Source organism: Prionailurus bengalensis, chromosome B2, assembly GCF_016509475.1.
Source record: "Prionailurus bengalensis isolate Pbe53 chromosome B2, Fcat_Pben_1.1_paternal_pri, whole genome shotgun sequence".
Classification (NCBI taxonomy): Eukaryota; Metazoa; Chordata; class Mammalia; order Carnivora; family Felidae; genus Prionailurus; species Prionailurus bengalensis.
The window spans coordinates 61,149,042-61,221,130 of NC_057349.1; positions in this window are offsets into that span (position 1 = coordinate 61,149,042).

Below are 72,089 nucleotides of genomic sequence, written 5' to 3' on the forward strand. Positions count from 1 at the left end.
AGGAACCACACCTTCGTCATTTCGCAGTGATCCTACTCAGTCCTTGTATTTATAATAAGACTCGCCCTTGTCACGCTCTCTGACCATAAGTAGGTGGCCTGGCCAATCAGAGTGCACCATCCATCAGATTACACCTTCTACTTAGACATAGTGATCACTTCAGAGAAAGGCACATGATCCAAGCCATGCTAACCAGAGTTTCTCCCATAATTTTGTTACTGTTGAGAGAAAATTCTCCACTCAATGATATCTGGATATATTTGGATCACAGAAAAGGACACTAAAAAACTTTGGTAATCACGAAAAATAATCTTTGAATTATAAAAGCTAATATACAATATCAAAATTGTATGCTGAACACAATATCAGATGTAAAAATAGGAACTCTATTGTTAAGAATTATGTACTCTTCATGCAGCCAGGGCAGATTAGTGTGGTCTCAATGTTCCTTGCAGAAACACTGAAATGGGTTGCAAAGAGACAGAAACTAATGTATAGCAAATTTGAAACACTATTTTGCACAGCTGAAACTAATGTAACATTGTGTTTTAACTATACTCAAAAAAAAAAAACCCACAAAAAACAAGAAACAGAAACTATCAGAATGAAATTCAGATTTAAGATGAGACTCATCAAGTTTCTATACTGGTTACCAGTTCAGGGAGGAGGCAGGAAACAGTCAAACAAAAATCAGCTAAGAATTTAAGGGCAGTGTTTTGTTAAAGAAACTTTAACCCTGGCAACTTTTCAACCTTTATAACAATTTAAATATCTCTGAGGTTACACAAAAAAGGAAGTTGTTTACCAAAACAGTGTTGCACCCAAAATGGACGACACCAATAATCTTTTCAGCTGCAGCAGTGGAGGAAAAGGGACAGGGGACATCCTGCAAGAGGAAAGACAGATTATTTCAGCTAGTGCAGAACAAGGGCCTCTGGTTCCTGTGCAGCAGGAGTGATATGTGATCTAGCTCCACTGTATGTTATTTATTCTTCTTTCCTTTTTCATATGAAAGTATTTATTCTCTGAGTTTATCCCATTCTACCTACTTCATTAATACTTTGGGGCTTTTTATATTTATCATGAAGCATCATATTGCAAATTTATGTAGGGTAACACCCAGATTGCACATGAGCACCTAGATCACCCAAGGATCCTGACCTTGGAACTGGGTAGAGACACTGAATAAAACTTTGGGTTGTCAACCTTTGGGGAAAAGGTAAATGCATTTTCAATATAATGTGGAAGTAGTTGCATTATGTCAGAACTGGCCTTTTTTATGTATATGTGTAAAAAGATAAATGTGTGGACTACTATGGGATAATACTGATGGACATTTATTTTTTCTATCTACATTTCATTCCATCAAGAATGAATTATCCTACATTGCATGGTAATCCTACTCAATCCAGGTGTCTTTGTGAGACTGACCTTACCTCTTCCCATACTTTCTTTAGTGTACTCTTTTCCTCGGAGCAGAGCCTAGAACCCAGGCCTGAATCATCAAAGCGGTCCATAACCTTGCTATATTTCCCTCAACCCTCTAATCCTCCAGTTTAAGTTGCATTTTCATCCTGACTAGCACACCCATATTGCATTATCTGCATCTGTGTTGGCCTCATCATGAGGCAAATGATTAATGTAATATATTCAACTCAAAAAAAAAAACTAAAAAGGAATATTCTTTGTACATATTCCAGTCCGACAAAATAAATCTTTACTTTCTCAGTGACCGTAACAAACAATTCTCTACTAAAAAAAAAAATAATAAGTTAATTTTTCAGAAAAAAGAATAGTCATACAAAGAAATAGAGGAAAACAGCCCCGGTGGTTTCTTATGCATTGCTCAAATAGCTCATAACTATTGAGTTCCAGGAACTATGATATAGGAATTATTATATCATCATTATCTTACTGATGTCATTAAGGAAACATGGGATGTCTATGTTTTGTTCAAGTAACATAGCTATTAAATGGGAGCGTTGGAATTCAAACTTACAAAGCCTAGATACAAATCCAGGCACCTAACCCCTTTATAAATCTACTTACTCATAATAGACATGAGTAAAGCAGTATAGAGTACATGAGTGAATTGACTCAACCCCATTTTGGGACAGACTAATGAGCCTGGACATGTGAGGAAGGACATTTTTGGTGGAAGGGCCTCATGCTACTTTGTTAGTCATGCTGCACAGAGGGGCATGCTGTTTGGACCTAGAAAATCCCTGTCCTTTTTACACATGAGTGTGCACTGGCCATATTTATGCAAGTTCTACCTCTATATCAAAAAAAGTAGAATTACCTCTATTTTCTGTTTCACTTTTTCTTCCTAGTTCTTGACCCCTCTCCCAAACATGCACATAAATACTGCCCTCTGCAAATTTAAGGAAATGGTGTCTCTAACCCTCCTCTTGCATTTGCTGTTTAAGTGTGTTCAACTATGTGCTGCATAGACCCTTTCTTTTTGTTACTTGCAAAATAAAAGCTACCCACCATAAGTGCTTTATTTTCACTGTGCTACCAGCTAAATCCTGCACAGGAAAACAAATTAAGCAGATGGCAGACTTAAATGTTAAAGATAGAAAAAAAAAAAAGCATGAAGAAATCTTGAAATAAATGAGAATATAGGATAGAATCTATTGAAATGTGATGAATCAGAGGTTAAAGTCACAGAGAATTTTAAAGAATTCAGCTTCCTTGAAGATTTGTGAATGATTCAGGACAGTAAGTGAAAGTGCCCTTCTATGAGAAGTGTGCCTCTATAATGCTTAATTCCCAAATCAGTCAAACGCCTGATTATGTGGCTTCGTTGTTTCATGAGGGCACGCACATAACCACAGCCATCTTTTCTTTCAGAGTAAAATGTGAACAGTCTCAATCAGCACGGGAAGGTACAAAGGGCAGAGGTTTATGTCGTTTAAAATAAATGACACTCGTAGAGAATCCAGATTAAAAAGCAAATAGAGGGGCGCCTGGGTGGCGCAGTCGGTTAAGCGTCCGACTTCAGCCAGGTCACGATCTCGCGGTCCGTGAGTTCGAGCCCCGCGTCGGGCTCTGGGCCGATGGCTCAGAGCCTGGAGCCTGTTTCCAATTCTGTGTCTCCCTCTCTCTCTGCCCCTCCCCCATTCATGCTCTGTCTCTCTCTGTCCCAAAAATAAATAAACGTTGAAAAAAATAAAAATTAAAAAAAAAAAAAAAAGCAAATAGATTCTCATCTGCTGCCCATTACCAGTTTCCCCAAATTTTACTAAGGGGAACATGCATTCACTGTAAAATTTTGAGTTCTCTTAAAATGCAAATTTTCCTGGGAGTGTTTAATCACATGAGTCATTTTCAACTATGAGTACATTAAATTAGCAGATCATTTCCTGAAAATGGGTTTCAGTAGGAGAAAAGGAGGAGTAAGCAGGGGGCTACCAGGGACCTAATTAAGGAAGAAAGAGGCTTGAAACTGAAGTTCCAATGATGGATGCGAGGGCTCTAAAGTCAAAATTTGTCTTATAAACTATTTTTTCCACGGCCAGTCTTAATTTGTATCTGTTTAAAGATATTTTGTTTAAAGAGAAGTAGTGCTATTTTGATTCCATTTAAAAAGGAAAGGTGAAAAAAGGAGAAAGCAAAGAAATTAACATGTACCAAGTGCTCATCATGCACTAGGTGTTTTATCTCTAACCAGCACACTTCTCTGAAGTACTTGTTAAGTTTATTTATTTATTTTGGGGGGGGATAGAGAGAGAGAGGAAGAGAAAGAGTTCCAAGCAGACTCTGCACTGTCAGCTCAGATCCTGACACGGGGATCCAACTCACAAACCATGAGAGCATGACCTGAGCTGAGACCAAAAGCCAGTTGCTTAACTGACTGAGCCACCCAGGCGCCCCTATGGTTATGAACCCTACTGCACAGAGGAGGAAAGTGAGTCTCAGAAATGTTAATTTACTTGCTAATGGTCACACATTTAATAAATAGTATAGAGGAAAAATTCTGGCCCCAATCTGCCTGCAAAACATGTGTCCTCTCCACCCTGAATGGCAATGGCCATCTTGTTTCAAATCACCTATTTGCATGACAACATTCTAAAATCATTAAAGAGGGAATTATATATAATGCCATTCCATAAATAAAGTCATGAAACCTATCAATGCCAGAAAGATGTAACTAATATCTTCGTGATCAGGAAGAGGTAATAAGAGAAATAGGAAGAAATGCTGGAGAGAAGGAAAGAGGGCATCCCCAAGAGGACACAGAAGGCAACTTGAACTAGCATAATTGTATCCAGATTCCCTTAGGATCCACTTGAGTGCTCATGTAATTTCCACAGACCCAAGACTCGCTTACTTCTGACATAGCATATTAATCTAAAGATATAAAGTGAAGAGCTTGACTAAAAGTTCTCAAAACTCTCTCAATTTTAATGGTAAACAAAGGAAAAAAAATCCGGTAAAGCACTTGTTGGGTAATATCTGCTAAAAGTATTTAATTTTCACAAAGTTGAAATTCAGGCATGCCAGACTCCATCTTTATTCTCTATATTTAAAATTTCCTGACCTTCACTGAGCCAGACCAAGTAATGATATACAATTACACTGGTCTCCTTTTGTGGCTCAGACTCTGGATAGAGCAAGAAGCGTTGTCTCTGAAGCATAAATTACAAAGAAAATCTGCGTGGGCATGTTCAAGTAAATGAAAAGCTACATTCTAAGTGTTTATATCACAGGAAAAAAAAAAAGGCTCTAATAATTTAGATTAAGTGCAAAAATGCCCCCAGAAGATTGGATTAAAAGAAAAGCGTTGTAAGAACCAAGAGGGAGGAGACGTATGAATAGCTATCCAGAACAGAGACTATTTCCTTGGGGAGTTTGTAAGGAACACATTTTAAATAAACTCAGGACAAAAATATAATTCTTTACTATATGTGAGAATGTTTGAATAGCCAAAGACATTAATACAGAGAAACCAAATTTTGTCTCTAATGGTACGCATTAATATATGTATTATTGAAGCATTTGAAGTCACAGGCTTATTAAACTGAATACTTTCTTATAGACTATGTATTTTCAGTGGCAATGGTACATATAATTCTATTTCTGAGGTTATTATTTAATAAAATATCAAACTTTTATTAAAATTTAAATATTCTTTTCAGAAGGAGCATTAATTTTCCCTCAGGTGTTTATCATAAACAATAATGAGAGGAGAATCCTTCTGATGACTGTGACTACCCAATTCTTAAATCTCTTCAAACTCTGCTTGCTCTCCACTCCCCACCTGCTGCCTTGGCACACAGGTGGGAAGGTAGTCAGAATTCTTCTTCAAGTGTGCAGTTAAGACCACCTGTTCTAACGCCCGCTGACTCCACCAGTTTGCTGTATTTTAAATAAATATAAGCACCATTTCTAAGCAGAAAGCACACAATTCCACTAAGCATATTGGAGAATGAACTACTGTTACGTTCGGCCTCAGGACAGAACCACAAACAGGACTGGATCACTTGTGAAGGTAGGAGTGTGTGAACTGTCTCTTTCAACCCTGGAGAAGACAACTAGGTGTGTCATATCATTAAACATATTAAGGAAGCTTCATTCTACTAATTACACAAGTCCAGCACAACACTTTATATGCTCCAGTTACCCAACGAGTTTCTGGTTTCCACTGTTGATCATTTTTACAACTAGAACTTAAAGGAAATAAGGAGGAAATTTCTTTAAACTTAATTCTGAGCAACAAGGCGGAAAAGGTGGGTAAGTAGAAATGACAGCAGCATTTAGAGAAAATGTCATTGTCCTTTTATGATTCAATACAGTATATATGTTTAAAACAAATAACTTTATCTATTTAGAATTTCTATAGTCTTCTTGAACATGAGAAAAACTTTTAACATATTTTAACTCCTCACTGAACCCCCCTCACCACTACATTTTCTTTCCTTTTTCCCTCCCTCCTTTCCTTTCTTCTTTCCTCCTCCTTCCCTCCCTCTTTCTTCTTTCTTTCTTTCTTTCTTTCTTTCTTTCTTTCTTTCTTTCTTTCTCTTTCTTTCTTGAAATGTAGTTCCATATTTTCATATAGAAAAACTGTTTTTTCTGGATGGCCTATGTTTAATTACATGTAATAACATATTTATTATTTGCCCACCACAATTTTTGTTTTGTTTTGTTATTTCACCTACTTTATTTCTCTGGTTCACACTTCTTATTGTCAAAATGTATTCCTTAGGATTATTTTGGTGATGACGTATGAAACATAAACTCTTTTTGTCTTTGTCTAAAATTTTCTTTATTTCTCTTCTTTGATGAATCTGTCGTTGAGTACAGAATTATAGGTTACCTATAATTAGGTGCTGTCTTAAGGAAATGTATTGTTAAATTTTCTGTGAATTTAATTTTCACATTTTGAAAGTAATAATTCACCTCTATCTGTATTTTTTAAGAGTTTGTTTTTAGGGGCACCTGGGTGGATCAGTGGGTTAAGCCTCCAGCTTCTGCTCAAGGTATGATCTCGTGGGTTCGTGAGTTTGAACTGCATGTAGGGATCTGTGTTGAACAGCTTGGAGCTTGGAGCCTGCTTCAGATTCTGTGTCTTCCTCTGTCTTTGACCCTCCCCAGCTCATACTGTCTCTCTCTCTCTCTCTCTCTCTCTCTCTCTCTCTCTCAAGAATAAACATTAAAAAAAAGAGTTCATTTTTAGAAATATTTCAAGCCTCTGTATGATGTTTCCTGGCCAGCATTGTCACAGTACTCTTGCATACAGAATGACTTATCTAAAATGCAACATTGTTATATCATAATGTTCCTTCAAATTCTTCAACACCTCTCCGCCTCCCCTCACTATCTACAGGATAAAATCCAAGGTTCTCAGGAAAATATGTTAGGTCATGCCAATATGTATAGCCCCAGTTTTTCACCATTCCAGGCCTCACACTTTCTGCCCCAGACACATTAAACTACTTTTCATTCACTGAACACTCCACATTATTTTGAGCTTCTAAGCCTTCATTATGTTCTCTCTGCTAAAATGTCCCCACTCTCATTCCTATTTTTATTTTTAACTATAATTAATTCTCTTTGAACAGTTATGACTTAGTTGAAGTCTTAAATCTTCAAGGAAACCTCCCCTAACACCTCAGGGTGAGACAGGTGTGCTATTTCTGTTCTCCAATAATAGTACAATGAAGTACCTGAGTCTCCCAGGGAACCTTAAGTTCCCTGACCAGAGGTTCTATTTTATACATTTCCAGTTCCCATCAGGCCATTTTTACCCAACGCTCAGAATATGCTCAGTATATATTTCCTGATTGTTGAAATAATAAGGAAAGGAGAAAATATAGGATGAAATATACTCTAATTTCATGAACACACATATATACTGCACTTAACATTTAAATTTCAACATTTAAATTTTCAAATGCTCTCTTGTTAAATAATTTCTTACTCTATCATACTTAAAGTATCTGAATGTTTGGTATGGACAATAATCCATGATTACAGCAAGAAAAGTAGTGTTGTCCCCACCTCAATCAGTTCCCACAGACAGAAAGAATAGGGTATGAAAAGAGAAATTCTTTTATTTCTAGGTAGAGAGAGAACACACAGTTAATTTATGCAAAGAATTTGAAATACCTACTACCACTGAAATCCTTAAAATGTACAACGTTCTTACTTTGAAATAAAATATTATAAAAGATATCTGAAATACTTTTAATCATTTCTCATTTCTGGACTTTTGTCACATTGCTTTAACTTGATTAAACTGTACATATGATTTTCAAGGAAGTGTGTATGTAAGAGTGAAGAGACAAGGTAAATGATACTTAATTGCTATATACAATTGGCACTGCTACTTTCAAATAACATGGCCAAGTTTTGTTTTGGTTTGGTTTTTGGTTTTTGTGGTGTGGTATATATGGGCACCAATATTCAGTGCTTTAAAGATCCAATAGACATGATTCTTTCTTTTCCATTATTGAGAAAGATATTAGCATTGTATCTGGCTTCTGAGGAGCATTAAATCTCTTTCTTTGATATCCATTTCATTTCCTCATTTATTCAGCAAATACTTAATAAGTGCCTACTACGTCATGAGTCAATGCTAAGGACTGTGGATACAATAGTATGCCAATTAGACAATACGACTAATCTTTGAGGAAAGCCTAGTGGTATCAGTTAATGCGACATAACAATAGTGCACAACGGTTTGATAAAGAACGTACAGGGGTTATGAAAGCAGTTCTTTAACATGGGTTTATTACTAATCTAATAAGAGCCAAGTAACATAGTGGACACATGGAAGAAAAACCTTATGTAATATAATAGGCATAAGGAAAAAATGCTTGAGAAATTATATTAAAAAATTGTGCCTAAAAGATCAAGTAGGAAATCACCAGACAGAGGTCAAAAGAAGGAAAAACATGAGTAGGCTTAGGTGAGAAGGCATCATACAGTCAAGATATTGACTTCAAAATGGCTGGAGCTCCTGAATGAAAATCCTGGGTGAAAAGGGAGATGATGTTTGAGGAAAGAAGGGCAGAATGTAGCTACAGAGGGAGTCAAGGGTAGAAAATAAATCTACTTTCTGAGTACAATTAAAGAATGTAGGGGTCAAGACATAAATGACTTGTCCAAGGTCAAGAATGTGCTGCAGGTGGAGTGAGGATTATTTGTTTCACACTCTAGGACAGGAAAGACTACTATATGTCCTATCTCATGCTAATTTATTATAAATATATATATATATACATATACATATACATATACATATATACATATATATATAATTTTGTTCATCATATTCACCATAGCATTTTGAAAATTCAAATATTAACTAATGCCTAATGTAGAAAAATATAACAAAGTAACTGTATCACAAATTCTCTTTCATCAAAATAAAAATATTAACAGTTCTTTACTTACATACATACAATATGTTCTTTACTTACATACATACAACATTTTTTTTATTTTAAAAATAATATACTATACTAATACTCTACTATTTTGTAGACTATTTTTAATGGCTATTTATTTTGAGAGAGAGCATGAGCAGGGGGGCGCAGAGAGAGAGAGAGAGAGAAAGAGAAAGAGAATCCCAAGCAGGCTCCAAGCTGTGAGCGTGGAGCTCAAATTCATGAACCATGAGATCATGACCTGAGCCAAAATCAAGAGATTGATGCTTAACTGAATAAGCCACCCCGACACCCCTGTAGCTTGCTTTATTTATTTTTTTAAAAAAATTTTAAATGTTTATTTATTTTGTTTTTGAGAGAGAGAGAGAGAGAAGATGGGGGAGGGGCAGAGAGAGAGGGAAACACAGAATCCAAACCAGGCTCCAGGCTCTGAGCTGTCAGCCCAGAGACGGACGTGAAGCCTCATGTCCCACAAACTGTGAGATCATGACCTGAGCTTAAGTCGGACGCTTAACGACTGAGGAACCAAGGTGCCCCTGTAGCTTGCTTTATTAAACTTTGTACTCTGTCATGAGCTTTTATTATGTCATTTCTAACCTCTTTCATAATATTTTATTGCCATGGCATTATTCTTTCAACCAACCTATATTCTTAGACATTTGGATACTTCCAAAGCTTCATATTTTGTACCGTCTTTATTTTATATTGGCAAATAATATTACACTTCTATATTATTATATGAAGAAACTATTTTCCTACATCCTCAAAAACAATAAGTGTAATATTTTAAATGACTAACATTTGACATTTCTTAATATGGTTATTGGACATTTTAATTTAAATATTTCTCCTTGATCCATATTTCTATAGTGATGTACATATTTTTCTGTTTCATTTTGAAAGGTCAAACAAATTGTCAATATTACCTTTTTGTCATAAATGTTGAAAATATTTTCTAATATTTGACTTTTGCTTTTGAGTTTGGTGGTTTATGATACACACAAGTGCTTAATTCTGGGTGGTCAAATATATTCCTCTTTTAGTTAACCTTATTAATTGCTAACCACTGCAGCCACTTTTCTTCTTTTGCTGTCTGAATTACAATTTTCTGGTGGGCCCAAGGTTGATACAGAAATAATAGAAGTATCACCTTCAAGGACTCCAAGATTTTTCATATTTTGAGCAGAACTCTACCCTTTTATGTCCACAAAAATCAAGTTCCCCATATTTAATATTATAAATTATAGCCACCTATTCTAGCCTTGATTAAGGTCTTGAAAAAGTTTACACATCCTATATGTGGCTTGTCCTATTTTGCATTAGACATGTAAAGAATTCACTTCCTCCTCTGCTGCTGTCATCTCCCATGTCAATTCATTCCAAAATATGGATGGTAGTGCCTCCTTTTGCTTGCCAAAGCAAAGGTAAACAAGGTTGATGATTTTTAAAAACTGTGCTAAAATAGTACAAAGACAGTAAATATTGGATATAATTTACCCCATAGTTTAGGGGTTGATGCTATGACTCTAGTAAAGCTGTTTCTTTCTGAGCTCAAATCCAGCACAGTGTGCTTAGAGAGAATCCTCCCTGTAGAAAAACTATTTTTCTCTCTCTCTTTCTCTCTCTCTCTCTCTCTCTCTCTCTCAATCTCTCTCTCTCTCTTTCACTCTTTCTCCTGTCTTCAGAAATTCACTTATCCTCCCCTGATTTTTTAAGGATGTCCAAAGTTAGCTAACAACACATCTCTGATAAAAATTTGCCCTGTCCTCAATGAAAATCATATGCATAATTTTAAAGTCACGTTTATATCATCAGTAGGTATTTTTTATTGCAAAAAACAAAACACTCAAACCAGGTTTGGTAAAAAAGATCATTCCCACTAAAAGCTCATGTAACTATGGGAAGAACAAGGATGTCTGGAGCAATCGGACCTAGGGAATGGAACACTGCTAAAATTGTCATTCCACCCCAATCCCCTTTCCCAACACATGCAGACTACTTCATTACTCAATTTTCCAGCATGCTGGGTTCAGCTTTTCTTACTGTGGGCTGGCCTCCTCTATATAGCAGATCCCACACTTCCCATTTCAAACCTTAACCACCAGAAAGAAATAGAAGCAGATTTCCATATCCTAACTTGAAAATACCCCTCCAGTTTTTAAATGACCATCATGTCCTCATGGAACAAACATGGGCTCAGAAATAGACAAGTCTGATTCCCACATAAATCCACGGCAAGAAAAAAATGTATATTAGGATTAATCCAGAGGGGAAATTTTGAGAATTTAGGGGATTCTAAGGATTTTCCCAACTCATTTTTTGGCACACAAGCAATTTCTTCTGTCTTAGACCTTCTTTAAAACTTTATTCCTACTCAACGTCAAACTCTGTTCACTTTTGGGGTGCCTGGGTGGTTCAATTGGTTAAACATCTGACTCTAGATTCTGGCTCAGGTCACGATTTCACAGTTTGTGGGTTTGAGCCTCTCAAAGGGCTTTGCTCTGATGGTGCAGAACCTACTTGGGATTCTTTCTCTCCCTTTCTCCCTGCCCCTCTTCTGCTTGTGCTCTCTAAATAGATAGATAGAAAGATAGATAGATAGATAGATAGATAGATAAAATAAAAAAAAACAACTCTGGTAAATTTTTGAGCCTACATTTTTCTCTACATGGAATATATAATGGGTGTCATGGGATTATGGTACAAGAGGAAGGGGCATGGTCTAGTGACTAAGAGCACGGGCTCTGGAGGTCATCTGCCTGAACCCAAATCCTGGCTCTGCCACATGTGAGCTGTGTCACTTGGGCAGTTACTGAATCTATCTGGTCTCGGCTTCCTCATCTTTAAAACAGAGGTAATAATAGTACGTATCATGTAGGGTTCTTTTGATTCTTGAATACGCTGAAATATGTAATGCACTTAGAACATTGCCTGATATAGATTAAGGATTTAAAGGAAATAAGCATTATTTTCAGTTATAAAATCTTACAAATATCAAAACAATTTAATATTTATTTTTCTGTGCAAGTCACAGGTTCCAAATGTAACACTTCAAAGGTGATTATAATTCTTCCTCTGTCGTATTACATTTGATTATTCTTTTGAAGCATAAATTTAACATGTTTAATAACAAATTTTTATTCCTATATGTAATTGGAATAGTTTCAGGGCCTGGTACACAAAGTGCTTCTCATATATTCTTCCTTCACCTGCCATTCCCCAACCAAGCATAAAAATTGTCAGAAGCAGGAAAATTGCTTCCTCACAGGAAACCACTTAGTAATGATTTAAATCAGTGGCTTACAAATCAACTGTCTTGAATTTTGGTTATCTTAAGTATCCTTGTACTATGGTGACTCTGATCCCTAAAATGACAAAAAATTTAAAGAGCAATCATCCGTATCACTAAATATTAAGAATCTATGCATTGTACATGACCTTGATTTAAACACTATCTCACCAGAAATGACAATGCCTAGGAAGGTACCAGAGGGGCCTCCAACTGAGTTTATCTGGTTTAAACTGAAAGGACTTACTGGTCTGATGAAATTTGGCTTGACCAAGATCAATACCATGGCTTTCCAAGGCACACACAGAATGATGCTTTGAAATTACATATTTTATTCTCCTCCTGTCACAGATAAGGAAATGAAAACCTTTCTAATGTCCTTCCTTTTCCTCAGTGGAGTTAACTGCTTTTTTGAATTTATAGACTGACTTTTATTTATCACTATTTAAACTTACACCCCCCACCCCCACCAAATGATTGAAATTTATTAGATTTTATGGGATTTGGGGGGGTATTTAATATAGGAAATATTTTACGAGATACCTTTTGGAGCAAATATATAATGAAGTTTTCACAATTTTGTTTATCCCAAAGCCCAAGGTTTAGCTTTGCCAACTTTTTTTATTTCTCATCCTGAATTATCTATGAATATGCCAGGTTCATGGGACATTGCAATCTTTTTTTTCAGTCAGATTCACCCAGGAAAGAGAAACAATTTTAGATCTTTCATAAAGATATTTAATGAACACAGATAATTGGTTACATTTGGGATGGAATAGCTATGAAATCACACAAAGGATAGAGAAGCAATTTAAAGATTTGCAGCAGCAGAAAGCTGCTATCAGCCCCAAGTCTAGAGAAGCAAGAAGAAAAGCGATTCTGGTTGACCAGTCTTACCCAGAAACAAGAAGGCAGTGGACCCTGGGAAATATGGAGCCCATGATACAGAGCAGATCCAGGGTAAGTCAGTAAAAGGAGCTGGGAGCAAACTGGCAATCATCTGTTACATCAGGAGCATACAAAATGAAGAAAACTCTCAGCTCTAGCCTGTGTGATTGTCAGATTGCTAGCATTGGTAAAACCTGGGAGCTTTCAGAAAGGAAAATTCTTATGCCCACCCAAACATATGGGTGCAGAATATTTGAGTGTAGGTCCAGGCATATGCATTTTAACTTTTATGTCAATAAGTTATTAAACAAGTTTATGACCAAGTAAACTTCATCTTCTTCCTCTCCCTTTTACCTGACATTGTAACATTCTGGGATAACAATGCTCAGATAGGTCAGCAGTTTTGAAGATCAAGCCAGTCTATTAAATCTTCCGGCAGGTTTACTAACTAGAATGAAACATTCTGTTTTTACTTCCATATCTCATCCAGAAAACAGTGGTGATACCTCCTGAGTATAAGTGAGCACTACCTGAGTTGTTTAGATTTCCTGAGATGGCTGCTAAGGGTCAGGCTGAGTCACTGTATACGGTTCTGATTGGATGTGGTCCTAATGATTCTGGGCAGTGACATATACAAAGAAATATGCCTCAAGAATCTGGGCCTCTCTCTGTTCTGATGGTAGCAAAAAATAAACTGCTTAGCAAATTTCCTTTCCCTTATCCACAAGATACAATTCTCTCCTGTCACTTTAGAGAGCCAATTTTCTCTTGTCTTCTGTCTTCTATGAATAGATTTGAGGAATACAATGTTGTTAGCTGAAATATTCTATTCAGTTTGACACAGTAAATTTGCTCCATTATTTTCTATCTTAACTTGCATTTGCTTACCCTTCCCAATCAGTTTCTTAACTTCCAACAGTCTAGGGAAGCATTCTGCCTAGTACTTACGTTGTTCATTGAATTGTTTAATTAATTCCAGTGCTTTGCATATCTTTCTTTGTCAGTTACACCAATGAAGATTGTGAATAATAGTTTCAGCATTCCAGTGTACTTTTAAAATTTCCATTGCTTGTGTTGTCTTTAATACAAACACAAACAATACAGCTTAGCACTTAGCAACTTCTTCTTTTGGCTGCTCAACATGTGTTTTTAATTACAAAAATTATAAATATTAAATTATAAAATTATAATAATTATAATTATAAAATTATAATTATTATAATTATAATTCTAATTATAAAATTATTTTTATAATTATTATAAAAGTTAAAAATATGTCCAGTGGAAAATACTTAATAATTTTACTATCAATAATCTCAAGTTTGGATTAAACTCTATACCTGTTTAGAAAAACAACAGTGAGGAGACAGAGGAACCTATATCTTAGCATTCCTATTTTACAAATACAAATATGACACATTACAGCAAAATAAACAACAGTCTGTGTATTACATAAATTAACAGTTTTTATAACTACATTGATGGTTAAATATACTTTGCAAAAATCTCCCAATAGCCATCATTTTATGCAGTTCACATGCAAACAATGTTTTTGATGAGAAAAAGGAAGACAGCATGCGAAGATTTTTCCATATGTTCCCAATATTAAAAACTTTAATATACTAACTGGATTGGAAGATCTGTAGTCTCATTCTAGAAATTGCCAGGAAATGCCCCCTGTGTTCAGTTCTGGTTTTCAGGGAAAAGATGCCTCATACAAGGGAACACATTGAGGGAGGAGGCACCATGAGAGATCATCCTGGGAAGGGTATTTATGGTTGTCGGCCTGAAGTGCTGAGAGGAGAAACAGAATCATTATGTGGAGAATCGAAGTTCCATGTAGCAAAGTGTCGCAAGGCCTGCCAAATCTCCAACTATAGGAGCAAGGAGAAGAAAGGGGTAGAGAAATGGAATTAGACCTGAGGCCACTGGATTCACAGGCACAATCAATCATGTACAAGGACCAGTACGAAGACAAATTCAGAGTTCAATTTCTAAATATTATGTGCTGTGACTCTTTTTATGCAATCTCGATGATAGTATAAACATTTAAAAAAAAAAGAAAAAAAAAAACCCTAAAGTTTTCTGTAGAGTCTAAAAAGCGAAACATGGCAGAGGTTGTGGGGCTATTAGGGACAGATAACACAAAGGAATTATCTGTGAGATTGAAAGTCTTTACATTTCTCGTTTAAAACGTATTGTATTTTTGTTCTAGGAAACCTCATTCTGATTGGAATACAAACGGTTTTAGAGATCAGTTCTGGGAATCCCTCTTGTTAAAAGCTATCTGCTTCAAAGATAGTTTCTAAATATGCAACTCACTAGGGCCTACCTCCTCATCTAGGAAATATAGTGATATTTGGAACTCTGCTAACCCCAAGTCATTTGTTACAAAGCTTTCTGTCAGAGAAATAAATTTTAGTCTGTATCTTTCATACACTACTGTCCTCACAGTACCTAATATAATCTCTTCTGTGTAGAAAGAACTCAGTGTATTTTATACAGATGAATTAAAGGATGTGAAAAATTGTTTAATTTCTGGGATCCTCTACACACCTGAGAGTTGCCATTGACCTTGGGATCTTGAGGGCAGGGTCCCCTGTCTGTTATCTCTGATTTTTCCTCCCACCTAGCACAGGGTCGGTGCCTAGTTGTAACTGGCCTTCAAAACATGCCAGTTCCACGAGTAATTCTAATTGGAAAAATATAACCATGTGATTTTCACATTTTTCACTAAGTCTGCCTCCTTCTTCCTCATATATTTGATATATACAAATGGGGTCAAGGAAATAGAGCCACTATAAAGAGTAAAAGGAAACCAAAGGAGGGACACATTTATTTTTTATTAATTTTTTTTTAAATCAATGAGGAGAATGAGATTGCAAACATAGAATTTTCCCCTAAAATAATGCGTGCATATGGGAACAAAATCCCAAATGGTGCAATGGGTATAAAACAAAAAGATGTTTTCCCCCTACCCTTTTCAGTCTTCTAGTTCTTTTTCCAAGAAGCAATGATTGATACCAATTTCTTGCGTATAGTAATCAGAACCATGAAGTCCTATTTTGTTTTTTTAAAGACTACATAGTATTCAAATATGAAATTATTATAATATACTAAATCCTCTGTTAATGGTTCAGTAAATATTCCTATAAATAGACTTTTTACATCAATAAGTTTATTTGTAAATAAATTCCTAGAAGTAGAATTTTACTGATTTTGCAAAATTATCTTCCAAGGGGGTTGTTCCAGTTAATACTCTGATAAAGAATTTATGGTCATACTCTGACATATCAAGTCATGAAGCTTTGACCATTCACATAGCAGAAAACATCACCTAAGTGTGGTTATAGTTTGTGTGTAAGTAATTGTAGTAAGACGTGGAAAAGCAGTTTTTCATGTTTTAAAATGATTTCTTTCCTATTAATAGTCTGTCATATCCTTTGCCTTATTTGTGGGGTATTGACCTTTCTACAGATTTAATGTAAAGTTTTTATATAAAGGAAATTATGTCTTTGAGATCTGTCTTGTAAATATCCATGTCTAATTTGTCTTTGGACTTATTTACAGCATTTTTCTACACATAATGTTTCATGTTTATGTATTAAAACATATGAAATGAATATTATCAATTGTAGAACTTCTGCATGTTGTGTCTTGCCTAAAGCAAGATGGATATAAAATATAAACAAACCCATCAATCCAGAAGTTGTATACAATTTCAAAAATTACATGAGTAAATAGAGTGCTAGAGGTGCACCTGGATGGCTCAGTCCGTTAAGTGACAGACTTCGGCTCAGGTCATGATCTTGCAGTTCATCATTTCCAGCCCTGTGTTGGGTTCCATGCTGACAGCTCAGAGCCTGGAGCCTGTTTCAGATTTTGTGTCTCCCCCTCTCTTAGCCCCTCTCCCACTTGTGCTCTGACTCTCTCTCTCAAAAAATAAATAAACATTAAAAAATTTTTAAAAAGAGTGCTACATATATACCATTTTGTAAAGAAATTAATAATCACAATTAAGGATTATAGATAAATAAATATAGGACACCTGGTTGGCTCATTTGGTAAAGCACGCAGCTCTTGATCTTGGGGTTATGTGTTTGAGCCCCACGTTAAGTGTAGAGATTACTTCAAAAAAAGGATTATAGATAAATATACTTAATTTTTTTCTAGGTCAGTTTTCTCTAAGTTTAATACATGGAATTCTAGTTGTCAGGATAATATTATTTTAAAAAATATTCTGTGCTTAAATTTTAAGTATGTTGAATTATACAAGGATAACAGGGTTTTTTTTAATTATTATGGAAGCATTTCTCAAAGTTTTTTAATAAGATGATGTGAAGAATTTCATATGTATTTGTCTTAGATTTAGATCCATTGATGTCCTCTCCCAGAAGAAGAGTCTGAGTCAAGGATTCTACAAGTGGTTTCTTTGGGAAGTAACCCCAGTAGACATCAGTTGGAAAGTAGAGAAATGACACTGAAAAGACAGAAAAACAGTAAAGATTGTATAACGAGTGTGTTCTCAGTGTGGGCAATTGGGACTCAATCTCACTGGGGAACTTTGAGATCGGGCAGAATATACCACTGAGATGGCCTGCACAGGGATGAAGAGCCTGAGGTGTTTATCCCAACCACTATCCACCACTACCCACCACTACTTGAGAACTGTTCCCAGTGATGTTAACTGTCTGGCACTTCCTTAGTAGGCAACTTCTGGGTGCTCAGGAATGATGAGTGCCAATGGGATCTGGACAGTGCACCAAAAGCTTCTGCCACTTTTTAAGTGGATTCACCCAAGGGCTTGTGGAAGGAAAAGAAAAGCTCCATCCCTGTCCAACTCTGTCCACTCCATCCTCCTTTCTTCTCTACAGAGGAGAATGGGTTGCTATCACCTTGGTCAATTTGCAAAGTTAACATGTATCATGTTGTAATAGATAGAATCCTGTGTTTGCAAAATTGTGTTTGTATTTACACTTGTTGAAAATCTCCTTCATTCTTGCTTTAGATCCAACTCCAGGAACAGCTTAATCATATTAACCTCCCGTTTGTAAACACTCCTAGTTAAATAATTGCTTTAGGTCTTCATACTGAGTTTCTAACCTTATGGTGATAACTTACCAAGATTTATATTTTGTGTGGAGGGAGATATAATGGTTAGTTTTATGTGTCAACTAGGCTAGCTATAGTACCCAGTTAGTTATTTTATCTAACACTAATCTAGGTAGTTCTGTGAAGGTATTTTGTAGATGTGGATAACAGCTAAATCAGGTGACTTTAAGTAAAGGAGATTACCTTCAATGATGTGGGTGGGCCTCATCCAATCAGCTGAAAACCTTAAAAGCAAAAACTGGGGTTTCTTGAAGAAGAAGAAATTCTGCCTTAAGACTAAGACATCAACTCCTGTTTGCCTACTGGTTTGTCCTACAAGTTTGCTGAAACCCAGTGTTATCAGAACCCTGCATTTCAATATTAGGTGCTGGTCCATCTAACAATAAGATGGTACTTTCCCTCATTCTGTTATGGATCCTTATTAGTGTAGCTCCCTCAGAAATCTCACAGGAAAAGAAGCAGTTGGCAGATGAGATTCAGATAGTCTTTGAATCTCAGGCTACATGCCATCTAATATTACCCAAATCATATTTTAGTAAATTCATGATTTTGAAATAATTTAAATAATTTAGCCCTTAAAAGAAATTTAGTCCTGACCCCATGATGCTTTCTCTAACCCTACTACTTCAAAAATGAAGACCAATTTGACTACTACTACTACTGGCTTAGGTCTCTAGAACACATACATTCCTATTATCTCATTATCTCATCATATGATTATCTCATAACCATAGTTTAGGGAATTATCACATAGAATACCTATATTTAATGATTGGCTATATTATATGCCTGAGTTGTACCTCATATATTGTTAGAATAAATACGAGGCTGGGGTGCCTGGGTGGCTCAGTTGGTTAAGCCTCCACATTTGGTTCAAGTCATGATCCTACCATTTGTGAGATCGATCCCGTGTTGGGCTCTGTGCTGACAGCTCAGAGCCTGGAGCCTGCTTTGGATTCGGTGTCTCCCTCTCTTTCTGCCCCTCCCCTGCTCGTACTCTGTCTCAGTCTCTCTCTCAAAAATAAACATAAAAAAAATTAAAAAGAATAAATACTAGGATTTCTGTGATAATCCCAGTTACATGTTACTTTATGTTGTTACAATTGGGATATTTTGTTAAATTCATATTGTATATTTTAGTTTTATATAATTTTAATATATTTTATATAAATAATTTCAAAAACGATAAAAAGCCTTCAGACCACATATCCCCATTTATAGTTTAAAAAATCCATCATAGTGTCTATAGTGACCATATCAGGTTTTTCTCATTTTATTAAAGTGTATATACATATATGGCTTTAATTATATATATATGGCTTTAATTCCCACCTCAGAGACTACACTCAGATACTTGAGAAGATGGATAACAAAACACCTATTCTTACTTGGAAGCAGCTTATTCTAATCTCAGGTCAACTAAATTTTTTATTATTTCTTTTAATAAACACAAGTGCAACTGGAGTTTTCAACATCTAAAATGAGAGTAAATGCAATAATATAAAAAGTTGGAAAGTAGAAAAAAGTCTTGAGAATGAGGTAAGAAAACATGTTTTCTGGGAATAAAGTTAGTAAGAAAATGTACTTACATCTGACTGAGAAAATATTAAAAACAGAATAGAAGAAACAGGGTAAAAGAAGTCATGAGATCTGTTTAATTGTATCTTGAATATGATAATGATTTCTGTTTTGTTATTTCCCTAGAGAAATTGTAAAATAAGAAGATTATCAACATTATGGAATACTGACAGCATTGTACAATATTAATTGGCAGTATTAACAGAACAAAGTTACGAAGTAGTAGCAGATAAACCTAAAATGTTACTAGTTATAGGAAAGTATGTCTGTCTGTAACATACAAAGAGAATAGCTAAAAGGATACTCAAATTTGTCCATGATGTAAATTTGACTTTTAACACAGGAAATACCTGTACTGTTTGAGAGAGGCAACATTGTTTAAGATAGAACTTAATCTGCTAGGGGCAACCACAACGATTTCATTTTTTTCAAAACCAAACCACCCTGTTATTAGGAAGGAGGTCTTTGGGTTGTTTATTAAATTATGAATATTTTTAAAACGTGGTTATAATGTCGTGAAATTTAAATAAGCCTCTGGATAATATATTTTAGTTACATGCAAAAGTCATGATAGACTAGACTATGATATGGTGACACCCAATTACAAAATCCCACTAAATGAACATAAGGAAGATTGATTTCTCATTTGTCAAAGGCGTTGTGGTTCTTGGAGTCTTCCCAGGATACCTACTTTCATGTGGCTTCTCAGAATGCTAGGTCAATGGAGGCTTTGCCATCCTGCTGCTGCACTGTCTGTAGGGTGTGGTGTCCTTGGTCAATGCAGCAGCAAAAAGGGTGCCGTGTGGTCTCAAGCCATCAGTTAAATGCTTTGTCCGACAGGTGACATATGTGCCTTCCGCTGAAAACACATTACTAGAAATAGTCACATGTCTCTGTGTGATTACAAATGAGCATGGTAATGTAATTGCCTCATTCACCTAGAAGGAAAGGAAAATTAGATGTGCAAAAATATTAAATGTCTCTACCCCATGCTACAAAACTTCAAAGACCCGTGCTATTCCATGTTGTCTAGCCTGCAAAAGTTGCAATACTAAATATGTTGCATTGTGTATTATTGTAAATACAACTTTGTAGTAATGAGTATGTTACTCACTGTATCTGAAAGGCGTGGTATAAAGCAAATTTTTCAATGGTATTGCACGATGTAAAGTATAATAAAAATATAATAACACACACATCATTAGTATAAAAAATTTCCATATATTATTTTACTGTCTAATGAGAAAAATGATTACTTTAAGAAATCTGTAAAGGTCAAGGAACTAAATAAAACTCTGATCTTTGCCACATATGCACAGACATCGTGAACAGGCTAATATTTCTGCTCAGTGTTAGCCCATGGTAATTCTACAGGGCTTTTTACTTCTCCCAGGGTGATTTCCTCCAGAGGGAAGACCTGGCAGTTCCTCCAGCTGCTCTTGCTGAATGAGGATGTTATTAAACTCATGGAAACAGATGTTACACCTGGAGGATCATCTTTTACTTTCAGAAAATTTCATTCCAGAACAGAAAGTTTTATGAGACATCAATAATTTCACAAAATAAATGTTCAACCTCAAATTTAAACTGTTTCACTAAAAAAATAATAAACATGGGTTCATTTCACAGAGTTCCTATGATTAACTGACATTGGTCATCATTTCAAAAACTTTCAAATATTACTACCAGAAAATGAATGAGCATTTAGATACACTGGCTTCAAATCTAGAATTACTTGCATATAGGATTTCTCTCTCTCTCTCTCTCTTAAATTAAATATAATTGATCTTAAATTCTAATGGTCATTAGAATGAGAGTTAACCATATTTTTATGTTTAATTGTTTTATTCCTGACTATGACTGAGGTGCTCAAACTTTCTCACTTCATTATTATCAGGGGATAAATCTTTCTTTAACTAAACCTTCAAGAGAAAATAGAATAGAAATATATTGATTAAAATTAATCCTGTTATACCATATTCTAATATCTGAAATCTTTTATAAACTTTTAGAGAACAACAAAATGAAAATAATTCAGAGCCTGAGGACCACTCTATGTACAGTTTACATTCATTATATTTCATTCAGCAAATATTTCCTGAGCGCCCCCCCCCCCCCCCCCCGCCCCTGCATACACTTGCTCTGTGCTTGATTCTTGGTAGAGTGTTAATGTTGCAGATTAGCATCACTGCTAATCTCTGACAGGTGAAGTTTAGATCTCCAACAGGTGAAGAGGCTTGGCCCTCTGAAGCATCAGTCAGCAGGTATAGCAGCCCCTGGGAAGGAGGTATTGCTCTGGGCAAGGCAGCCAGCCACTGCTAGAAGCTGGAAGCTTCGTGAAGCTGCATAAGTAAGTCTTTCACCCCTGAAGGGGGAAAACTGATCAGTACAGAGACCATAGAAACCTTTTCTAAGAGAGTGTAAGAATAATTAGATAATCTATATTACACACCAGCTTAGTTGTGGTTCTAATTTTAATTTCTAATTCGTTTAAATGAAGAGGCTGGTAAAAGGTAAATTTCTGAAAGGTAAAATCTCTTTTGATTCCAATCACCTTTCTTGTATGTATTCCACTGTCAGCTAAGTATAAGTAATATCCTCACATATTAACTCAGAAAATATAAATTCAGCTATAGCCTTAACACATTTTCTTCAATTGCTCAACAGAAAATGAATGTGCTGCTATATTTATTGCATCTTATTGGGGTACAGGAAAATTTATGTACATAATAGAGTATTCATAAAAATTTTGAGATGACGACTAAGTAATATTATGATGTTCCATTTAGAAGCATGTTAATAAAAATGATTTAAATATGGTATCATAAAGAATGGTATTACACATAGTTATCTGAAGCAGACACTTGATATTAATTTGAGGAGAATCATGTGTAGATTTGCCTACATCAGTTACTGCACGTAATTTTAAATGACCGTTCAACCTTCCTGTGGATTCAACTACTTTTGGTCCAGTATGAGATTAAGGGTTGTTCAAATATGATCTAAATGGAGATGTTAAAACTGCTTGTAACTGCATTTGATTCTGCAGTTGTCTTACAAAAAGTCACCCTTCAGGGGCCCTGACCTCCAGGATATGTTTTCCATGCTCAGAGGAACAGGAAATAATAGAGGTTTTAATGCAGCTATTCAGAAACTAACAGAGCATTTTAGACCTCAGAAAAAAATGTTCCCCCTGAGAGGCATATGTTCAAGGAGATAGCCAAAGAGCCTGTTTAGCCTGTTGATTCCTTGGTTAGCAATCTGAGCACCTAGTCTCAGAACATGACTTAAGGGCATAAAATACACCATGCTATAGAGGCAAATGATTAGTAGATTGATTTTCTGAGAACATTCCATACGAAGAACACATGTGTAGGATTTTATTCCATTGAGAGTATATGGTTTCTTAGGTCATGAAGGTAGTATACCACCAAGACATACATGTTCCATAGCAAGTCAAAAAGCAAAAGGGCCAGAAAGCCCAGAAAAATTCTATCAGCAATTTTCAGACACTGAAGCACATTTTATCCAACAGACCTCTGGTATGATGATTCTGTAGTTGAGGGTACTTGGCAACTGGAAAAGTAAAGCTACTTTTAATCTGCAAAGTCTATTGACATAGAAAGATATTCATGTTATGTACTGAATATTTGATGTAATTAAAACACTTAAATGCTTTTGCATGAGAATTACTGTGACAACATCAGACTTGAAATCTGAAATTAGAACATCCTTTCAGAGTATAAAATATCCACGGTTCTCAGTAGTGGCAGAGAAGCCGATATTTTCCCTTCAAAAAAGGCTTCAAACAAACTAGCTTATAGTATGCAGAGCCCATCAAATTGACCTACAAAAGTTGTGTGTCTAGATAAGGGGAAACCTACATGAACAAAGCAAATAAAAAATCCCATAGCCAAATCTACAACAAACAGATTACTCCTGTCAAGCAATATAAAGTCAGAGGAAGTTATTGAGGGGCTTACCTGTTTTGCTATCTCCTCTGTGGGAAAATGTTTTCAATTAAGTCCTACAAAACTTTACACTACATCATTTTTATTTACCTGCATGCCTGTGCCGGCTTCTTCCTTCAGGCTATTGGCTAATTGTGTCAAAAGGGGAACTGCTGTCACCCAAGATCAGTGTAGAAGAAGGAGAAAGCCTCCCCAAAGATATAGGAAAGAGAAGAAAGCTTGTTTCCATACATCATGTGAACTAAGAATTTTTTACCTTATCTGATTCATTTTCAAGAATGCTCCTAGAGAACTGTGCATTGGCTATACTCATCTCTTCCTAATGAATTTCTTCAGGAAATGGGGTATATAACTACACCTCCTTCCTTAGAAGGATAGTAGTGTCTAGAAGAAATTGCTTCAGGGATCAGAGGAAGCAGAATTTCCGAGTTAATTTGAACAAGAAATTGATAATTGTTCGTTCTCAGATTTTTATTGATCAGGCAGATTGGGTTTTGATTGGCCATTGGTGGTGGTGGTGTTGGGTTGTTGTTGCTGGTCTTTTCTTCTCTGTGTTATTAAATTTAGTTAGTTGCTTACAGTTAAAAGTTGGACACTTTCTCATGATATCTGATAAAAAAATTAAATTTCGGACTTAGATGTAACAACACTGAATCAACATTACCACATTATATAATCGACTGGTGCTGTTTCCTTGAAAAAGGATGTTTCCTCAGTTTTTCTTGTTCCTCCAACTTTTATTCATATTGACAACACAGATTTACCAAATAAGAATCAGTTACTATTTTCATGGAAATGACTCAGGTTTGTGTTTTACAATCAGCTGCTTCCCTCATTTGTTATCTGTCTGCATCCTATATGTATTTGAGTTAACTCCAGTTCTAAACTAAGAAAACCTGGTCCAAATATTCCTAATGTCAACACTGAAATAAACAGAAGTAGAAATATTTTTATACATGAAGACTAATATAGATTTTACAGCTCAACCCTGAATTATAATCAGAATGTTTTTGAGCTCATGAGAGGATAGAGTTAATTAGCAGTTTAAGCAAGTCTGTGAAACTAATGGTTGAAATTGACTTATTTACTATGAATTATTCCCCTTAGGAATGCTCTTTTGGAGATTAAAAAAATCTATATGAAATGAGGATTACCTCTTATAATTCTATTTAGATTTCCATATGTTCCCATTTGTTAGGCAGGTGGGCAAGTGAGATTGATTCTATTTTGTTTCATATTTTTCCCTTATGAAGAAATAGGAGCCATTCAAATTTTTCTCAGGTAATAATTTTAGAAAACATACTAAAATTCTGAATTTTATTGAATACTTCTCATCAGAACAGTTTTGATGCAATATAGATGATATAGGATTATGTCTTTCCTAAAGTATCAACTTTGTATACGGGTAGATTTAGTTTTTCACTTTGCAAGTTATCAATTGATAATTTTGCAGTATTTGCAATATTATATGAAAGACAGTAGAAGGGTAATTAATTGTTCAACATGGGCTGAAATACCTTGCTCTATTTTACATTTACTAATGTTTCTCTAATATTTATTTGATCTATTACATAATCTAGCAACAAAAAACTATGAAATATATGGATAATAAGACAAGATGGAAACTTAATAAAATAGAATTCAGAGAATATTTTTATCTACTTTAATATGAAAGACCATCCAATCTAAAATGCACTGTTCTTCTCTGTTAAAAGCATTGTAGTGCGTGTTTGTGTATATATATATATATATATATATATATATATATGTAGTTATATTCATTTCAGTTTTTAAAGATAGCTTTTCAAATGAAATTTTCGAGATTTAAAATAAGAAATATTCTAATTTATTTGCAGTTTTGGGTGAACGTTTCAACTAAGAATTAGATCAGTTTTTATATTATTTGCAGTAGATAATAATACAATTAGTTGAGCAGCATAAAATATCAGTTTACCTTTTGTTTTAAGAAAACATGAACTTTGATGCTACTGTTTTATATAATGCACTTAGGATGAAGTGAAAAACATCATGTTATAAAGTGGATAAATTTCAAATTAACAAATATCAAGGCACTATTTATTTAGTGGATATACATTATTCCCAGATTCAGTACAATTATGTATTAAGGTCTAGTTTATATTTTAACACTGACAAAAAAATGGCCTTTGTAAAAGTCAGAATCTAAACAATCATATCACAAAAATGAAAAACATTTCCAAACAGAACAAATCCATCCACTAAATATAACGACATAATACAAATGCAAAGATTTGTGATACTTGAGAAACAATAAATGTTGGAATATGGCAATAAAATAAGCAATTTTCGACACACATGTAATTTTCAGTTGTTACTCTTATTTAAAACAAAATGAGAATTCCCAAGTTCTAGAAAGGGTTATGTACAAATCAAGCAATAAATCTCCTGCCCCTTGGAAGGAACAAGTAACTATTGTTGTAGAAGGTGATGGAAAAGTTGTTTACTTTGGTCCTTTGCACACTGTTTTTATTCCCAGCATGGAGAACAAAGTAAACAAGAATTGGGAGGGAAATCCTCACAGAGAAAGCTATTATCCAGACTTTAAAGTGTAATGTTCTATCCTTTGTTTGAAGTTTCTAAGAGATTCCTAAAAGAAGAAAACTCATTTTCAAGTTTAAGCTCAAATGTGCATTGGGAATTATTTATTACCTTATACATCAAATAATTTAAAACTAGCCTTATATTCTTTAAAGATTTTAGGACATCATTCTGAAGAGGGGGAAAATACTTGTAAAAAAACAGCAAAAAGATAATTTTTATTTTAATTTTTTAAATTTTTAATTTTTTTAAGTTTTGATTTTAATTCCAGTTAACATACAGTGTTATGTTATTTTCAGGTGTACAATATAGTGATTCAACACTTCCATACAACACCAGGTGCTCATCATAAGTGTACTGCTTAATCCCCATCACTTATTTTACCCATCCCTCCACCGACCTCCCGCTGGTAACCACAAGTTTGTTCTCTACAGTGAAAAGTCTTCTTGGTTTGTTTGTCTCTTTTCTTTCCCTTTGCTCATTTGTTTTGTTTCTTAAATTCCACATATGGGTGAAATTATATGGATTTATCTTTCTCTGATTTATCTTGCTTAACATCACATTGTACTCTCTAGATTCATCCATGTCATTGCAAATGGCAAGATTTCATTCTTTGGGGGAGGCACTGAATAATATTTCATTACATATAAATATATACCACATCCTCTTTATTCATTTATCAATTGCTTGACACTTGGTCTGCTTCCATATCTTAGTTATTATAATTAATGCTGCAATAAACATAGGGGCACATGTACCCCTATGAATTAGTGTTTTTATATTCTTTAGGTAAATACCAGTAATTTGATTGTTGAATTATTGGGTAATTCTAGTTTTAAATTTTTGAGGAACCTCCATACTGTCTTCCAGAGTGTCTGCACTAGCTTGCATTCCCACCAACATTTCATGAGGGCTCCTTTTTCTCTACATCCCTGCCAATACCTTTTGTTTCATTTTTTTATTTTTAAAAGCATTCTGACAGGTGTAAGGTGATATCTCATTGTGATTTTGATTTGCATTTTCCTGATGATGAGTGATGTTGAGCATCTTTTCATGTGTCTGTTGGCTATCTGGGTATCTTTTTTGGAGCAATGTCTTCTCATGCCTTCTGCCCATTTTTAATTGGATTATCTGTTCTTTGGGTGTTGAGTTTTAAAAGTTCTGTATATATTTTGGACACTAACCCTTTATCAGATACGTCATTTGCAAAAATCTCCCATTCAATAGGTTGGCTCTTAGTTTTGTTGATTGTTTCCTTCACTGTGCAGAAACATTTTGATTTAATATAGTCCCAATAGTTTATTTTTGCTTTTGCTTCCCTTGCTTCAGGGTACATATCTGGAAAAATGTTGCTAAGGCTGATTTTAAGAAGTTACTGCCTGTGCTCTCTTCTAGGATTTTTTTATAGTTTCAGGTCTCACATTTAATTCTTTAATACACTTAATTTATTTTTGTCTTTGGTATACAAAAAAGGTCTAGTTTCATTATTTTGCATGTAACTGACAACTTTTCAAACACCATTAGTTGAAGAGACTATCTTCCATTTTATATTCATTCCTCATTTGTCAAAGATTGCCATGTAATTGTAGGTTTGTTACTGGGTTTTCTATTCTGTTCCATTGATCTATGTGACTATTTTTGTGCCGGTACCATACTGTTTTGATTACTACAGCTTTGCAATATAACTTGAATTCTGGACTAGTGATGCTTCCAGCTTTGCTTTGCTTTTTCAAAATTGCTTAGGATATTTGGGGTCTTTTGTGGTACCATACAAAGTTTAGGATTGTTTTAGTTCTGTGAAAAACATTGTTGATATTTTGGTAGGAATTGCATTAAATGTGTAGATTGCTTTAGATACTATAGACATTTTAACAATATTTGTTCTTCCTATTCACAAGCAAGGAATGTCTTTCCATTTGTGTCCTTTTCAATTTCTTTCATCAAAGTTTTACAATTTTCAGAGTACAGTCTTTTACCTTTTTGGTTAGTTTAATTCATAGGTATCTTATTGGTTTTGGTACAATTGCTATAAATGGGATTGATTCCTTAATTTCTCTTTATGCTGCTTTATTATTGGTGTACAGAAATGCAACAGATTTCTGTACACTGATTTTTTTATCCTGCAACTTTACTGAATTCACTTCTCAGTTCTAGCAGTTTTTTGGTGGAATCTTTGGGTTTTGTATATACAGTATCATGTCTTCTGCAAATAGTGAAAGTTTGTCTTCTTCCTTGTCAATCTGGATGCCTTTACTTTCTTTTTATTGTCTGATTGCTGTGGCTAGGACCTCCAGTACTATGTTGAATAAAAGCGATGAGAGTGGACATCCTTGTCTTGTTCCTGACCTTAAGGGAAAAGCTCTCAGTTTTTCCCCATTAAGGATATTAGCTGTTGGTTTTTCATATACAACATTTATTCTGTTGAGGTTCGTTCCCTCTAAAAACCCTACTTTGTTGGGGGGTGGATGCCTTACTTTGTCGAATCCTTTTTCTGCATCTATTGAATGATATCATCACATGATTCTTGTCCTTTCTCTTGTTGATTTGACGTATCACATTATTTGACATGCATATATTGAACCCATGTAATTCAGGAATAAATACACTTGATCATGGTGAATTGATTTTTTTTTTTAAAGTATTGTTGGATTCAGTTTGCTAGTATTTTGATGAGGATTTTTGCATCTACAGTCACCAGAGGTATTGGGCTGTAGTTCTCTCTTTCTGTGATGTTTTTATCTGGGTTTGGTATCAGGGTAATTCTGGTCTCATAGACTGAATTTGGAAGTTTTCTTTCCTTTTATATTTTTAGGAATATTTTGAGAATAGGTATTAACTCTTCTTTAAATATTTGATAGAATTCACCTGTGGAACTATTTGGTCCTGGACTTTGGTTTGGTGGGAGTTTTTTGATTACTAATTCAATTTCTTTGTTGGTAATCAGTCTGTCAAATTTTCTATTTCTAACTATTTCAGTCTTCCTAGGTTATATGTTTCTTAGAATTTATTTTATTAGTTTTCCCAAATTGTTGGCATATATTTTTTCATAATATTGTCTTATTATTTTTTGCATTTCTGTGGTTTTGGTTGTTATTTCTACTCTCTCATTTGTGATTTTGTTGATTGAATCCTTTCTCTTTTTTTCTTAATAAGTCTGTCTAGAGGTTTATCAATTTATTAATATTTTCAAAGAACCAGCTCCTGGTTTCATTGATCTGTTCTATTGATTTTTTAGTTTCAATATCACTTATTTCTGCTCTAATCTTTATTATTTACTTCCTTCTGCTGACATTGGGCTTCATTTGTTCTTTTTATAGCTCCTTTAGGTATAAGGTTAGTTGGTTTATTTGTGATTTTTCTTGCTCTTGAGGTAGGCCTCTATTGCTATTTACTTCTCTCTTAGGACAGCTTATGTTACATCCCAAAGGTTTTGGATTGTTCTGTTTTCATTTTTGTTTGTTTCCATATATTTTTCATTTGGTTTTGATATCCTGGTTGACCCATTCATTGTTTGGTAGCATGTTGTTTAACCTCCATGTATTCATGGTCTCTCCACATTTTTTGATGTGGTTGAATTGTAGTTTCATAGTGTTGTAATCAGAAAAGGTACATGGTGTGACTTCAATCTTATTGTATTTGTGGAGGCCTATTTTATGACCTAATATGTGATCTAATCTGGAGACTGTTCCATGTGAACTTGAAAAGAATGTTTATTCTGCTGTTTTAGGGTAGAATGTTCTGAATATATCTGTTAAATCCATATGATCCAGTGTGTCATTCAAAGCCATTGTTTCCTTGTTGATTTTCTGTTTAGATGACCTGTCCATTGATGAAAGTGGGGCTTTAAAGCCCCTACTATTATTCTATCATTATTGATTAATTCTTTATGTTTGTTATTAACTGTTGTATTTATTTAGACACTACCATGTTGAGAGCATAAATATTTACAATTGTTATGTTTTCCTGTTGGATTGTCTCCTTTATTATTATATAATACCCTTCTTTGTCTCTTGTTTACAGTTTTTGTTTTAAAGCCTACTTTGTCCAATATAAGTATTGCTACTCTGGCTCTCTTTCAACATCCATTTGCATGATAAATGTTTCTCCATTGCCTCATTTTCAATCTTCAAGTATCTTTAGGTCTAAAATGAGTCTCTAGGGTGCCTGGGTTGCTCAGTTGGTTAAGCATAGAATCTTGGTTTCGGCTCAGGTCATGATCTCATGATTCCAGAGTTCAAGCCCAGCATTGGGCTCTGTGCTGTCAGCATGGAGCCTGCTTGGGATTCTCTTTCTCCCTTTCTTTCTGTTCCTCCACCACTCATATTAGCTCATGCTCTCTATCAAAATAAATAAATAAACTAAAATGAATCTCTTATAGGTAGCATATAGATGGGACTTGGTTTTTGTTTTGTTTTGTTTTTGTTTTATTTTGTTTTGTTTTTTAATCTATTTTCTGTCACCCTGTATCTTTTGATTGGAACATTTAGTCTATTTACACTCAAAGTAATTATTGATAGATATGTATGTATTCATTGCCAATTATTACATGTTTTGTGGTTGTTTCTGAAGGTTTTCTCTAATCTTTTCTTGTCTTTCTCTCTTTCATGTTTTTCTGTTTTTTATTGATAATATTTGAATTTCTTTCTATTTATTCTGTGCATAGTTATTGGTAGTTTTTGATTTGTGGTTGCCATTAGGTTTATATATAATATGTTCTGCAGATAGTAGTTTATATTAAGTTGATGGTGGTTTAAGTGTTAACCCATTCTTTACTCTTTTCTTCTCTGTGTTCTAGGTATAAGATTCCATATTTTACATCCTTTAATTTTTTAGGTCCTTATTTTGTTTTTACAGAAATATTCATTTTCACTGTGTTTTGTTTCCTACTTTCATACTATCACAGAGTCCTGTTTAGTATCCCTTGAGGGAAGGGTTTAGTGATCATGAATTCCATTATTTTTTCTTTTTCAAGGAAACTCGTTATCTCTCATTCAATTCTGATTGATAGTCTTGGTGGATAGAGTATTCTTGGTTGCAAAATTTTCCGTTTCAGCACTTTGAATATATCATGCCACTCCTTTCTGGCTTGGAAAATTTCTTCTTAAAGTCCCCTGATAGCCCTATGGGAATTCCCTTATATGTAACTTTCCTTTTTTTGTCTTTCTGCTTTTAAGATTTGTTCTTTATCACTATATTTTTATATTTTAATTACAATATGTCTTGGTGTTGGGGCAACTGGGTGGCTCAGTTGGTTGAATGTTTGACTACGGCTCAGGTCATGATCTCACAGTTCGTGGGTTCAAGCCCCATGTGGGGCTCTGTGCTCACAGCCCAGAGCCTGGAGCCTGTTTCGGATTCTGTGTCTCCCTCTCTGTCTGCCCCTCCCTCTCTCACGCTCCGTCTCTCTCTCAAAAATAAACATTAAAACAATTTTAATAAAAAAAAAAAAAACAAATTTAATAAAAAAAATTAAAAAATAAAAAAATAAAAATAAATAAGAAATATATGGATCTGCTTTTGTTGACTTTGTTGGGAGTTTTCTGTGCCTCCTGGATCTATATATCTGTTTCCCTCCCTAGATTTGGGAAGTATTCAGCCATTATTTCTTCAAATAAATGTTCTGCCCTCCTTTCTCTCTTTTCTTCTTCTGGGATTCCTATAATACAAATGTTATTACTTTTTTTTTTTTTATGAAATTTATTGACATATTGGTTTCCATACAACACCCAGTGCTCATCCCAAAAGGTGCCCTCCTCAATACCCATCACCCACCCTCTGCTCCCTCCCACCCCCCATCAACCCTCAGTTTGTTCTCAGTTTTTAACAGTCTCTTATGCTTTGGCTCTCTCCCATTCTAACCTCTTTTTTTTTTTTTCCTTCCCCTCCCCCATGGGTTCCTGTTAAGTTTGTCAGGATCCACATAAGAGTGAAACCATATGGTATCTGTCTTTCTCTGTATGGCTTATTTCACTTAGCATCACACTCTCTCCAGTTCCATCCACGTTGCTACCAAAGGCCATATTTCATTTTTTCTCATTGCCACGTAATATTCCATTGTGTATATAAACCACAATTTCTTTATCCATTCATCAGTTGATGGACATTTAGGCTCTTTCCATAATTTGGCTATTGTTGAGAGTGCTGCTATGAACATTGGGGTACAAGTGGCCCTATGCATCAGTGCTCCTGTATCCCTTGGATAAATTCCTAGCAGTGCTATTGCTGGGTCATAGGGTAGGTCTATTTTTAATTTTCTGAGGAACCTCCACACTGCTTTCCAGAGCGGCTGCACCAATTTGCATTCCCACCAACAGTGCAAGAGGGTTCCCGTTTCTCCACATCCTCTCCAGCATCTATAGTCTCCTGATTTGTTCATTTTGGCCACTCTGACTGGCGTGAGGTGATATCTGAGTGTGGTTTTGATTTGTATTTCCCTGATGAGGAGCGACGTTGAACATCTTTTCATGTGCCTGTTGGCCATCCGGATGTCTTCTTTAGAGAAGTGTCTATTCATGTTTTCTGCCCATTTCTTCACTGGGTTATTTGTCTTTCGGGTGTGGAGTTTGGTGAGCTCTTTATAGATTTTGGATACTAGCCCTTTGTCCGATATGTCATTTGCGAATATCTTTTCCCATTCCGTTGGTTGCCTTTTAGTTTTGTTGGTTGTTTCCTTTGCTGTGCAGAAGCTTTTTATCTTCATAAGGTCCCAGTAATTCACTTTTGCTTTTAATTCCCTTGCCTTTGGGGATGTGTCGAGTAAGAGATTGCTACGGCTGAGGTCAGAGAGGTCTTTTCCTGCTTTCTCCTCTAAGGTTTTGATGGTTTCCTGTCTCACATTTAGGTCCTTTATCCATTTTGAGTTTATTTTTGTGAATGGTGTGAGAAAGTGGTCTAGTTTCAACCTTCTGCATGTTGCTGTCCAGTTCTCCCAGCACCATTTGTTAAAGAGGCTGTCTTTTTTCCATTGGATGTTCTTTCCTGCTTTGTCAAAGATGAGTTGGCCATACGTTTGTGGGTCTAGTTCTGGGGTTTCTATTCTATTCCATTGGTCTATGTGTCTGTTTTGGTGCCAATACCATGCTGTCTTGATGATGACAGCTTTGTAGTAGAGGCTAAAGTCTGGGATTGTGATGCCTCCTGCTTTGGTCTTCTTCTTCAAAATTCCTTTGGCTATTCGGGGCCTTTTGTGGTTCCATATGAATTTTAGGATGGCTTGTTCTAGTTTCGAGAAGAATGCTGGTGCAATTTTGATTGGGATTGCATTGAATGTGTAGATAGCTTTGGGTAGTATTGACATTTTGACAATATTTATTTTTCCAATCCATGAGCAGGGAATGTCTTTCCATTTCTTTAAATCTTCTTCAATTTCCTTCATAAGCTTTCTATAGTTTTCAGCATACAGATCCTTTACATCTTTGGTTAGATTTATTCCTAGGTATTTTATGCTTCTTGGTGCAATTGTGAATGGGATCAGTTTCTTTATTTGTCTTTCTGTTGCTTCATTGTTAGTGTATAAGAATGCAACTGATTTCTGTACATTGATTTTGTATCCTGCAACTTTGCTGAATTCATGTATCAGTTCTAGCAGACTTTTGGTGGAGTCTATCGGATTTTCCATGTATAATATCATGTCATCTGCAAAAAGCGAAAGCTTGACTTCATCTTTGCCAATTTTGATGCCTTTGATTTCCTTTTGTTGTCTGATTGCTGATGCTAGAACTTCCAGCACTATGTTAAACAGCAGCGGTGAGAGTGGGCATCCTTGTCGTGTTCCTGATCTCAGGGAAAAAGCTCTCAGTTTTTCCCCGTTGAGGATGATGTTAGCTGTGGGCTTTTCATAAATGGCTTTTATGATCTTTAAGTATGTTCCTTCTATCCCGACTTTCTCAAGGGTTTTTATTAAGAAAGGGTGCTGGATTTTGTCGAAGGCCTTTTCTGCATCGATTGACAGGATCATATCATTCTTATCTTTTCTTTTATTAATGTGATGTATCACGTTGATTGATTTGCAAATGTTGAACCAGCCCTGCATCCCAGGAATGAATCCCACTTGATCATGGTGAATAATTCTTTTTATATGCCGTTGAATTCGATTTGCTAGTATCTTATTGAGAATTTTTGCATCCATATTCATCAGGGATATTGGCCTGTAGTTCTCTTTTTTGACTGGGTCTCTGTCTGGTTTAGGAATCAAAGTAATACTGGCTTCATAGAATGAGTCTGGAAGTTTTCCTTCCCTTTCTATTTCTTGGAATAGCTTGAGAAGGATAGGTATTATCTCTGCTTTAAACGTCAGGTAGAACTCCCTGGGAAGCCATCTGGTCCTGGACTCTTATTTGTTGGGAGATTTTTGATAACCGATTCAATTTCTTCGCTGGTTATGGGTCTGTTCAAGCTTTCTATTTCCTCCTGATTGAGTTTTGGAAGAGTGTGGGTGTTCAGGAATTTGTCCATTTATTCCAGGTTGTCCAATTTGTTGGCATATAATTTTTCATAGTATTCCCTGATAATTGTTTGTATCTCTGAGGGATGGGTTGTAATAATTCCATTTTCATTCATGATTTTATCTATTTGGGTCATCTCCCTTTTCTTTTTGAGAAGCCTGGCTAGAGGTTTGTCAATTTTGTTTATTTTTTCAAAAAACCAACTCTTGGTTTCGTTGATCTGCTCTACAGTTTTTTTAGATTCTATATTGTTTATTTCTGCTCTGATCTTTATTATTTCTCTTCTTCTGCTGGGTTTAGGCTGCCTTTGCTGTTCTGCTTCTAGTTCCTTTAGGTGTGCTGTTAGATTTTGTATTTGGGATTTTTCTTGTTTCTTGAGATAGGCCTGGATTGCAATGTATTTTCCTCTCAGGACTGCCTTCGCTGCATCCCAAAGCATTTGGATTGTTGTATTTTCATTTTCGTTTGTTTCCATATATTTTTTAATTTCTTCTCTAATTGCCTGGTTGACCCACTCATTTGTTAGTAGGGTGTTCTTTAACCTCCATGCGTTTGGAGGTTTTCCAGACTTTTTTCTGTGGTTGATTTCAAGCTTCATAGCATTGTGGTCTGAAAGTATGCATAGTATGATTTCAATTCTTGTATACTTATGAAGGGCTGTTTTGTGACCCAGTATGTGATCTATCTTGGAGAATGTTCCATGTGCACTCGAGAAGAAAGTATATTCTGTTGCTTTGGGATGCAGAGTTCTATATATATCTGTCAAGTCCATCTGATCCAATGTCTCATTCAGGGCCCTTGTTTCTTTATTGACCGTGTGTCTAGATGATCTATCCATTTCTGTAAGTGGGGTGTTAAAGTCCCCTGCAATTACCACATTCTTATCAATAAGGTTGCTTATGTTTATGAGTAATTGTTTTATATATTTGGGGGCTCCGGTATTCGGCGCATAGACATTTATAATTGTTAGCTCTTCCTGATGGATAGACCCTGTAACTATTATATTATGTCCTTCTTCATCTCTTGTTACAGCCTTTAATTTAAAGTCTAGTTTGTCTGATAGAAGTATGGCTACTCCAGCTTTCTTTTGGCTTCCAGTCGCATGATAAATAGTGCTCCATCCCCTCACTCTCAATCTAAAGGTGTCCTCAGGTCTAAAATGAGTCTCTTGTAGACAGCAAATAGATGGGTCTTGTTTTTTTATCCATTCTGATACCCTATGTCTTTTGGTTGGCACATTTAATCCATTTACATTCAGTGTTATTATAGAAAGATACGGGTTTAGAGTCATTGTGATGTCTGTATGTTTTATGCTTGTAGTGATGTCTCTGGGACTTTGTCTCACAGGGTCCCCCTTAGGATCTCTTGTAGGGCTGGTTTAGTGGTGACAAATTCCTTCAGTTTTTGTTTGTTTGGGAAGACCTTTATCTCTTCTTCTATTCTGAATGACAGACTTGCTGGATAAAGGATTCTCGGCTGCATATTTTTTCTGTTCAACACATTGAAGATCTTGTGCCAATTCTTTCTGGCCTGCCAAGTTTCAAAAGAGAGATCAGTCACGAGTCTTATAGGTCTCCCTTTATATGTGAGGGCATGTTTACCCCTTGCTGCTTTCAGAATTTTCTCTTTATCCTTGTATTTTGCCAGTTTCACTATGATATGTCGTGCAGAAGATGGATTCAAGTTACGTCTGAAGGGAGTTCTCTGTGCCTCTTGGATTTCAATGCCTTTTTCCTTCCCCATTTCAGGGAAGTTCTCAGCTATTATTTCTTCAAGTACCCCTTCAGCACCTTTCCCTCTCTCTTCCTCCTCTGGGATACCAATTATGCGTATATTATTTCTTTTTAGTGTATCACTTAGTTCTCTAATTTTCCCCTCATACTCCTGGATTTTTTTATCTCTCTTTTTCTCAGCTTCCTCTTTTTCCATAACTTTATCTTCTAGTTCACCTATTCTCTCCTCTGCCTCTTCAAGCCGAGCTGTGGTGGTTTCCATTTTGTTATGCATTTCGTTTAAAGTGTTTTTCACCTCCTCGTGACTGTTCCTTAGTCCCTTGATCTCTGTAGCAAGAGATTCTCTGCTGTCCTGTATACTGTTTTCACGCCCAGCGATTAATTTTATGACTATTATTCTAAATTCACTTTCTGTTATATTATTTAAATCCTTTTTGATCAGTTCATTAGCTGTTGTTATTTCCTGGAGATTCTTCTGAGGGGAATTCTTCCGCTTGGTCATTTTGGATAGTCCCTGGTGTGGTGAGGACCTGCAAGGCACTTCCCCTGTGCTGTGGTGTATACCTGGAGTTGGTGGGCGGGCCGCAGTCAGACCTGATGTCTGCCCCCAGCCCACCGCTGGGGCCACAGTCAGACTGGTGTGTGCCTTTTCTTCCCCTCTCCTAAGGGCGGGATTCACTGTGGGGTGGTGTGGCCCATCTGGGCTACTTGCACACTGCCAGGCTTGTGATGCTGGGGATCTGGTGTATTAGCCGGAGTGGGTAGGCAAGGTGCACGGGGGCAGGAGGGGCAGGCTTAGATCGCTTCTCCTTAGGTGATCCACTTCAGGAGGGGCCCTGTGGCAGTGGGAGGGAGTCAGATCTGCTGCCAGAGGTTTGGCTCCACAGAAGCGCAGAGTTGGGTGTTTGCGCGGAGCGAGCAACTTCCCTGGCAGGAACGGGTTCTCTTTGGGATTTTGGCTGGGGGATGGGCGGGGGAGATGGCGTTGGCGAGCGCCTTTGTTTCCCACCAAACTGAGCTCTGTTGTCAGGGGGCTCAGCAGCTCTCCCTCCCTTTGTCCTCCAGCCTTCCCGCTTTCCGAGCAGAGCTGTTAACTTATGACCTCCCAGACGCTAAGTCGCGCTTGTTGTGGGAACACAGTCCGTCAGGCCCCTCCGCTTTTGCCAGCCAGACTCAGGGGCTCTGCTTGGCCAGCGAGCCGCCCCTCCACCCAGGCTCCCTCCCGCCAGTCCGTGGAGCGCGCACCGCCTTGCCGCCCTTCCTACCCTCTTCCGTGGGCCTCTCGTCTGCGTTTGGCTCCGGCGACTCCGTTCTGCTAATCCTCTGGCGGTTTTCTGGGTTATTTAGGCAGGTGTAGATGGAATCTAAGTGATCAGCAGGACGTGTGGTGAGCCCAGCGTCCTCCTAAGCCGCCATCTTGTCCTCGTTATTCCAAATGTTATTACTTTTGATGGAGTCACTGAGTTCTAAGTATATTCTCGTTTTGCCTAACTTATTTTGTTCAGCATGATTACTTTCCATTACTTTGTCTTCAGGTCATTAATTTCTTCCTCTGCTTCTTCAAGTCCGCTCTTGTTTCCATCAAGCTTATTTCTGATTTCATTTATTGAGTCTTTTATCTCTGCTATGTTACTCCTTCTCTCTGTATTAATGGTCTCACCAATGTGTTCTATTCTCTACTAAAGTCCAGTAAGTATCTTTTTGTTCACTATTTAAAATTCTCTATCAGGCACGTTATTATATATGTTCCACTTAGATCTCTGGCCATGGCCTTGTCCTCTTCTTTCATTTAAAACAAATGACTTTGTGTTTGCATTATCTCTAAGTCTCTGTGCTTGCTTCTCTTTGTTAGAAAAGTCAGCTGCATCTCCTGCTCTTAAAGATAATGCTCTTAGGAAGGAGTAGTTCTTGTGCCCTACAATGTAGTGTCCCCTGTTCCCCAGTGCCTGGTGCTTCAGGGAGTGTCTCCAATGTGTGCTGCATGTTCCTGCTCTTGTGTGCTAGCTGTTTTATCCTTCAGGCCAGTCACCTACAGATATTCTCTTTGCTTATTATGGGCAGTGTTTGGTCCCTGGCCTGAATGTGGCACGTTTCAACTAGGTGTGTTATGATCTGTTTATGAAATGAGATCTGTTGCCTCTGAAACAGAACTGAGGCCTCTGCAAAACCTCTGGGTTATGTATAGAGGGCTGGTTCCTGGAGGTGGCCCTGTGCTTATGCTGAGGGGTGTGTAAGGGAAATGACAACTTCCAGTTCCTTTGTTCCTGGAGGGGTCTGTCCATGGATGCTGTTCTCTGGGATGCACTCTATGATGAGTGAGTAACCTCCTTACTGTGTACTATACACTCTTCTGATTGCTATTTTCACACTGTACGTCCATGAACTGTTTGCCCTGCCTTCTCTCCAAGAGTAGCTCCAATGCCTATGGGCTCAGCCCAAGCCAAACCCACTGACCTTTAAAACTCCAAGCTTTAAGTCTCACTTTGTGCAAGAACTCTCATGAAATTCAGGCCCTCTCACTTTCCAAGCCAATTTCTACGGGAATTTATTTTCTTTATATGGCTCCCTGTGTGCTTTTTCTGTCTCTCATCATTGTCCACAACTCTGGCTCTTTCCCCACCTCTGTAGCTATGATCCATTTCTCTCCCAAACTGCATCTCTACACTTCCTACCTTCCTCAATGTGACCTCTTCTCTACTTAGTGTTGTGGAGTTTGTCGATTTCTGGGGTATTTAGGATGCTTTGATTGTTATCTAGTTATATTCATGAAATGAAGTGAGCCTAGGATCCTCCTACACTGCCACCATATTTCTCGAAGCTAAAAAGAAAATTTTTAAATAATATTGCTAAAGGAACAAGGTTTATATATTTAAAAAAAATTTTTAACAGTGACACATAAGTTGAAATGTCTACAAGTAAAGTATACTCATGTGTAAAACTTATCTGTGATGGAGTAATAAAAAAACAACAAGGTGGACTAATGACTCAATAAAAGGATAGAGAGCTATAAAATATTATAGGATCTAGTTGATCTGTTCATGGATATTCACTGTGAAATTCTTTCAACTTTTATATATTTGAAAAATATATTTTTTCAGTTTTATATATTTGAAAATTTTTATAATAAATATTAAAAATATTGAAAATTTGCTAATACAAAAAAAGAGGATGGAAATAATAGCGTTTTCATGCCAAAGCCACAAATAAATCCTGTATCTAAACACAGACTTTCCTGAGGGTAGTAGACTCACTTTCACTGGAATATTTACCTGTGCCATACTTAAATAACTCAGAAACTACAGATAAGCTTATATACAGAATTTGCAGAAGGAGGACAAAGAAACTAATGTTAGCTGCATACAAAAAGAAATATTACTGGGATTAATTGCAGTATTTTTTGCAACATGAATAATAAGAGATCTATGACATTGATCCCAAGCTGACATTTTTGATATCCTAAATAATTTTTTATATCTTGGAAAATAGAAAAATATTTTAAATCATGTCACAATAAAGGGAAATAAGAGTTGCTTCAATGATCAACTTAATGCAGGCAGACATATTACTAATAATGTATAGCATACACAAATAATTTTCCCAGTCTCTCACATGATTGAGGGCATGTATATGTGAATACTATCATAGAATAGCATATATGTTATTGATATTCTTGGTTTAAAGAACTTATCAGTTAAAAAGGTCATCTTTTTTTTTTTTTAATTTTTTTTTCAACGTTTATTTATTTTGGGGACAGAGAGAGACAGAGCATGAACGGGCGAGGGGCAGAGAGAGAGGGAGACACAGAACTGGAAACAGGCTCCAGGCTCTGAGCCATCAGCCCAGAGCCCGACGCGGGGCTCGAACTCACGGACCGCGAGATCGTGACCTGGCTGAAGTCGGACGCTTAACCGACTGCGCCACCCAGGTGCCCCAAAAAGGTCATCTTTTAAAATAAAGTTTATTTAGTGAAGATGGTGGTGTAGAAGGACGCTGGGCTCACCGCATCCTGCTGATAGAGACATCACTACAAGTATGAAACCTACAGACATCACAATGACTCTAAGCCCCTATCTTTCTATAATAACACTGAATGTAAATGGACTAAATGCTCCAACCAAAAGACATAGAGTATCAGAATGGATAAAAAAAAGAAGACCCATCTATTTGCTATCTACAAGAGACTCATTTTAGACCTGAGGACACATTCAGATTGAAAGTGAGGGGATGGAGAACTATCTATCATGCTACTGGAAGCCAAAAGAAAGGTGGAATAGCCATACTTACATCAGACAAACTAGACTTTAAATTAAAGGCTGTAACAAGACATGAAGAAGGGCATTATATAATAATTACAGGTCTATCCATCAGGAAGAGCTAACAATTATAAATGTCTATGCACTGAATATGGGAGCCCCCAAATATATAAAACAATTACTCACAAACATAAGCAACCTTATTGAAAAAAATGTGGTAATTGCAGGAGCGTTTAATACTCCACTTACAGAAATGGATACGTCATCTAGACACACGGTCAATAAAGAAACAAGGGCCCTGAATGAGACATTGGATCAGATGGACTTGACAGATATATATAGAACTCTGCATCCTAAAGCAACAGAATATACTTTCTTCTCGAGTGCACATGGAACATTCTCCAAGATAGATCACATACTGGGTCACAAAACAGCCCTTCATAAGTATACAAGAATTGAAATCATACTATGCATACTTTCAGACCACAATGCTATGAAGCTTGGAATCAACCACAGAAAAAAGTCTGGAAAACCTCCAAACGCATGGAGGTTAAAGAACACCCTACTAAAGAATGATGGGTCAACCAGGCAATTAGAGAAGAAATTAAAAAATATATGGAAACAAACGAAATGAAAATACAACAATCCAAACGCTTTGGGATGCAGCGAAGGCAGTCCTGAGAGGAAAATACATTGCAATCCAGGCCTATCTCAAGAAACAAGAAAAATCCCAAATACAAAATCTAACAGCACACCTAAAAGAAATAGAAGCAGAACAGCAAAGGCAGCCTAAACCCAGCAGAAGAAGAGAAATAATAAAGATCAGAGCAGAAATAAACAATATAGAATCTAAAAAAACTGTAGAGCAGATCAACGAAACCAAGAGTTGGTTTTTTGAAAAAATAAACAAAATTGACAAACCTCTAGCCAGGCTTCTCAAAAAGAAAAGGGAGATGACCCAAATAGATAAAATCATGAATGAAAATGGAATTATTACAACCCATCCCTCAGAAACACAAGCAACTATCAGGGAATAGTATGAAAGATTATATGCCAAAAAACTGGACAACCTGGACAAAATGGGCAAATTCCTAAGCACCCACAAACTTCCAAAATTCAAACAGGAAGAAATAGAGAACTTGAACAGACCCATAACCAGCGATGAAATTGAATCAGTTACCAAAAATCTCCCAGCAAATAAGAGTCCAGGACCAGATGGCTTCCCAGGGGAATTCTATCAGACATTTAAAGCAGAGATAATACCTATGCTTCTCAAGATATTCCAAAAAGTAGAAAGGGAAGGAAAACTTCCAGACTCATCCTATGAAGCCAGCGTTACTTTGATTCCTAAACCAGACAGAGACCCAGTAAAAAAAAAGAGAACTACAGGCCAATATCCCTGATGAATATGGATGCAAAAATTCTCAATAAGATACTAGCAAATCGAATTCAACGGCATATAAAAAGAATTATTCACCATGATCAAGTGGTATTCTTTCCTGGGCTGCAGGGCTGGTTCAACATTTGCAAATCAATCAATGTGATACATCACATTAATAAAAGAAAAGATAAGAATGATATGATCTGTCAATCGATGCAGAAAAAGCATTTGACAAAATTCAGCATCCTTTCTTAATAAAAACCCTCGAGAAAGTCAGGATAGAAGGAACATACTTAAACATCATAAAAGCCATTTATGAAAAGGCCACAGCTAACATCATCCTCAACGGGGAAAAACTGAGAGCTTTCTCCCTGAGATCAGGAACACGACAGGGATGTCCACTCTCACCACTGTTGTTTAACATAGTGCTGGAAGTTCTAGCATCAGCAATCAGACAACAAAAGGAAATCAAAGGCATCAAAATTGGCAAAGATGAAGTCAAGCTTTCGCTTTTTGCAGATGACATGATATTATACATGGAAAATCCGATAGCCTCCACCAGAAGTCTGCTAGAACTGATAGTTGAATTCAGCAAAGTTGCAGGATACAAAATCAATGTACAGAAATCAGTTGCATTCTTATACACTAATAATGAAGCAACAGAAAGACAAATACAGAAACTGATCCCATTCACAATTGTACCAAGAAGCATAAAATACCTATGAATAAACCTAACCAAAGATGTAAAAGATCTGTATGCTGAAAACTATAGAAAGCTTATGAAGGAAATTAAAGAAGATATAAAGAAATGGAAAAACATTCCATGCTCATGGATTGGAAGAATAAATATTATTAAAATGTCAATACTACCCAAAGCTATCTAACATTCAATGCAATCCCAATCAAAATTGCACCAACATTCTCTCGAAACTAGAACAAGCAATTCTAAAATTCATATGGAACCACAAAAGGCACCAAATAGCCAAAGGAATTTTGAAGAAGAAGACCAAAGCAGGAGGCATCACAATCCCAGACTTTAGCCTCTACTACAAAGCTGTCATCATCAAGACAGCATGGTATTGGCACAAAACAGACACATAGACCAATGGAATAGAACAGAAACCCCAGAACTAGACCCACAAACATATGGCCAACCAATCTTTGACAAAGCAGGAAAGAATATCCAATGGAAAAAAAGACAGCCTCTTTAACAAATGGTGCTGGGAGAACTGGATAGCAACATGCAGAAGGATGAAACTATACCACTTTCTTACACCACTCACAAAAATAAACTCAAAATGGGTAAAGGACCTGAACGTGAGACAGGAAACCATCAAAACCCTAGAGGAGAAAGCAGGAAAAAACCTCTCTGACCTCAGCCTCAGCCTCAGCAATTTCTTACTTGGCACATCTCCAAAAGCAAGGGAATTAAAAGCAAAGATGAACAACTGGGACCTCATGAAGATAAAAAGCATCTGTGCTGCAAAGGAAACAATCAACAAAACTAAAAGGCAACCAGCAGAATGGGAAAAGATATTTGCAAATGACATGTCAGACAAAAGGGTAGTATCCAAAATCTATAAAGAACTCCCCAAACTTCACACCCGAAAAACAAAGAATCCAGTGAAGAAATGGGCAGAAAATATAAATAGACACTTCTCTAAAGAAGACATCCAGGTGGTCAACAGGCACATGAAAAGATGATCAACATCACTCCTCATCAGGAAATACAAATCAAAACCATACTCAGATGTCACCTCACGCCAGTCAGAGTGGCTAAAATGAACAAATCAGGAGACTATAGATGCTGGAGAGGATGTGGAGAAATGGGAACCCCCTTGCACTGTTGGTGGGAATGCAAATTGGTGCAGCAACTCTGGAAAACAGTGTGGAGGTTCCTCAGAAAATTAAAAATAGACCTACCCTATGACCCAGCAATAGCACTGCTAGGAATTTACCCAAGGGATACAGGAGTGGTGATGCATAGGGGCACTTGTACTCCAATGTTTATAGCAACAGTTTCAACAATAGCCAAATTATGGAAAGAGCCTAAATGTCCATCAATTGATAAATGGATAAAGAAATTGTGGTTTAAATACACAATGGAATACTATGTGGCAATGAGAAAGAATGAAATATGGCCTTTTGTAGCAACGTGGATGGAACTGGAGAGTGTTATGCTAAGTGAAATAAGCCATACAGAGAAAGACAGATACCATATGTTTTCACTCTCATGTGGATCCTGAGAAACTTAACAAAAGTCCATGGGGGAGAGGAAGAAAAAAAAAAAAGAGGTTAGCGTGGAGAGAGCCAAAGCATAAGAAACTCTTAAAAACTGAGAACAAACTGAGGGTTGATGGGGGGTGGGTGGGTGATGGGTACTGAGGAGACACCTTTTGGGGATGAGCACTGGGTGTTGTATGGAAACCAATTTGACAATAAATTTCATATTTAAAAAAATAAAATGTTTATTTATTTTGAGAGAGAGAGAGACAGTGCGAGCAGGGGAGGGGTAGAGACAGAGGGAGAGATTCCCAAACAGGCTCAGCACTGTCAGCACAGAGCCCAATCTGGGGCTTGAACCTTCAAACCATGAGATCATGACCTGAGCTAAAATCAAGAGTCAGACCCTTAACTAACTGAGCCACCAAAGTGCTACCAAAGTCATCTTTTGCCATAGTTCTTAGATCAAATCTAGATCTATTCTTACTGCCAAATCTTATCATTATCTCTAGACCCAAGATATCATATATATTTCCAGTGGGAATCATGAAAATCATTCCCCATAAGAACGAAGTCTGATGGAACTACCTTGAAAACTGGTTTTGTATTTTTAAAATTAGTCCTTTGCTGGTAACTGTTTTTGCACTCTCATTTTTATCAGCAAAATGCTCCAATTCCTTAAAAAAAAAAAAAAAAAAAAAAAAAAAAAAAAAAAAAAAACAGAAAATCTTGGCCAGGTGTTGCCCCATTTTTATTTCATAGATTAAAATTCAAAATTTCCACTTCTCAGCAACAGTGGGTAAAAAATAACAGCTAAAGTTAAATTGAGAATCCCTGAGTGCTTTTGACATCACAATTTCTTGTTTATCATCTAAGCTTGGTGGAGGAACTCTTTAAGTCATCCTGCTTGGCCCCAGACACCTTTGGCCCTGTCAGAAGCTTTTATTGTGTTTAACCATGAGATTCCATTGGATGCTCTTGTGAATGGTTCTTAAAGACACATTTAGGGAATAGAATATTACTCATTTTCAGAGAGCACACATTTCCAGAGATTCCATTGTAAGACTTGAATAAGGCATGGAGCAAATGCTTTGTTTAAAGTCCATCATGTTTAGTGCTGCTTTAGGTACTAGATAATTCTAAATAGTCTTAATGATATAAAGTGTTTTTACCAAAGTAACCAAATCACTAAAAAAACAATTTTGAAGTAAGGTTTAAGGTATTTCAGCAAAAACAAAAACAAAAAAACAAAAACGAAAACAAAAACACCCATAAAGATAAGTAGATTGCATTAAGGCTCACCCTCGCCACCTATAACATTTTTATAGCCTTATGTTTTTGTCAATTATTAATTTAAAAGCCAAATGACATAGGATTTGTTCATTATAAGTCAAGCAAGCCTGCATTTAATTAGAAATTCAAGATATTCAGCTAGAAAACGTTTAAGAACTTTATAAAAAATATTAAAAGAACCTCATATTTTATCCAGTACTTTTGTCTGACAGGATTCTAGGTTTGGATAATAAACTACTTAAGACATATTTTAAAATAACAACTAGTATTTTCCGTGTTGTTCACTGAGTCCAAGTTTTTTATTTCATCAATCAAAATAATATGCTTTGAACGTAAAAATGTTCTACTTAAACAAATTTAACATTATGACATTCTAATATTCAAATGTGCAAGTTCTCAGGTAGAAATATTAATAGGTTCACTTTTATTTTTAACTAAACTAGGAGAAGTCTACAGTTAAGATAAACCCGGCCTCCTACCAGATGCATGTGGTATAGTTGGCAATAGCCTTGTCTGTTACCAATTACCCACAGATTTACTTTTAATTTACAAAAATGTACTCAATGCCTCTGGACATATCTACAAAACCAGCAAACAAAGGTAAATAAATGTTTATTTTTAAAGAAATTTGTACCAAAGTTTAGCTCTTTTTTTTGTACATTTGACTAAAAATATCCTCTTAATTTAAGCTGTTAAAAGGAGACAGAAGAGTTTCCTTTTATGCCAAAGGATAGAATGCAAAATTTCAACTCCATGCCTGGAAATTAGTTGGCTTTTAATGTATGCATAGTAAAATTAATTATATTATACACTAATATTTTTTATATCCAACTAATTTCATATATATATATAGAGAGAGAGAGAGAGAGAGAGAGAGAGAGAGAGAGAGAAAGAGAGAATGAATAAACATGTAAAGAATATAAATTAATGATAATAAACACCAGGTACAAGAGATTGTAATAAACATAGTAAAAACTTCACATTCTAATGGCAAATTATCTGACAACTCTTTTATTTGACCTAATAAACATTTTATCTTTTAAACTGTGGGAGCAGGAAGTGGAAATGATGACATCTGGATTTAATTATCATTAAGAGGAAGGAATTATTTAAGAAGTTGAAGTCGTATGGACTCTAGAGAAAGTCTTGGAACATTCCACTCTTGGAATGAATAAGGAAAGAGTGTTAAAATGTGAGCAAAAAATGATTTTGGAGAGAAAGATAAAGGGGGAGAGAAGTAAGAAGTACATTGACAGAATTTACTAACAAATTCTGCTCAAAACAACTGAAAACCTCAAGAAATATTGTCCTGAGAAACAATACTGAAGAAGTGGAGAGACATGCCCAGAATACAGTGTGAATGATCAGGAAACTCTCAGGTAAGTGGACAGTAGAGGAATAGTTACTGATTTGCATGCTTGTTGAATACTTAGAGCCTAGTACAGCAGGAACAGAATAGGTGTCCAATAAATATATTTGAGGGAAAATTAAGAGGAGGACAATGATTCTCATCATGAATCAGGATTGACCTGTTCCTCATATGTCCTCACTGATTTTCTACTTGGACTTTGCCATTATTTGATCATTTTGCAATTCAATAATCACTCCATTAGATGGAAAAATAGAAAAAGGGACTCTTATGAATCTTAAAGTAGTCATTATGGCCCATAGTCAGCACTTATTCAAACATGTAGCTAAAGAAAGGATTTTTGGACCAACTAAATATCACAATGCACACCATACTAATTCTAATTTGTATGACTCATACAATTCTTATTTCTCATCATAATGGTAGGTTTGTGTTAACTTTAATCATAAAAATAAGAGCTACATACTAGAAAGTCAAGCCAAAGAACTTGAAATAAGAAAAATAAAGCCTCCTTAATTCATTCCTACTAATCACTTATCAAACCATTTTCTTAATTAAAAATTCTATTTTTTTCCATATGTAGTATAATCCCATTGACCTGCTTCTGTCAAAGATTGAGGGGAATACATGATTTAATATATAAGTTAATGGGAATAGTTTCATTAAAAGAGCATGTATGTAAAGGAAAACTGGGCCCTTGTCACTTCATGTTGGGAGATATCAAAAAGTATGTGCTCCCTGCCTCTGCAGATATTACTATCTTATGAAGCTAGGGACTACATAAATGATTAAAAAAAAAAATTGAGACTATAATGAAAAATTGAGCAGACTAGGTACATGTACTGAAAATACTGAAAGAGGTAAAAGAGAAGCATTCATTTGGGTGGATGTAAGGAATACTTAATGCATTGTAAAAGTGTTTTATAAATTGATGGCCAGTATAATGGTGTGTAATGAGACATCAAAATCTCTAAAAATAGACTGACATTTTTGTACAAAATTTTGTGTGTCAAGAAAAATATGTGTACACATCTGCTTTGTTGATAAAACTCCTACTCCTAAAAGGAGTAGGAATTTTCTCTTAGTCATGGATGAACATTTATAAGAATGAAGGCAAGTGACTTTCACTGACTAACCTCACACAGATTAATGTATAGGTTAACATTAGTTTGCCAATTTTTAAATAAGGAAAATTCTTTCTAATGACCAGAATTCTAAGTACCATCTATCCAGAATACATTTTTTTCAGATAAGTTATATGGAACATTAAATTTGCCATTAAAATTTCCTTGGTGAATTGAGACTAAAAGAGAAGGAAAAGAAAGAAAGAAAGAAAGAGATGGAAGGCAAGAAGGAAGGAAGGAAGAGTGGGAGGAAGAAGAAGCAAAAAATAGAAAAAAGAAAAGAAAAAATAGTCTTAAGTGGTACTTTGTACAATCTTGGAAACCACATGGACTATCTCCACCTTGAAAGAAAAAGAATGTCTTAGTGCCTGGATTATACATGATCCCAATTTAATTCTACTTACTTCCTCAGAATGGGTGCTGCACATTGATGAATTTTGTTTCCCTGGTTCCCACTTTAGTATTCTATTGATTGTTTTAGTTTTCTATTACTGCTATAACAAATTATCACAAACTCTGTGGTATAAAATATGTGATGCACTCCTGTATCCCTTGGGTGAAATCCTAGCAGTTCTATTGCTGGGTCATAGGGTAGATCTATTTTTAATTTCTTGAGGAACCTCCACACTGTTTTCCAGAGTGACTGCACCAGTTTGCATTCCCACCAACAGTGCAAGAGGGTTCCCATTTCTCCATATCCTCTCCAGCATCTAGAGTCTCCTGATTTGTTCATTTTAGCCACTCTGACTGGCGTGAGGTGATTTTGATTTGTATTTCCCTGATGAGGAGTGACGTTGATCATCTTTTCATGTGCCTGTTGGGCATCTGGATGTCTTTAGAGAAGTGTATTTTCATGTTTTGTGCCCATTTCTTCACTGGGTTATTTGTTTTTCGGGTGTGGAGTTTGGTGAGCTCTTTATAGATTTTGGATACTAGCCCTTTGACATGTCATTTGCAAATATCTTTTTCCATTTCATCGGTTGACTTTTAGTTTTGTTGATTGTTTCCTTTGCAGCACAGAAGATTTTTATCTTCATGAGGTCCCAAATAGTTCATTTTTGCTTTTCATTCCCTTGCCTTTGGAGATGTGTCAAGTAAGAAATTGCTGCGGCTGAGGTCAGAGAGGTTTTTTTCCTGCTTTCTCCTCTAGGGTTTTAATGGTTTTCTGTCTCACATTCAGGTCCTTTATCCAGTATGAGCTTATTTTTGTGAGTGGTGTAAGAAAGTGGTATAGTTTCATCCTTCTGCGTGTTGCTATCCAGTTCTCCCAGCACCATTTGTTAAAGAGACTGTCTTTTTTTCCAACGTTTATTTATTTTTGGGACAGAGAGAGACAGAGCATGAACGGGGGAGGGGCAGAGAGAGGGAGTCACAGAATCGGAAACAGGCTCCAGCCTCTGAGCCATCAGCCCAGAGCCTGACGCGGGGCTCGAACTCACGGACCGCGAGATCGTGACCTGGCTGAAGTCGGACGCTTAACCGACTGTGCCACCCAGGCGCCCCGACTGTCTTTTTTTCCATTGGATATTCTTTCCTGCTTTGTCAAAGATTAGTTGGCCATACTTTTGTGGGTCCAATTCTGGAGTCTCTATTCAATTCTATGTGTCTGTTTTTGTGCCAATACCATGCTGTCTTGATGATGACAGCTTTGCAGTAGAGGCTAAAGTCTGGGATTGTGATGCCTCCCGCTTTGGTCTTCTTCTTCAATATTACTTTGGCTATTTGGGAGATACAGAAGTGCTGATGCATAGGGGCACTTGTACCTCAATGTTTATAGCAGCACTTTCAACAATAACCAAATTATGGAAAGAGCCTAAATGTCCATCAGCTGATGAATGGATAAAGAAGTTGTGATTTATATATACAATAGAATATCAGTTGGCAATGACAAAAAATGAAATATGGCCTTTTGTAGCAACGTGGATGGAACTGGAGAGTGTTATGCTAAGTGAAATAAGTCATACAGAGAAAGACAGTTACAATATGTTTTCACTCTTATGTGGATCCTGAGAAACTTAACAGAAGATCATGAGGGAGGGGAAGGGGGAAAAAAAGTTACAGAGAGAGAAGGAGGCAAACCATGAGAGACTCTTAAAAACTGAGAATAAACGAGGGTTGATCAGGGGGAGGGAGGGAGGGGAAAGTGGGTGATGGGCATTGAGGAGGACACCTGTTGGGATGAGCACTGGGTGTTGTATAGAAACCAATTTGACAATAAATTTCATTTATAAAAAAATAAAATATGTAATGCTATTTACAGTTCTGTAGGTTGGAAGTCTGACATGTGTCTTACTAGGCTAAAATCAAGGTGTTTGCAAGGCTACTTTCCTTTGGGGGGTTCTAGGAGAGAATACTTTTATTTGCCTTTTCTAGCTTTTAAAATTTTTTTTCAACGTTTATTTATTTTTGGGACAGAGAGAGACAGAGCATGAACGGGGGAGGGGCAGAAAGAGAGGGAGACACAGAATCGGAAACAGGCTCCAGGCTCCGAGCCATCAGCCCAGAGCCTGACGCGGGGCTCGAACTCACGGACCACGAGATCGTGACCTGGCTGAAGTCGGACGCTTAACCAACTGCACCACCCAGGCGCCCCACCTTTTCTAGCTTTTAGAGGCTGCTGGATTCTTTGGCTTATGGACCCATTATTTCATCTTCAGTCAGCAGCAGCAGATCAAATCCATCTCATATTGCATCATTCTGACCTCCTCTTCTGCCTCTCTCTTCCATTTTTAAGGACAAGTGTGATTACATAGGCTAGTCAGATAATCCAGGATCATATCCCTATCATAAAGTCAGGTGATCAGCAGCTATAATTCCATCTGCATCTTAGTGTCTTTTTGTCATGTAATGTAACATATCTACAGGAACCAGGAATTAGTGCCTTAATATTTTGTTTGGGAGGTGGCTATTGTTCCGCTTACCCCATTAACCTTCTGTGATATGTTCTATTTTGTTAATACTACTCACCAAGCTTCAGCCTAGAAGCTCTTCCTATTGGCATAAGAGACATTTTGTTTCTCAAAGTAGGTGATTTAAGTAGTTAAATCCTGGTATATGTTTTCTCTACAATCAGAATCGATAGAAAGGAGTTCCCAAATATCTAATACTGTAATGATAATCATAACAATCAATCTGTCATGAGGAATAATTATTCTTTCTTATGTTTTTATAAAATACAAACCATGTCGAATAATACTAATTTATACTATCAAAGAGTTTCTATTACCAAAGAGTGTTTGGTAAATACCAGCAACACTACTAACTGAAATATCCAAAAATATAAGAAAAGGAAAATTAATAAAACCCAACAAACTAAACAGTATTCAAAGTCCACTAACAACCATACAATTTGGTATAGGATAAGGTTGGTATATATTGATGGTAAACTATGGGATCAGAGTGTTTTCATTATGTGTTTGCTGAAAAGCTTTTCATTACCATATGGCAGGTTTTGAATGTAGCAGTTGGAATAACATCATAAATGGTCATTGTAGCAAGAACTCAATGTTATCATGACCCAAATTAAACCTTTTATTGGACAGAATTGAGGAACACTTTTTCTTTAGGCTGCATTACTAAAAGCATGCGTGGTTGTATTACATCTAACCCATATTTTACAGGGAGTGCTGAGCCTCAGAATAGGATTGCTTCAAATGTACTTTTATTTGCAATTATAAAATAAATGATTTATAGAATACATTTTATTTTTAAAAGGTCAGTGAAATAATAATATTTCAATTCAGATACAATTTTAAGTTACTAAGGATTATCTTTCTTAACTAATTTTAATAATCATAATTAATATCACATGATACAATAGGAAAAAAAGCAGCAACAATGATTGTATTCACTAACCATTCACATCTTAAGTAACCTATAATAAAATGTCTACATTTTCTTCTTTAATTTGTCAAGCTAAAGTATTGTAGATTTTTACTGTGCAAACAGAAAAAATATCATTGAGTTACAAGATCTTTCTGAGGGCATGGTTATATCTGACAATGTCCAAGTAGAATGAGGAAGAAACCACAATTTATATTGATTTCTATGAAAGGGCAAGCATGGTATTTTTTCATATGAAATGTTATCCTTTCCCAGTGGCTCTTACTACAAAAATTAGGAGAATTGAGAAAGCTCAAGGGACAGAATAACAAATAAAGGGGGAGATGTACAAATAGTCTAAGTGTTGATTGTAAAATGTTACAAGATAAAAAGATTATACAGTAATGCGGGGCACTTTGAAGGTTTTCTTTTAAAAGGAAGTAATAACAATTTGGATTGACCTGTTAACATTTGTTAGACAAATAGAGCACTGTTGTGCTTCAGAGCTTATTCTTAACAATAGGTCCATACTGCTTTCAGAAAGGTGAAAGACAAAAATTTACATTTAGAGACAAATAGATTAAGTGGGAATACTTTTTATTATAGTAGAACTACTTCAAGGATTTATAAATAGACACTTCACAAGTCTAGTTAAGTGTTTATGTATAAATCAATATCTATTTGAATGAGGATTTGATCCTGAGGGGAAAAAGAGCCTAAACTTGAAATATTTGAAATCCCCCCTTACTGAAAGTGATTTGAAAATAGAGAAACTATTTAAAGTATTATAATACAATTCAATGAGAAATATTTAATACATATGCCCTGGAAAAATTCTGATACCTCTGAATGTGGACTCTGATAATTTTATGAATCTTCCCAATAATGTTCATGTTGTGCATTAAGAAAAATAAACAAGAGAAAAGAGAATTCAAAAGATACTGTTGTAAGACTTGATGATTTCCTCTTCTCTCGAATGATATGTTTAGTTCAACCTGCAGACTTGTACAGACACTCAAATATGCCATTGTAATTTGGAAAGTAATAATAATTGAGAATTATACTTGATTTTAAAACATATATGGAGATATAAAATTGGCTTATATTAGTAAAATATTATTTTAAGTTGATCACTATATTTAATCTAGAATCACTTCCTTAGTATTAAATTGAGTGTTTAACATAAGAAATATGTTTTATTTTAATTTTTTTTTTCAACGTTTATTTATTTTTGGGACAGAGAGAGACAGAGCATGAGCGGGGGAGGGGCAGAGAGAGAGGGAGACACAGAATCGGAAACAGGCTCCAGGCTCCGAGCCATCAGCCCAGAGCCTGACGCGGGGCTCGAACTCACGGACCGCGAGATCGTGACCTGGCTGAAGTCGGACGCTTAACCGACTGCGCCACCCAGGCGCCCCGAGAAATATGTTTTATTTTAGAAATAATTTTGTGATCCAAATAATTGATTTTTAGAAATACATAATCCCTCATCCTTATCTGGGAGTCATAGGCATATAGATATTGATAGATAATATAGACATAGAAATAGAAATAGGTATGTATATGTGTGTATATATATATATATATATATACACATAGACATCTTGTAATCAATATGAATAAAGTCAGCTTGAACTGATGCCCAAGTGGAAACTTGACCATAACCTGATCAATATTCTAAATCTTCTAAAAAAGATTCTGTTTATTAGATATGGGTTTGCTAGAAACAGAAAATTAGAAATGGACAATATAGCCAACTAATTATAATGTGCTCCAGGGGAGAAGCTTCGTTGGATTATTGACATACCTGAGAGAATGGTGTCAGAATACTTGGATTCAAATCCTGACTCTTGCACAGGATTGTAGTGTGGTAGGCTGGCTTGTAAGATGGTCTCTAAAGCTCTCCATCTTCTAGTAGTCATGACCTATGTAAGCCTTTCTCTGGAGTGTGGTCTGGATGCAGTGACTTGCATCTAATCAATAAAATACACCAAAGGCGATTAGATGTCATTTCCATGATTAGGTTACAAAAGATCATCATTTCAATTTGGCTAGCAGACCCTGTTTATTGCCTTCTCAACTTGCATGCTTTCATGAAGCAAGCTGCCATGTGAAAGAAGCCCATGTGGCAAGGAAATGAAGCTGATTTCCAGCCAGCTGCAGCCTACAAGGAGCTAAATTGTCATCCACAACTGAGTGAATGTAAAAGCGAGTATTTCTCCAGTGGAGCCTCCAAATGACATTATAGTCCTCAGGCCAATACCTTCTTTGCAGCCTTTTGAGACATGCTAAGCAGAGGACTTAGCTAAAGTGTGGCTGGATTCCTGAAATTTTGCAGTAATAAATTGGTGTTGTGTTAAACCACTAAGCTTTGGAGTCATATGTTAAACAGTTATAAATAACTAATACGTGGAATATGACCATTGACAAATCTCTTTAACTTCTCAAGACTTCAGTGTTCACATATATAAAATGACAATAATAACAGTAACCATACCATCTATGAAAATCACTTTAGCATTTAGTTCATAGTCTGTGGGCACTAGTTAAGTCTTAAGGAATATAGCAGGGTCCAATAAATAATACACATCTTGTCTGACTTAATTCTGAAACAATCCAGAAATAGGGTAGGGAAAGGCAGATATAGAAAAAAAAGTCTTAATATGGATAAAACTGAATCTGAAGCATTATGGTGCATATCTATATGTAAGTAGACTTAAAAATATGGAACCTCAGATTTAGACAGAATTTGGCAACAAGTAATAATAGCACCAGATCTAGTAAGCCCTCCTCATATGAATGGTTTACTTGTATAAGAGTTATAACATGGAGAAACAAAATAGTGTTAGCAATCCCCATCTATAGAGTTCCCAGAAAAAGAGAGGAGAGAAAGGGTTGATCTAGGCGTGTTAGACTTTTCCTTCTAAATTCACTAATCAGATAAAATTACTGCAGTATAGCAATAGAATACATCAGAAGACAGAAGACAAACAGGGGCCTCAAGGGTTGTGCCCATGAGCATCCTTCCATGGAAATGTCAAGAACAGCTAGTAGAAGTAGTGGGGCAGAGGTATAGTATAGTAGTAGTAATAGTAGTAGTAGTAGTAGTTTCTAGTTGATGGTGTTAGTAAAACATGTCAATGGAAATGGGCGTTTCAGGGTTTTTGTCAACAAAATGTACTAAAACTGAATAGCATTTCATGTTTTCCCTTGATAAATTCCACACATATTAAGAAGCCTTATGATTGTAATTTGATTACTGTGCAGAACTGCCTATGAACAAATTATAGTCATGAATATCAATCTAATAAACAATTATTATAACATATTTATTAAAATAGTGCATTAATATTATTATTTTTATGCAAGTCTTATAGCTACCATGGAGTTCGTTGCCTCTGGTAGCACTAGGGGAGTCCAATTTCTAAGATTAACCAATGCTCATTACAAAAGCAGATCATACTACATAGTGATAATACCAACATGCTGCCATCCTGTGGAGACTTATCTAAGTTGCCTACTAGATATCCCTCCACCTCCAAAATGCATTCTTCAAATTGCAGTAAATGTCAATAATCCACAAAAGTCATCCATAGTGGATTAGTTTGAGAGTACTTATTATTAGTGTTATCATCCTTAAATTATATATTTGTTCTGTTCCACTTTAACTACTCACCTTTACTGATTTTGATCTGGTGGCAGAAAAAAATAAATTTCCAGGACATTGCTATGATATCAAGTAGCCCAGAGCACAGAATATCAAGGTAATCTAAATACTAGAAAATTACTGGAAGATTTTACTTAGACGGTAGTGATTAACTAGTATTAGTAAGAAATTAATATTGTTAGGTTTCATAAGTCAGTCTCCTGTTGACAGATGCTTATATTTTCCATCCATTATAGGTATGGTCATTGATCTTAAAGATTATTTATAAACACCTTGAAAAAAGGTCTATAAATCGTTTTACTTTTGTGATTTCTGAAATGGAGATTCATTATTAATAGTGATGATACGGATGCAAACAAAATTCTCAGACTCTAAGGCTTAAAAAAAGACAAAAATTACCAAATTCAAAGATGCAACTACAGCAGTCAAAATAATGTATAATAAAAACTAGCATTTTATTATGCCATTTATTATATTTTTCCTATAATAAAATTTTTAAAAAGTCTCCAGTAAATGGAAGCATCTTGAATGTAAGCCCTATGTTGTTTCTTCCTGGTATCTCTCTCATTGTCCACAGAATCATATGGGTTAAAATGATAGGTGATAAATGATATTCTTTCTTAATATGAGCTTAGCATAGTAAGGTTGTTTAATTTTTCTTTTCAGTCATCTTTTGCCAAGGTGGTGTTGACACATAACACTCAAATGCATGAGAAATACTTGATAAAGAAACTATTTTTGAAACCTTCCCTTTTAAAAATTGAATTAAAGTAACTTCCAAAAAAGAAAATAATAAGGTTAATGCAGCTGAAGTAGGAATAGAGAATTCAGACACAGTATAAAAAATATGAAAAACCTGAAAATGTTGAGCAGGAAGCTGCAAAAATGAATAACTTTTGGAAAATAAGGCCAATGGGAAACATCTCAAAGAACTGAGTTTTCACCAACCTGAGAAAAAGGAAGCAGTTTTCCTCTCCAACTTATTTCTCCAACTATCTCACTAATTCCCATTCTTAAAGAATTCACTGAGAGAATAAGAAGAAAATCCTTACAATGAAGAATAAATTTATAGACAAATTTGTCTAAACAATAAAAACCAATCAATTGCGGGGAAAAGAGTAGTAAGGAAAAGATGAGGTTGACCTATCAGGAAAGTAAGACCAACTCCCTTTAGAAAGTTGGCATATGATGCTCAGGTAGGAGGTTAAACATTAATATTTCTAAAGGGGTCTAAGGGCAGAAAGGTCACTGACAAAACAGTCCAACAAGTTTCAATTCTTGATAAAGCTTTGTCACAGACTATGAGTCTGAAGTTCTCTCTTGTCCAGCAAGAGAGCAGATGGAGAATTGAACACCAGAAAGGGTAATGTCTGGGAGCAGACAAGACCCCCTAAACAGCTTTCGTCTCAATGTTTATTGAGTTCTCAAGATCTTACACACGTGGTGAAAGTGCAGACGAAAACAATTAGATAGTAATCATTAACTTGTGTGTGTAAGAAACAAAGAGTCTGGGGGGCAAGTGGAGTTTGAAGTTGTGATCAAAATATACTGGCACTAGGCAGAAGGTAGTTTCCTGCAGGTGATATAACAAGTTACTTGTGATCCCATTACAATTATCTCACTAACTAACCTACCGCACTTTTGCCAGGAAGTGGCAGCTTTCCACCCTAAGCTCTTTTTAAACCATTTATGTAAGTATATGGAATTCTTGAACCTATTTCCCCACAAAGCTTTGAGCGTCAACTCTGCTCATATCAGTATAAAAGCCCAGCCTGTACAATCAGTACAGATTGACACTAAGAGGAGGGAAGAGAAAGGCTTTTCAGTTGCTTTCCAGGGGTCTGAATGGATAACTGAAGTTGAAGGATGAAGACAGTCTTAGGAATCGTCACGTGCATTAACAACCTGGTTAAGATAAAAATGGGAGAGATGGCTGCTATTCAGATGGTGTAAAGGCCCATTAGTACAGAATATCACATGCCCTACTTATTAACAAAGGATACCTAAATTTGTCTACACTGGGTTTCCAGTGATTTGTGGACTAGGCAGGGATGCACACAGAGGTAGTTCTTAGCATCAGTAAAGGAGGGGAGTCTGAGACAGATTCACATCAGGAAATTCATCTTAAGCATCTTCATCAATTCTCTGAAATAACTATCTTAGTATCTTAATCTTTAACCTTTTTTTAAATGTTTGTTTATTTTGAGAGAGAGAGAGAGAGAGAGAGAGAGAGAGAGAATCCCAAGTAGGATCCGAGCCATCAGTGCAGAGCCCAATGCAGGGCTTGAACCCACAAACTGTGAGGTCATGACCCCCAAACATCAAGAGTCAGATGTTTAACGGAGTGAGGCACCCAGGCACCCTGCATCTTAGTACTTTAGTGAAACATTAGACTAAGTCTTCATATCCTCTTTCTGCCCTAAGATGGGCTCTTGTACTCAGAATCATAGTAACATAGCACTGAAGAAACTAATCACAACTTTTTATTTCCCTTTTGTTTAGTATACTTTTTTAAAAGCAAGATGGGAGACTCCTAAAGGATATAACCAAAAGTAGTTCCAAATTAATCATAGTTAACCAGGAATTATATTAACCCCTACATTACTTTTAATTGGTGGAGAGTTTATAGTAAAAGTTAATCGTTATTTGGTATTTAGTATTTAAGAATTGCAGAATACTGCAGATAGACTTAAAGTGGAATTTTTGTTTAAAGTGCTAAAGGAAACAGATTATATCAAACTTCTCAGCCTTGTTTTTATGATATAATATGGATTATAATTCATTACAGATTAAATAATGTAATTTATGGTAAATATAACATAAAACATTGTTTTCCTCTTTATCACCTTCAAAAAGGATTTCTTTGTCATATCTCCTATGACAATTCTGTTTATGGATATATGTGGTAGATCCTCTGGCTATCATTTTTTTCACATAAAATAAATTGAAATTCATTTTTCAAATGTAAATTCTAAAATGTATGATTTATTCATTTAAATGGAGGCACACATACCTGAGATGAAAAATATCTGGAATGAAACATTCATTAAAATTCAATGGACTAACTTGATTTAAGAACTAAAGAACAGACTGCACTTCCTCCTTTTATAATGTTTACAAAGTGTTTCTTTAAAACTCAATAGCATCTGTTGAGTGATTATGAGGCTTTTCATATCTTTCCTAAGAATGATAGCAAAAAAAGCAATATATTTTATTTTTCTGGAAGTCTTTGGCAGTATATATCGACAGACAAGTATGTAGAAGGTACATTATAAGCTTCTGCAAAGATGAATTTGTCAGTGTTCTTGGTTTCAAACAACAGAAACTGATGCAGGTTACAGGGACCAGGAAAGAAAATAGTTGGAAAGCTAACAGAAGAAAGACAGAATCATCCAGAATACTGGAGAATTCTATTTGAACTGAGACTTTTACAGTATGATTGTAGCTATGACTATAATAAATTCTAACCTACCCCCTAATTCCTTGTGTCATTGAGCGTATTAAAGATCCAGGTGGTGGCATTGAACTGGCTCAGTTTCGCTATCTATCTAGCACTCTGAGTAGCAAGGGTTAAAGAAACCAGTAGATATTTTTCCAGCCTGTAGTGGAAGCTGGAATCTTGCTTGTCATGAAACTTACAGAATAGCTTACTGCTCCAGCTTCGCAAGGGGTCTCAGGTGCCATATTATCCCCCAAAAGAAATATGGCTACTGAAGCATATAAAGTTGAAAATATTAATGAATGTGAATTATATGTGTATATATACACACACACACACACACACACACACATACACACACACTAGAATATTCTTCAATAATATCTTTTAATAAGGCTGCCTTTACAAAGTTTCTTTGCAACGTATACATAGTTTTATAATAAAGTATATCAAATTTATGTATATCTGTGTCTTTTCATATTTTACATTTCACTGGCTCTAGGTCGAGTAGATAACTTTACTTCCTGGATCATTTACTGAATAAATTTTAATGGTTTCTTTAGGCCCACCTTTGTTTCTGTGTTTTAATAGTTCTATTATAGCTAAATTGGAATAATGTACAACAAATTATTTTTGAATGGATTCTGTGCCATGATGTTGGTTATTGGCAGCATTAAATGATTGAAATATTTAAACTTTTAAACTGCCAGAAATGATCTAAAATAAGATAAAATTCTATTTGGAGTCTGACTTATTGTGCAGACTGATGTTCTTTCTACAGACCTTTCTTCTGAGTGAGAAATGATATACAGTGCTATGATGAAGAAACAATATTAGTCTTAAAGCAACATGCATAATAAAAGCATTGTCTGAAATTGGCCTTGACATTGTATTCACTAGTGTAGGTAGTATTATATTGTACTAAAAAATTAACCCCCAGAATTTCTCTGGCTTATCAGAACAAACTTTTATTTTTGCTTACACTATAAGCTAATGCAGTGGCTGTGTGGTTTTGCAGGGGAGGTCTGTGATTTCTATGTTTTCTCAACAGCTCAGCCTGACAGAAGCATCATCATCTATGGCTGTATTTCTTGCACTATATAACCTTTTTATTTGTCACAAAAGAGGTAAAAAACAAACAAAAATACTAGAGAATTATGCATAAGCTTGATACTGCTTCAGTCTAGAAATGACATGTGTCGTTCTTAAGTTTCATTGGTCAGCACAATTATGTGGCTCTGTAAGTAGGGACAAGAAATATAGAGGGGTAACTGGAGCACTTGGTGAATATTTCTGTCTCTGCCACAGACAATTTTGTATTTACTTTACATTTGATTTTATCTTTTTGACTTTCAAAGCTAATAAATTTGACTTCCTCTAACTGGATGCATTTAAGACATATGTTTAATGCCATTAGAAGGAAACATTTAGTAGCGTGGATTTCAACTCTCCAATTATTATTTCAAGCTATATCTAGATAAGTGTTTTTTTCAATCCACTAGTACAGTGGATTTTGAAAGAATTGTGTGCAATATTTAAAAAAAAAAGGTATAGAACACAAAAGGAAGAACATTATCATCTGTTTTCTGGTAATAACAATTGCATAAATTAAATGTTTTTACTTTAGAAGTAGTACTAAATTCTGTATTCTCTTAATAATTTATTTTAATTCCTCAGCATATATAATTATATACATCTATCTATGATGCATATATCAGGAAAGAAACAGGCAATGAGAAAGAAACATAATAAATTCAGAATACATATACACAGAAAACCAAAAAGCAACTTTTTAAAACAGAAGACCTTTGCTTGATGGTTCTTTTTCCTTCCCCCTCATTTTCACACAGTCTGTTCTTTTCTAATTATATGCAGTATAAATCAAAACTTGGACATACAGAAAAAGCATGATTTTCATGGAGAACATAAATGCCTATTGAAAATGATCAAGGTACATTAAAAAGTAGAAAAAGACACTCAAATAAATAAATAAATTGGATGTAAATAAATTTACTTCCGTTTAAAAACTACTCCCAAACCTAGATGCATGATTAATTATATTATATATTAACATATATACATATTACATTAAGTGCATATGCATAGATATGTATATATATGGTGCATATGTGTACTTGTGTGTATGGAGGGGTGGGGATATGTGGATAGAAGGAGGAAAGGGTATAGGAGAAATAATGCAATTGAGTTCAGATTTAAATCCATCTATCTGGCAAAGGCACTTGACAGTATAAAAGATGATGTTTTCATGGGTGCCTGGGTGGCTGTTGGTTAAACGTCTGAGTCTTGGTTTTGGCCTAGGTCATGGTCTCAGAGTTTGTGAATTCAAGCCCTCTATCGGGCTCTGCACTGCCTCTCTCTCTGACCCTTCTCCATTCATGTGCGCGCGCTCTCTCTCTCTCTCTCTCTCTCTCAAAATAAATACATAAACTTAAAAGATGATGTTTCCAGAGAACAAAGCTTAATGAGGACAGAGAAGAGACTACAATGAAAATGTAAGAAGTGTCATAATATGTGGAATATAAGAAAAAACAAAGTCAGTAAAGAAGCAGTTAACTTGGGAAACTAATATAGGCTGTATGAGCCTCATTTCCTTGATCTGTAATAATGAAAACTTTCTAACCTGAAGGATTGTCTTTAAGGCCTAATGTAATAAAGATGTAGAGATCCTTGCAGAGTCATTAGTATATAATGTATTATAACTATTTTCATAAGGAGAAACAAATTATTTTGTAGTAGAAGCCAGAATATAAGAATGCTTCAAGAAATTGCAGAGACTCTTATAAATAAATGCATGACTTAAATAAAAAATATATTGAAATACATAAATGTAGTGGAATTGATGACTTTGTGAAGAACATTTTATAAAAGGGGTGGAAGTAGATGCCAGACAGCAAGGGATTAAAAAGAAAGTGCTTTCTGAGACAGTGAAGGCCATAAATATAAATTATTCCCTTGAATAGGTAGAAAGTGAAGGAAGGAAGGGATTCAGTTGTGGTGAAAGTATACAGTATGTTTGAAGAAAGGTGGATTTTGTTTTTATGTTATCCACTGTGCAAGGGAAGAACAAGTTTACTTTTTAATATAGTAAGTTGATTTTTGTGCCAGTACCATACTTTTTTGATTACTGCAATTTTAAAATATAACTTGAAGTCTGGAATTATGATACCTCCAGTTTTGTTTTTCTTTTTCAAGATTGCATTGGCTATTTGAGGTCTTTCATGGTTCCACAGATTTTAGGATTGTTTGTTCTAGTTTTGTAAAAAATGTTGGTATTTTGATAGGGATTACATTACATGTATAGTTTGCTTTGGGTAGAATAGATTTTTTAACAATATTTGTTCTTCCAATCTATGAGTGTGGAATATCTTTCCCTTTCATTATGTCATCTCCAATTTCTTTCATCAATATTTTATAGTTTTCAGAGTACAGGTCTTTCCCCTGTTTGATTAAGTTTATTCCTAGGCATCTTCCTATTTTGGGTGTAATTATAAATGAGATTATTTTCTTAATATCTCTTTCTTCCGGGTCATTATTAGTATACAGAAATGCAATATATATTGATTTTGTATCCTGTGACCTTATTGATTTCATTTATGGTTTCTAGTAATTTTTTTGGTGAAGTCTTTAGGGTCTTCTATATATAATATCATGTCATCTTCAGATAGTGAACATTTTACTTCTTTACCAATTTGGATGCTTTTTATTCCTTTGTCTCGTCTGATTGCTATGGCGAGACTTTCAGTACTATGTTGAATACCATTGGTGAGAGAGGACATCCTTGTCTTGTTCCTGACCTTAGGGGAAGGGCTTTCAGTTTTTCCCCCATTGAGTATAATATTTGCTCTGGGTTTTAAATAGAAGGCCATTAATATGTGGAAGTATGTTTCCTCTAAACCTGCTTTGCTGAAATTTTTACCATGAATGGATGTTGTGCTTCATCAAATGCTTTTCTGCATCTATTGAAATGATCTTACAGTTTTTATCCTTTCTCTTATTGATGTGATGTATTATGTTAATCAATTTGTTAATATTGAACCACACTTGCATCCTAGGAATAAATCCCACTTGATTATCCCACTTTGTGAATGAATTTTTTTAATGTATTATTGGATTCAGGTTCCTAGTATTTTGTTGAGGATTTTTGCAAGTGTGTTCATCACGGATGCTGGCCGGTAGGTCTCTTTATTTGCGGTGTCTTTATCTGATTTGTATCAAGGTAATTCTGGTCTCATAAAATGAATTTTGAAGATTTTCTTCTTTTTCTATTTTTTGGAATAGTTTAGAAGAACAGGTATTAACTCTTCTTTAAATATTTGGTAGAATTTACCCGCGAAACCATGTGATCCTGGACTTTTCCTTGCTGAGAGCTTTTTGATTACTGATTCAATTTCATTGTAGATAATCAGTCTGTTAAAATTTTCTATTTTTTCCTGCTTTAGTTTTGGTAGGTCATATATTTCTAGGAATTTATTCATTTCTTCTAGATTGTTCAGTTTTTCGTATATTCTCTTATAATCATTTGCATTTCTCAGGTGTCTGTTGTTCTTTCTTCTCTTTCATTTGTGAATTTTTTATTTGAGTCCTGTCTCTCTCTCAATGATTCTGGCTACAGGTTATCAATACGGTAGATTTTGTCAAAGAACCAGTGCCTTGTTTCATTGATCTATATTATTGTTTTTTAGTGTCTTTGTCATTTATTTAGGCTCTAATATACATTATTGCCTTCTTTCTGTTGATTTGGGGGTTCTGTTGATTTTGTTTATTCTTTTTCTAGCTCTTTTTGGTGTAAGGTTAGGTTGTTTAAGATTGTTTTTTGTTTGTTTGTTTGTTTGTTTGTTTTTTACTTCTTGAGGTATTGCTATAAACTTTCCTCTTAAAGCAGCTTTTGCTGCATCCCAAAGATTTTGGGCCATTGTATTTTCTTTCTTTTTTTTATGTTTATTTATTTTTAGAGAGAGAGACAGAGAGCCTGAGTGGGGGAGGGACAGAGAGAGAGAGAGAGAGAGAGAGAGAGAGAGAATCCCATGCAGGCTCCATATGTTATCAGCACAGAGTAGACATGGGGCTTGATCTCACAAACCATGAGATCATGACCTGAGCTGAAGTTAAGACTCAGATGCTTAATGGACTGAGCCAACCAGGTGCCCCAAAGACCATGTGTTTTCATTTGCATTTGTCTCCATGTATTGTTTTTATTGCCTTTTAGATTTCTTGGTTGAGCCATTTATTTTTTAGTATAGTGTTATTTAACCTCCATGTATTTGTGCTCTTTCCAGATTTTTTTCCTTGTGGTTTCTAGTTTCAAAGTGTTTTTCTTGTGGTTTCTAGTTTCATAGTGTTGTGGACAGAAAAGATGTATGGTATAACTTCAATTGTTTTGAATTTGTTGAGACTTGTTTTGTGGCCTCATATGTGATCTATTCTGTACAATGTACCATGTGCACTTGAAAAGAATGTGTATTCTGTTTTAAGGTGGAGTGTTTTGAATATATCTGTTAAATACATATGGTACAGCATGTTATTCAAAGCCAGTGTTTCCTTGTGGATTTTCTGTGTGAATGATGTGGCCATTGTTATAAATAGGGTATAAATTCTCCTACTATTATTTTATTACTATCAATTAGTTCCTTTTTGTTATTAATTGTTTTATGTATTTGGGTGCTTTCATATTAGGTGCATAAATATTTACAATAGATCATTTAAACTGAATAGAAAGCCACAATTACATGTTCAATTAATTTTTGACAAAGGAAAAAAGAATGTGCAGTGAGAAAAAAGACAACCTTTTCAAAAAATGACATTGGGAAAACTGGAAAGCAACATGTAAAAGAATGGACCATTATCTTACACCATACACAAAAATAAACTCAAAATGGATTAAAGACCTAATGTGAGACCAGAAAAGAAGCACAGGCAGTAATTTCTCTGACACTGGTTGTAACACTATCTTTCTAGATCTATGTATCCTGAGGCAGGAGAAATAAAAGTAAACATAAACTTTTGGGACCACATCAAAATGAAAGGTTTCAGCACAGCAAAGAAAACAAATACTAACAGACAATCTACTGAATGGGAGAAGATATTTGTAAATGATATACCTGATAAAGGGTTAGTGTCCAAAACATATAAAGAACATAAAACTCAACTCCCCAAAAAACAAATAATCCAATAAAAATGAGCAGAAGAAGTGAAGAGATATTTCTCCAAAGAAAACTTACGAATGGAGAATAGATGCATAAAAAGATACTCGACATCACTCATCATCAGGGAAATACAAATCAAAACCACAGTGAGATCTCATCTCACACTTGTCAGCATGACTAAAATCAAAAACCAAGAAACAACAAGTATTGCTGAGCATCTGAAGAAAAAGGAACCTTCAAGCAGTGTTGATAGGAATACAAACTGATGCAGTCACTGTGGAAGACAGTATAGGGGTTCCTCAAAAAATTAAAAAGAGATCTATTTTATAATCCAGTAATCTCACTGCTGGGTATTTTACCAAAGAATATAAAAACACTAATTCAAAAAGATATATGCATCTCTATGTCTATTGCAGCATTATTTGCAACAGCGAAATTATGGAAGTAGCCCAAGTGTCCATCAATAGATGGATGGATAAATAAAAGTGGTCCATCTATCTATTTAGACACACACACACACACACACACACAGAATCGAATATTATGGAATGGAATGGAATATTATTCGGCCATAAAAAGGAATGAATCTTCACATTTGCAACAATATGGATGTATCTAGAGAGTATTATGCTAAGTGAAATAAGAGAAAGAGAAATACCGAATATTTCACTCTTATGTAGAGTTTAAGAAACAAAACAAATGATCAAAGGAAAAGAGAGAGAGATAAACCAAAAAGCAGACTATTAACTATAGAGAACAAACAGATAGTTACCAGAGGGGAAGTGGGTGGGGAGATAGCTGAAATAAGCAAAAAGGAGTAAGAGTACACCTACCTTGATAAGCACTGACTAATATATGTAACTGTTGAATCACTATATTGTACAGCTGAAACTAATGTAACACTGTTCAGTAAGTATATTAGAATTAAAATAAATCATTTTTAAATAAAATAATGGTCAGGTTTTTAATTAAAATTTTATTTTAATTCCAGTGTCAGAACAGTTAAAATTAACAACTCAGGAAACAACAGATGTTGGCGAGGATGAAGACAAAGTGAAACACTTTTGCACTGTTGGTGGGAATGCAAATTGGTGCAGCCACTCTGAAAAACACTATGGAGGTTCCTCAGAAAATTAAAAATAGAACTACCCTACAACCCAGCAACTGAACTACTAGGTATTCAGACAAAGGATATAAAAATGCTGATTAAAAGGGGCACATGCACCCCAATGTTTATAGCAGTGCTATTAACAATAGCCAAAGTATGGAAAGAACCCAAGTGTTCATCAACTGATATATATATATATATATATATATATATATATAGACACACACACACACACACACACACATACATACATACAATGAAATAGTTCTCATCAATCAAAATGAAAGAAATTTTGTCATTTGCAACAATGTGGATAGAATGAGAATGTATTATGTTAAGTGAAATAAGTTAGAGGAAGACAAATATCATATGATTTCACTCATATGTGGAATTTAAGAAATAAAATAAATGAACGTAGGGGAAGGAAGGAAAAATAAGATAAAAACAGAGAGGAAGACTTTTTTGTTTTGCTTAATTTTTTTAATGTTTACTTATTTTTGATAGAGAAAGAGAACACAAGTGGAAGAGGGGCTGAGAGAAAATGAGGGAGACACAGAATCCAAAGCAGGCTCCGGGCTCTGAGCTGTCAGCACAGAGCCCAATGTAGGGCTCGAACTCAGGAACAGAGAGATCATGACCTGAGCCGAAGTCAGACACTCAACCGACTGAACCACCCAGGTGCCCCAAGAGAGGAAGACTCTTAGAGATGGAGAACAAACTGAGGATTGCTGGAGGGGTGTTGGGTGGGGGGATGGGCTAAATGGGTGATGGAGAGCTGAATGGGTGATGGATTAAGGAGAGCACTTGTTGGGATGAGCACTGGATGTTCTATAAGTGATGAATCACTAAAAACTACTCTTGAAACCATTAGTACACTGTATGTTAACTAACTTGGATTTAATTAAAATAAAATTAAAGTAAGAAATAGTCAGTTGAGAAAGGGTTTCAAATGTACTTAAGAAAGGATAAAACTGGAAGAAGTACATCCTAGAGAAGGAAGAAACAGGAGTGAGCACAAAGGCAGACAGACACTTAGCCTTGGCAAAAACAAGGTGTGCTTCTTGGAAAGCAGCATGGACATTGGAATCACACAGACCTCAGTTAGAATCCATACTCTGTCATTAGCTCAATATGTGAAATTTTCAGCAAGCCACTTGAATTCTCTGGGCCAAATATTCTCATCCATAAGATGAGAGAATGTGGGGTACCTGGGTGGCTCAGTCGGTTAAGCATCTGATTTGGGCTCTGGTCATGACCTCACAGATTGTGGGTATGGAGACCCACATCACCCTCTGCACTGATAGTGCAGAGCCTGCTTGGGATTCTCTCTCTCTCTCTTTCTCTCTCTCTCTCTCTCTCTCTCTCTCTCTCTCTCCCCACACCCCCATTTGCGCTTTCTCTCTCTTTCAAAAAAAAAAAAAAAGATGTGAGAGTGACACTAAAACCCATGGCTGTTTTGAGCATTATGATAACAGTAGGCTTTCAACAAATGTTAGTTCCTTCCCTTCCTCCCCCAATCCTCCAGAAAAGCTGAGAAATGACCCACATCAATGGATTAAAGTAAGTTTGGGTATATAAGGTAAGTGAAGAGGGCTCTGAACAGCTTTTGTGGAGAATGTGTTGGGAAGGAAAAAAAGGAGATGAATAAAAATAATAAGTGATCAGATTTTTTGACAGTTTAGTTGAAATTGGAAAACTTGTAAATTCACTGAGACAATTGCTTACTAAATTGCTTACAAGCCTGGACACTGTCTTACTAATGTCATCTTTACTACTTTAAATATATACTCATTTTCCTAAAGAGTTAATAATGTATAAAACCCAGGAGTAGCCTAGACCCTGGAATATGCCCACTCAAACAGTGCATAGCCAACAGTGTATTGCTTTCTGTGAGCTGTTACAGATAGGCCCTCCAGTAATCCTTAGGGATTCAGGTTCTATTTCAGATCATGAGTTTTAAATCATTCATCATTTCTCAAAAGAGCATGTGGCATCTCCCTGACCAGTGAGTCACTTACACACTTACAGCTGGTTGACAGAACTTTGTGTCTGAGTATGAGAAATGAATGCTATTTCAGAAGAAAATATGACTTTTATTTTCCCTCTTAAAGCTTAAGAATCTTATATTGCCAGGGAAAAATATTATTTAGGCATCTGTAATTGAATGTGAGAGGAATGTTCCCTATGTTTAATGAGGAGATGTAGTGCAGCCCATGAAGACAAAGTTTGTTCTCTGGGCTCCTTAGGCTCCAATTGTTTCATTAATATTAACCAAGGTTTGCAAACCTCCTCGGGCAAGCATGTGTTGTAACTGGGAAAAGAGAAACACATAATAACTCACAGAGTCCACAAACTTATCTTTAGAAGTGAGAGGAATAATGGGGCAGAGAAGTAGAGTTTGGCAGGTAAGGGAGAGGCTTTCTGCCACTGGGAAAATGTTGCTACTCTGCAGAGGAAAAATGTAGCTGTGTTTAGAGTTGTGTCACAGTGACACAGAGTTAAATTTGTGGCATGCATTTCTTGCCCTAGGGGTTTCCTTTTTTTAAAGGTAAGCAATGCAGCATATGACATTAGAAATTAAGCAAAATAAGAATTTTTATTTTAATTTCATATAATGTGTTCCATTTAAATATTCCTGATTTTAAAACAAAAGCAATGTTCAGCTATATGCTGCTAAAAGGGAGACTCTGGATTAATAACATTAATATCTAACATTTATTGTGCTAATCACTTAGTTTATGTCATTTAATCCTCAAAACAACCTATGGGATGAATTAGTTTCTGTATTTTAAAGATAAAGGAATTGAGGATTAGTAGGCAAATTACCTTGCTCACAATAAAAGTTAGTGGAGACTAGAATTCAAAGTCATGTTCTCAACATATATTGAGCATATATATATAATATTTATAGAATATAGTATATAATATAATACATATACTATAATAGAGAGTATTTATAGAATATAGTAGATATATATTTAATGTTTATAGAAAACACTTAATATTTTTGTCCAATACATTGAAACAAATGTATATCAACCTTTTGCAATATCATATGACATACTGTCCATTTTCGAATCTCAAAATTTCATTTTCTCTACCATGATCCTATGTTTTAAAGTTGGTGGAAATAAAATGAACACACTATCAAAAGGAACATTTTGCATTTTTGGCAAGATAGGTATGGAAACTATATTTAGAAAACAATTAAAAGTATTTGGAATGTACACCATTAATTCTTTGGAAATGTCCCATTTTACTTGAGGGAAGGTAAAAGGTAAGCTTGTATTGACTAAAAGTAGCTTTATTTTTAAGAACTCAATTTAGCTCTATGCTTGTCTAATCTGTAAACAAAACTTGATCTCTCTTTAGAATTGTACTACTTTCATTAAACTGGTAGATAGTTCAGCTAGATTATAAAATTCTTCTATGGGCAATCACAGTTATTTATTTCCAGATTCACATGGATTTTATTCATTTTTCCATAGTGTATATGTATGCATACATATGTGCATATATACATTTACATACATGATTTGTTCAGAGTCTGTTTCCCATATTTTAGGTCAATAATACCATTAATGATGATGAATCAAAGATGACTAGACTTGAAGACAGATTCACACTTACCAAAAGCACATATATTTGATAGAGTACCAAGCACATTATTATTTTATGGTGATGCTCTTATCTAACTAAAGAATTGGGATGTATATGCTAATTTCTCAGTGTCTGTGCTTTGTATCTATTAAAAGACTACATGGGGAAATTAAACTACTAATAATTCCATTAAATATTTATTAAATATTTTATTAATTCCTAATTTTATATGCTGTTTGGAAGGTTTACAACTTGAAAAAATTAATGGAATTAATCCATGTTAATTTGCAACCTTGGGAGCCTCCTGAATGAAATCTGAAAGTGGCCCCATACAGAGAGGGCAAAGGGAGACCAAAGAAAGAGGCAGACCACTCCAGATTGGTAGGTGGCAGGTTTAATAAACAAAGAGAACTTACATATGAGGCTTGTTTTGGGTGGCTACCAGAAGAGAAGACATCTGCACCAGCCTGACAGAATTTAAAAGTTTATATAGAGACCCTAACTGGGTTCATTCCTATATACCACCCCATTGTTTCAACAATGCTTTGCTCTCTCAAGCCTTTATTCTTGAAAATGGCTCCTGTGGGAACAGTGAACAGAAGGTACATTCTAGATGTGCCTGGGTGGGTCAGTCGGTTAAGCATCCTACTTCAGCTCAGGACATGATCTCATGGTTCATGAGTTTGAATCCTGGGTCAGGCTCTCTGCTGTCAGTACAGAGTCAGGACAGATCCTCTGTCCCTCTCTCTGCCCCTGCCCTGCTTGCATTCTCTGTTTCTCTCTGTCTCTCTCTGTCTCTCTCTCTCAAGAATAAATAAACATTAAAAACAAACCAAAAAAAAAAGGTACATTCCAAGGACAGGGAAGGGGGTGAAGAGCCTTGATTATTCCAGTTAAGCTCTAAGGCCAAACAAGCAGTCACGCCTTTGAATGACCTTCTCCAACAGTTCAATAGAGAATCACTTATTTAACAAGTATTTATTGAACTTCTACTATACACTAAGAACTTATATTTCCCATATTTATTGTCTCACTTCAGAATATTGAATGCCTTAGTTTTCTTTCTTTAGTTTTACATTCTTATCATGTATTCCTAGGCACGGGGTATTTACAAAACTCTAGATTTTATCTGGGAGATACCTGAAACACAGCCTCAACCACATTGGCTCCACACTTATAAATTGTTATTTAAGGTGGTCCCTTTGTTTCCTGAACAAGTTTTATTTCATCTGTTACAGTTTGTCGTCGTCGTTGTTGTTGTTGTTTTAGCTGAATTTTAAAAGAACATCTTCTCTTTCATTTCAGCCCAGATTCTGGATATATCTTTGTAAAACCAGCATGCTATGATTACATGGTTTGCTATTTGTGAGTGAATGTGCCTATTTCTCTTTTTACAGTTAAAAGAGTTTAAGAAATTACACCAAAATGAATAAGGCAAGTTTATCAAGATTTGAGTACATAATAGAGATTTTTTCTTTGCAAATATTTTATTTTTTTATTTTTTATTTTTTATGAAATTTATTGTCAAATTGGTTTCCGTAAAACACCCAGCGCTCATCCCAACAGTTGCCCTCATCAATGCCCATCACCCACCCTCCCCTCCTTCCCACCCCCCATCAACCCTCAGTTTATTTTCAGTTTTTAAGAGTCTCTTATGGTTTGGCTCTCTCCCTGTCTAACTTTTTTTTTTTCCTTCCCCTCCCACATGGTCTTCTGTTAAGTTTCTCAGGATCCACATGAGAGTGAAAACATATGGTATCTTTCTCTGTATGACTTATTTCACTTAGCATAACACTCTTCAGTTTCATCCACGTAGCTACAAAAGGCCATATTTCATTCTTTCTCATTGTCAAGTAGTATTCCATTGTGTATATAGACCACAATTTCTTTATCCATTCATCTGTTGATGGACATTTATGCTCTTTCCATAATTTGGCTATTGTTGAAAGTGCTGCTATAAACATTGGGGTACAAGCGCCCCTATGCATCACCACTCCTGTATCCCTTGGGTAAATTCCTAGCAATGCTATTGCTGGGTCATAGGGTAGATCTATTTTTAATTTCTTGAGGAACCTCCACACTGTTTTCCAGAGTGGCTGCACCAGTTTGCATTCCCACCAAGAGTGCAAGAGGGTTCCCGTTTCTCCACATCCTCTC